Source organism: Perognathus longimembris, chromosome 7 (assembly GCF_023159225.1).
Source record: "Perognathus longimembris pacificus isolate PPM17 chromosome 7, ASM2315922v1, whole genome shotgun sequence".
Classification (NCBI taxonomy): Eukaryota; Metazoa; Chordata; class Mammalia; order Rodentia; family Heteromyidae; genus Perognathus; species Perognathus longimembris.
In genome coordinates, this window is record NC_063167.1 from 19800968 (window position 1) to 19861915 (window position 60948).

The 60948-nt window shown below is 43.4% G+C and overlaps 1 protein-coding gene and 1 long non-coding RNA gene across 3 annotated transcripts; one reads left to right on the forward strand and one right to left on the reverse strand.

Annotated features, from left to right (window-relative positions):
- Positions 1-12380: 12380 nt before the first annotated feature.
- Khdrbs1 (KH RNA binding domain containing, signal transduction associated 1) lies at positions 12381-57152 on the forward strand. Of its 2 annotated transcripts, XR_007211555.1 has the most exons (11): positions 12381-12957; positions 26901-27025; positions 28274-28390; positions 29815-29961; positions 34219-34352; positions 35312-35513; positions 36298-36365; positions 38288-38346; positions 41564-41756; positions 44304-44363; positions 56836-57152. XR_007211555.1 is itself a non-coding variant. In XM_048350760.1 (9 exons), exons 1-9 carry the CDS (start codon positions 12579-12581, stop codon positions 41659-41661), a joined length of 1329 nt encoding a protein of 442 aa, XP_048206717.1. In that variant the 5' UTR covers positions 12382-12578; the 3' UTR covers positions 41662-43931. The 2 variants fall into 2 exon arrangements, 1 of the variants encoding a protein (XP_048206717.1); XM_048350760.1 differs by lacking the exons at positions 44304-44363; positions 56836-57152 and having other exon boundaries at positions 12382-12957; positions 41564-43931.
- LOC125354857 lies at positions 15294-24985 on the reverse strand. Its single transcript, XR_007211556.1, has 3 exons — positions 24833-24985; positions 22467-22470; positions 15294-15306 (listed from the first exon to the last, which is right to left on the reverse strand). It is a non-coding gene; the product is annotated as an uncharacterized LOC125354857 (long non-coding RNA).
- Positions 57153-60948: the final 3796 nt, after the last annotated feature.

Here is a 60948-nt window from a genome sequence, read left to right on the forward strand (position 1 = left end):
CAGACATGAAACACCAGAGCCCAGCTTCTCAGAAGGATTTTTGGAATCTTACCTTTTAGAACTGGCTGTCATGTTAGTTATCTGGGGCTGGGGATATGGCCTAGTGGTAGAGTGCTTGCTTCACATACATGAAGCTCTGGGTTCAATTCCTCAGCACCACATATATGGAAAAAGCCAGGAGTGGTGCTGTGGCTCAAGTGGTACAGTGTTAACCTTGAGCAAAAAGAAGGCAGGGACAGTGCTCAGGCTGTGAGTTCAAGCCCCAGAACTGGGGGAAAAAACGGTTACCTGAAAAATCAGTTTCACTACTCTCTAATTACACTTAATTTTTCACTTAAAACCATTCTCCTAGCTAGACTCTCTCTCAATTGATAGCTTGGTACAGTAGTGTACATTTGTCATCCTAGCTGTGTGGGAAGCTGAGATTGGGAGGATCTTGGTTCTAGGCCAGCTTGAGCAAAAAAGTTTGCAAGATCCCATCTCAACAGAATAAGCCAAGTGTGGAGTCTTATCTCAGCTATTATGGGAGGCATAAAATAGGCAAACTGTAGTCTGGATACAGGCCTAGGAAAAAAGGCAAGAGTTTGTTTCGAAATTGAAGAACCTAAGCAGCCATTGTACCTCCATATTGTAGCTTGGGCCTAACTGGGCCCTGAAGCTTCCTGGAATAACTGCAGAACATGTCAACGTGAAAATGCAGTCTAAAATAATGAAGGTAGCCAGAGAGACTTCATTTGACCAGAGGTCAGTTAAAGTTAGAATGCTTTAGCCCTTGTGACACAAAGGAAATGTTTTGAAGTGTGGCCAGTGTGTTTTGTGTTCCTGAAACATGGTTATTGTGTCCCCTTAAAGCTAAGGATGACTTGGGTGACACCTTGCAACCCAACCCAGATCATTTGTCACCTTCACCAGGCCCGTTCCCGCCATTGATTAGGCCAATCATTCTTAAGAATTATTTTATAACTTTGCCGTGATACGAAATGATTTGCTGCGAGTTGCTATGCTGTTTTGATTTTCCCGCGATGTGACATGTGATGATGTGTCACATGGAATGTTCCCCCAAACCCTATAATAACCCTGCTGAATGGAGGGTCGGGGCTCTTGACAGCTGCGTCAGTGATAATCTTGAGCCCAGGCTTGAGCTTGCAATAAGACTCTCGTGTGATTACATCAGCTTTCGGCTCCTTGGGACCCCAAAATCTGGGCATAACAAAATAACTAGTAGGCCCATAAGGTAGAATGTACCTTATTAAATTCCCCATGTTTACTCAGATCAGCCAGAATCAGTGGATTTTCTGATTTCCCTTTTTTTTTTTTTGGCCAGTCCTGGGGCTTGAACTCAGGACCTGAGCACTGTCCCTGACTTCTTCTTGCTCAAGGCTAGCACTCTGCCACTTGAGCCACAGCGCCACTTCTGGCCATTTTCTGTATATGTGGTGCTGGGGAATCAAACCCAGGGCCTCATGTATCCGAGGCAAGCACTCTTGCCACTAGGCCATATCCCTAGCCCCTCTGATTTTCCTTTTTCCTGTAGGAGCCAACAAAACTGATGGCAGACAATAGGCCTTAGCGTTTGTGGCTGATGCCTGTAATCCAAGCTACTCATGACACTGAGATCTGAGGATGGGACAGGAAAGTCTGTGAGGCTCTTTGCTTTTTCAATTTTTTATTGTTATAAAGGTGATGTACAGAGGGGTTACAGTTACATAAGTCAGGTAATGAGTACATTTCTTTTTAGACAATGCCACCCCTTCCTTCACTCCCTCCCATCTCTATCCACAAGTTGTATAGTTCATTTTCAACACAGTGTCTAGTGGTCTAGACACTATGCCTAGATCACTTATCTCCAATGTCTAGACTCTTTATCTCCAATCAACCAACAACAAGCCAGCTATGGCTCAAGGAGTAGAGCACCAGCCTTGAGTAGAAACAGCTAAGGGATAGTTCCCAGGCCCTGAGATCAAGCCTCAGAACTGACCAAAAAAAAAAAAAAAAAAAAAAAACACAAACAAGAAAATGGGCTATACGTTCTGAAGATTCTACCCTTTACTGACCCCACACTTGACAAACTGGACTCACACTGAGTCCCGATATAGGGTCCCTTGGGTCTAAGTGTCTCTAATTTGAGTATGAACTCTTTTTCTCCCTGGGTGCTTCTGGCTGCTACTACCCTCTACTACTCTTCATCTGTTCTCTGATTCCACATCCAGAATGATCCTTCAAGAATCCAAAGCTTTAAAAGCCAGGCTGACAGCACGATACCTGGGGAGTGGGATGGAGGCAGTGCCATCTAAAGGCAGAAGCAAATCATTGCTTGGAGAATTCTAATGTGGGGGAGGGGTGTAGGTGTGTTTCCTACATCTACTTCAAGAAAAACTAAAGGGGCCTGGGACATACATACCTTCAGTGGTAAGAACATTTACCTAGCACAAACAAGGCCATGGATTTGAGTCTCCAGTACTGTAAAAGAAATATGATGACTTAGAAAAGAGTTATGAAAGTTTGTAACACTGTCCTGGGGTTCTGGGAGGCTTTCCTGAAGAAGTGACATGTGAATGCTACAGGAGAGACACTTCAGGGCATGAGGAAGAGAGCAGCAATTGAACCTGAAGTGGGACTAGACCATGTGTGGTCTGTGGCAAGCAAGAATTTGGCTTATTTGGGGAACTGGAAAAACCCAGGACTGCTAAATACAGGCACAGTTGGAAAAGGTCAGCCTGGCCAGCCATGCACACAGCTGGGTCAGACAAGTTAAAGACTCTGGTCTTTATCTGCAGGGCAATGAGAGGTCACTGAAAAAGTTAAGCAAGGAGTGCATTTGTGTATACGTGTGTGTGTGTGTTATTATGTATGCCTTTATTAACAATAACAAAAGAGCCAGGTGGCTTATGCCTGTCACCCTAGCTACTCAGGAGGCTGAGATCTGAGGATCATGACCCAAAGGGCAGAAAAGTCCATGAGACTTTTTTAAAAATTAAGTTAGTTTTTGTTTTTTTGTTTTTTTGCCAGTGCTGGGCCTTGAACTCAGAGTCTGAGCACTGTCCCTAGCTTGTTTTTCTTTTCTTTTTTTTTTTTGGCCAGTCCTGGGCCATGAACTCAGGGCCTGAGCACTGTCCCTGGCTTCTTTTTGCTCAAGGCTAGCACTGTACCACTTGAGCCACAGCACCACTTCTGGCCATTTTCCGTATATGTGGTGCTGGGGAATTGAACCCAGGGCCTCATGTATACGAGGCAAGCACTCTTGCCACTAGGCCATATCCCTAGCCCCTAGCACTAGCCTTAAGAAAAAGCAGCTCAGGGATAGCACCCAGGCTCTGAGTTCAGGCCCCAGGACTGACACAAAGGAAAATAAAAAGAAGAAGACAAAAGAGACAAGCACAATCAGATTTGTATTTTGGAATGGTATGAGAATTGTAAAGGAGTGCAGAAGGAGCAGTAAAAGACCAGATCAGAAATTCAGGTGAGTAGCGGGCACTGGTGGCTCACACCTATTACCCTAGCTACTCAAGAGGCTGAGATCTGAGGATCAGTTCAAGCCAGCCCTCACTGATAAATCCAAGAGACCTTACCAGCAAAAAGCTAGAAATGGAGATGTGATTCAAGTGAAAGAAATTCAGCCTAGAGCAAGAAAGTCAAGCAAGAGTACAATGTCCTGAGCTCAAGACCCAATATCAGTACAAAAAAGAAAAGAAAAAATAGAGATACAGAAGGAGAAAGGAAGGAAGGAAGGAAAGAGGGAGCGAGGGAGGAAAGGTAGAAAGGAGGAATTCATCCTTGAGCAAGAAAGCCAAGCAAAAGTACAAGGTCCTTAACTTAAGACTGAATATTAGTACAAAAAAGAAAAGAGAAAAAAGAGAGAGGAAGGGAGGGAGGGAAGAAGGAAGGAAAGAAAGAAGGAAGGAGGAAGGAGGGAAGGGATCAAGAAAGTAGGAAGGACAGAAGGGAGGGAGGGAAGTAGAAAGGAAGGAGGGAGGGCTGGGAATGTAGCCTTGTGGCAAAGTGCTTGCCTAGCATTTATGAAGCCCTGGGTTCAATTCCTCAGTACCACATATACAGGAAAAGCTAGAAGTGGAACTGTGGTTCAAGTGGTAGCCTTGAGCAAAAAGAAGCCAAGGACAGTGCTCAGGCCCAGAGTTCAGTGCCCAGAACTGGCAAAAAAAGAAAGAAAGATAAAAGGAAGGAAGGAGGGAGGGAGGCAGGGAGGAAACTCAGGTGAGCCATTATAGTACTTCAGATGGAGGGAGAGGCAGTGGAGTTAAGAGAAATATGGTTTTTTGATATAGGATAAACAAAAATAGGATTTAAAGTGGTAAGGCAATGGAGAGAAGTTAGGACCACTCAGATTTTCAGCTTGTGCTAGAGGTGCTGTTCCCTGAGACAGGGGATACTGAAGGAAATAGGTCAATGATGAAGGTGAAGGCAGAGTGGCAATTTATTTTGCAACTGGTTAGCAGGAGAGATACAAAAAAATTGTAATTCAAATACGATGCAGTCTTTAGTGGCCTATAGGTTCAAACAAAGCCACAGGAATATGAATCATCAAGTTCCTGTTCTTGCCCCTGCAGAGCTCCCCTTCAGGAATTTCTGGGATGCTTCTAGGGGAGTTGGGGTGTGTGTGTGTGTGTGTGTGTGTGTGTGTGTGTGTGTGTGTGTGTGTGTGTGTGTACTCATGCACACATACGCAGTACTTTCATGCTCTTGCTCAAGTTTTTGTTTTGTTGTGTTTTTGCCAGCCTTGTGGTTTGAATTCAGGGCCTGGGGCCTGTCCCTGAGCTTTTGTTCTCAAACCTAGCATGTTACCATTTGACTGGATACAGGGTTTTGTTGTTGGTTGGTGGTGGTGGTAGTGGGGTTTGACATGCTACCATTTGAGCCACAGCTCCACTTCTGGCTTTTTGTGGTTAACTGAAGACTCTCACAGACTTCCCTACCTGGGACAAGTTTGAAAGATGATCTGACTCAGATCTCAGCCTCCTGAGTAGCTAGGACTACAGGTGTGAGCCACCAAGGCCCAGCTTATCCCTTGACTTTTTCGAGCTCAACCACTTGAGTGATCCTACCTTCTCTATCCTGCATCACTGCTCTACTACTTCTGGCTTTCTTGGTAGTTAACTCAAGATGAGTCTCACAGATTTTGCTTCCTGGACTGACTTTGAACTGTGATCCTCAGATCTCAGCCTCCTGATTGTAGGCGTGAGCCATTAACAACTGGCAGCTTCTAGGGACTTTCCACATGTGGCTGTCAGACTCAGTGACAACTATAGTCCCTGGGCATAACCCTCTGCCTCTGCACTTGTCCTCCGCCACTATCTAAGGTGCCTGTTGTGGGGAAACTAAGGGAATTATAAGGACCAAAGGGAGGCAAGCAAGGAGTGGGGCCTGACATTGAGCTTGGTCTGATGGCCTGTAGGTGAGGCACTGGAGCAGAGCAGGCTTGGAAGCAGGAAAAGTATAAAAGAGCCCATGCACCCTGTAGCAGCACTGCTAGTGTCTGTGATTTGAGTTCTACTGGGGACACAGAGTGGGAGGGGCTTCTGAGACATCCAGCTAAGAACAATGGAGCTGCAAATTGGCTCTCTATATTTGGAACCCAGAAATCTGAATTAGAGATTGAAGTTTCAGAGCTGTGAATTCTATGAGAGAATATTGATTTGGGATCAAGCTCTGTTAAGAGTCTCAAATATAGAAAAGCCCCACCTCACTCCACTGGCAACTTCTCCGATACCTAACTCATGGTGGTGTTGGTGATGGTAGGGTTTGGTCTATCACTTTTTCTTGGGCATTCCATGGCTTTTTATATATTTCTATTACACTTTCCAAGCCACATAACTTGGTTTACTCTTCACTGTTAACTCCCTGAGAGGAGAGAATCTCTTAGTTAATGCTGAACTTCCAGCTTCCTGTCTCTGGCCCCCTTACTCCACACAACTGATGGCAAGAAGTCATTCAGGACTGAACAGAGTAAATACATAGTTGGAAAAGAAACTTTCCTGACCAGGGCTGGAGCCCTTTCTGTCCAGGAACTGGCCGAGGTATGGGGGATGTAGACAGGGCCTGCTGCTGCCCTATTCAGGACAAGTCAGGCAGGGAGCCACCAGTAGAAGGGTAGGCCTTCCAGCCACTGGGGGACTTAAGTGAAAGTGACAGTCTGCCTGAAGATACTCCATAAATGCTCTCAGTAATAACAATGGCTGCTTTCCTTTGTTAAGCACCTCCAAATTGAATTGTTAGGCTGTTGCTAAGTGGCTTTACAGAATATCTTTGGACCCAAATAGCCCTGAGGAAGGTATTGTTATTACCTCTGCTTTATCAAAAAGTTGAGCAAAGTTAAGGTGCCTCAGGGACCCTGAATCACCAAGCTCGGAATCATGGCCTATCACACACTTCGAACTAGATTAAGGAAGAAATTTAGGAAATAGGGTAGGAAAAAAAAAAAAAAGGAATACAAACTCCCCCACCTCCAAAACAAAATCTAGCTAAAAGTCATCAAAATGAATGCAGATTAAAACCAGGATTTGGGGCTGGGAATGTGGCTTAGTGGTAGAGTGCTTGCCAAGCACACATGAAGCCCTGGCTTCGATTCCTCAGCACTACAGACACAGAAAAAGCCAGAAGTGGCGCTGTGGCTCAAGTGGTAGAGTGCTAGCCTTGAGCAAAAAAGCTCAGGGACAGTGACCAGTTCCTGAATTCAAGCCCCAGGAGTGGCCAAATAAAAACAAAAACGTTAAAAACTCAGGATTTCCAGGTCCACAGTCTACATAAAGTACCTACAAATCATTATAAAATCAAACCAAATTATTTCTGTTCATAAACTCTATTGTCAGGAAGTTTATACTGCAATTTGTTAATGTTTACAGCAAGCCTGCAATGTAGAAACTACCTCCCACTTCATAGAAGAGGAAAGGAAGGTTCCAGGAGGTTGTGATTTTCCTGACACACTGCTGGGGCAAAGCATTGCTGGGTTTGAATTTGTCTGCCTTGCTCCAAAGTAAGTCTTTTTGGTCTTTTATAGTTTTGTGGGGTTTTTTTCCAGAGCTGAGGACCGAACTCGGGGCCTTGCGCTCCCCAGACAGGTGCTCTTCCGCTAAGCCAGATCCCCAGCCCCAGTAAGTCTTTTCACAAGGCTGTTAACCCTCAGGTAAACTTGGGACAGATGGCACACTTCAGTTAATACAAAATGAAAGCCTAGACCTCTAGGCTTTCAGGGCGTTTCCTTGTCCCATCCTCTCCCACCCCCCCGCCCCCGCCCTTGGGCAACCCTTCACAGTCATCCCAAACCTTGAAATGGAAAGTCGTTTTTACTTGAGCAATATGAATAAACCCAGAGTTTTTGACCACAGACCCAAATTCAAGGAGTTGTACATATCAGGTCTGGTCATTTGTCTGTGTGTACCAAATAAGAGACGTGGTGAAGGGCAGACAAAGAGTACATGACACAAATGTGATGAAGACTGTACATGAGTGTATTTTTAGCCATCTTTGAGGTACAGACATGAGTTATAGGTTTAAACAGACAAAGAACAGGGGTCAGGTGGAGAGAGGTATGCATAAAACAGTCTAGTGGCAGCACATGACTGAGAGAGCCAGTCAGGCTTGGTGCCTTGTTACAGTAAGTCATTGATGTCTGGAAAGTGTTGGGATCGTTCTTGGATTTTAAAATGGCAATAAAGTGACTGTAAGAGAAATTGGCTCAGGATGAAGGACAGAGATATACAATGGAGGAGGTCTTGGATACTTAGTTTTTATCCCGCTTTTAGTTAATTTGTGGTTCTAGTATGAAGTCAGTGATCTTCAGCAAAAGCAGATTTTCTTTTGCCAGTCCTGGGGCTTGAACTCAGGGTCTAGGCTCTGTCCCTAAGCTTCTTTTGCTCAAGGCTAGTGCTCTACCACTAGAGCCACAGAGCCACTTCCAGTTTTTTTCTGTGTATGTAGTACTGAGGAATTGAACCCAGGGCTTCATGCATGCTAGGCAAGGACTCTACCACTAGGCCACATTCCCAGCCCCCAGATTCTGTGTTGATTTTTATTTTTGCAGATAGTGGGTTTGACCTCAGCCTTATGCTTGCTTGGCTGGCATTTTAACATTTGAACCATGCCACCTTCATCCTCAGCATGTTTTTTTTTTTTTTTGGCCAGTCCTGGGGCCTTGGACTCTGGGCCTGAGCACTGTCCCTGGCTTCTTTTTGCTCAAGGCTAGCACTCTGCCACTTGAGCCACAGCGCCATTTCTGGCCATTTTCTGTATATGTGGTGCTGGGGAATCGAACCCAGGGCCTCATGTATATGAGGCAAGCACTCTTGCCACTAGGCCATATCCCCAGCCCCCTCAGCATGTTTTTTGTTTTTGTTTTTTTTTGCCAGTCCTGGGGCTTCAACTCAGGTCCTGGGCACTGTCCCTAAGCTTCTTTTTGCTGAAGGCTCGCGCTCATTACTTGAGCCACAGTGCCACTTATAGCTTTTTTCTGTGTATGTGGTGCTGAGGAACAGAACCCAGGACTTCATGCATGCAAGGCAAGCCTTCTACCACCAAGCCACATTCCCAGTCCCCCAAAGCAGCTTTTAAACATCTATTTTTATTTTTTACACTGCAGCCTCAGCAACTCAGGGACTTGGGAGGTTCTTAGGTTCTCCCTAGGGAGAAAAGCCCCTAGCACCCCTCTTTAACCACATGCAAAGTAAGTAAAGGTTTGGTGGGAATCTAAAAATTACTTTCTTGGTTTACTTCTGTGTCTATTTAAGGTGTACAGCAGGTGTTTTAATCATATGCAGTAACTGTTGATGCTGGTCCAGAAAACCCAGACACCACTACTCAGCTCCTTCCTAGACACATCATTATCAAAGTTTTATTAGCCTCAGCTCAAGGCACCTCCATCAGGGCATCTCATTACTGAGCAAGGACACATCAGCCATTTGTAACACCACTGCCCAAGCAAGAGTTTCAAGGACAGAGGCAGAAATGAATTGCAGGGGAGTTATAAATCCTTAGTGTCCTTTTCCTCTCCTCACAAAGCTGCTTTCTCAACCTGCCTGTTCCTTCAGCCTGAAAGCATCTCTCACATTACCACCTCTTCCCATTTATTCACACTTCCTCTTGCTCGGAACTCATTCTCTTCTGGCTTAAATCTACTGTTTTGAATCCCAGTCACACTTAATGTTCACTTATCTTTTGGCACCTGTCACATTACATTTCTCCTTAGAGTTGTCAAAAAAAAAAAAGAAATCCACATTTGTTTAAGGGGAAATGCTCATTATATTTCATGGAACGAGGTATTGTCCAATTCTAGAATCACAAATAAAAACTAGTCTCTTTAGGGAAAGGGGGAGGGGGAAAATGAGGGAGGAGGTAACAAATTGTACAAAACATGAACCCATTGCCTTATTTTTTATTTTTATTTTTGCCAGTCCTGGGGCTTGGACTCAGGGCCTGAGCACTGTCCCTGGCTTCTTTTTGCTCAAGGCTAGCACTCTGCCACTTGAGCCACAGCGCCCCTTCTGGCCGTTTTCTATATATGTGGTGCTGGAGAATTGAACCCAGGGCTTCATGTATATGAGGCGAGCTTTCTTGCTACTAGGCCATATTCCCAGCCCAACCCATTGCCTTATGTATGAAACTGTAACCCCTCTGTACATCACTTTGAGGATAAATAATTAAAAAAAAAACCCTAGGGGCTGGGGATATGGCCTAGTGGCAAGAGAGCTTGCCTCGTATACATGAGGCCCTGGGTTCGATTCCCCGGCACCACATATACAGAAAACGGCCAGAAGTGGCGCTGTGGCTCAAGTGGCAGAGTGCTAGCCTTGAGCAAAAGGAAGCCAGGGACAGTGCTCAGGCCCTGAGTCCAAGGCCCAGGACTGGCCAAAAAAAAAAAAAAAAAAAAAAAACCCTAGTCTCTTTAAATTTGTTGCATTTGTCTTTAGATAGTTTCGGCAACCAATAAAGTGGCCTGAAGCATCCTGACTCCTGAGAGGGCTTGAAACGCTTGAAACACAGAAGAGGCATCACTCACTGACCCTTTGTGAGATTCTCTTGTCTTCCTCATGGTACACACATATGAGTTACATTCCTTTTGAATACATTCCTTTTGAATACAATTCTGCTCTTCTTGCATTGAGCCCCCCCAACCCTTTTTTTATTTTTTGCCAGTCCTGGGCCTTGGACTCAGGGCCTGACCACTGGCCCTGGCTTCCTTTTTGCTCAAGGACAGCACACTACCACTTGAGCCACAGAGCCACTTCTGGCCTTTTCTGGTTTGTTTTGTTTGTTTTTGGCCTTTTATGTTTATGTGGTGATGAGGAATCAAACCCAGGGCTTCAAGCATTCAAGGCAAGCACTCTACCACTAAGCCATTCCCAGCCCCCCTTTAAAATTTTAAGCATTGGGGCTGGGAATATGGTCTACTGGCAAGAGTGCTTGCCTCATATACATGAAGCCCTGGGTTCAATTCCTCAGCACCACATATATAGAAAACAGCCAGAAGTGGCACTGTGGCTCAAGTGGTAAAGAGCTAACCTTGAGCAAAAAGAAGCCCAGGACAGTTCTCAGGACCTGAGGTCAAGCTCCATGACTGGCAAAAAAAACAAAACCAAAACAGAAAAATATATTTCCCTGATTTCTAAGCATAGAAAGCATTGTAAGTACATGTGTGGAGTATCCATCCTCTTTTTTTTTTTTTTTTTGGACAGGGCCTGAGCACTGTCCAAGGCTTCTTTTTGCTCAAGGCTTGCACTCTGCCACTTGAACCACAGTGTCACTTCTGGCCATTTTCTATATATGTGGTGCTGGGGAATCAAACCCAGGGCTTCATGTATGGGAGGCAAGCACTCTTGCCACTAGGCCATATTCCCAGCCCTACTCTTTGATTTTTAAAAGCAAAATGTGGCAATAGTTTGTCAGGTACTGGAGGGTATAATCCTAGCTCCTCAGGAGGCTGAGGTCTGAGGATCATGGTTCCAAGCCTAAGCAGAAAAGTCCAAGAGAATCTATCTCCCAAATAACCAGCAAAAAAGCTGGACTGGGGTTGTTGTCCGAGTGGTAGAGAACACTGTAGCTAACAAGCCCAGCTATTCAGGTCCTGAGTTCAAACTGCATAAGTAGCCAAGGGGATGGGAGTGGGGAGAATTCTTTGCTCCAGGTGCAGTGGGTCACACCTACTACCCAGCTACTTTGGTGGTTGTGATGAGGCTCTCAGTTGGGAGGCCAGACTAGGCTAAAACGATTCCTATCTCAACCAAGAGGTGGGCCTTGTGGTGGGCACCTGTTAACCCACCTGTGGGAGGTTTAAATACTGTAAAAAAAAAATCTTACCTACTCACAAAATTACTAAAAGCATAAAGGGCTAGAGAAATGGCTCAAGTGGTAGAGCATCTGTTTGTTAATGGTAAGGCCTTGAGTTCAAAACCAGTTCTAGATGGGCACCAGTGGTTCATGCCTATAATCCTAGCTACTTGAGATTTGAGGCTGGGGGTTCGAAGCCAGCTGGGGCAGGAAAGTGTGGGAGTCTTATCTCCAATTAAGCACCAAAAACCTGGAAATGGAACTGTGGTTCAAAGTGCTAGAGCACTAGCCTTGAACACAAGGACTGCGGTAACAGTGGCCCAGGCCACTGGTACAAATAGAAATACACTCACAAACCCGGTACTATTCGGAGTTATGTCCGCACCAATGGCTAACGTTTGGGAACCTACTATTCTGAAAACCTTGGGATGCAACTTCTTGGACAACTTGCTTGGGTCTGGAGCCCGTTCTTCGTATATTTGAGGTTCTGCTCTCTCCTTCCCTCTTAAGTCCTGCAGTAAGCAGCCTTCAACCTTCCCACCGAGCCATCCTTCTACCGTTCCCCCCCCCCCCGCCCCCGCGCCCACAGGCTTTCTTCTCCTTTCACCACTCAGCCAGGCCTCTGACTCTCGTGGTCTTCCTTTCCCTCTTCCTCCCACCTCCTGCCCCTCTGCTCGGGCAGCATCTTCCTCCTCTCCTCCAACCTCAAGGCTCTCCCCTCCTCTCCCGGCTCCGGCTGGCAGTTTCCTTACTCGCGCCTCCCGGGGCGCATCTCTCCCGGGCATGGGTCCGGGCCGGTGCCCACCGCCCGCACGTTGGAGGGGGCGTGGCCTCCGAGTAACAAGTCTCCCGACTCACACTCGGCAGGCCGGCGCGCAGACAAAGACATTCCACCGCCCCTCCAGCATCCCCAAAAGGGGGCGGAGCCACGTGTTCCGCTAGCGCGGAGTCACGAGGAAAAGAAAAACGAAGGAGGGCCGCGGCGGCGGCCCGCGCATGCGTGCTGAGCTCTAGTCCAGAAGGCTCCGACGGAAAGCGAAGCGGGAGGCGACGTCTTCGGGCGCCCCGGTGATGCGCACGCGCAGTGGTCCGACTGGGGACTTTGTTCTCCGCGGAGAAACCCAAGGGCGGTGCCGGTGGCAGGCTGCGCACGCGCGCCGCCCCACTTCCGGTGCTCTCCCTCTTTGGGTCGCTCGGGTCGGCTTCGGTCGCAGTCGCTCCGGCTCTCCCATCCCCGCCAACCGCCGTCGGGCCTCTGCCGCCGCTGCGTCGCTTCCTCGCTTGCTCGCCTCACATCCTTCGCGATGCAGCGCCGGGACGACTCTGCCGCGCGCATGACCCGGTCCTCGGGCCGCAGCTGCTCCAAGGACCACTCATGTGCCCACTCCTCGGTGCGTCCGCCGCCGTCACGGCAGCCACCGCCGCCTCACCGGTGCCGGGGAGGAGGAGTCCGGGGGGGCGCCCGGGCCTCGCCCGCCACGCAGCCACCGCCGCTGCTGCCGCCCTCGGCCACGGGCCCAGACGCGACGGTGGGCGGTCCAGCGCCGACCCCGCTGCTGCCCCCCTCGGCCACAGCCTCGGCCAAGATGGAAACGGAGAACAACAAGTACCTGCCGGAACTCATGGCCGAGAAGGATTCACTCGATCCGTCCTTCACTCACGCCATGCAGTTGCTGACGGCAGGTAAGCAGGCCTCGGGGTCCCTTCGGGTCGCCTGGCCATCAGGCCAGGGATGGCCGCGGCTTTGTTCCTTTGCTCCCGCCCCTTCGGAACCTGAGCATCACGTCCCGGTCTTGTTCTTGGTCTCCGCGTGGAGACCATGTTTCCACCCCGGTCCGGGAATGGAGGTTTCTGGGCCGCCGTGGAGGCCCGAAGACGACTTTTAATTAAATAGCGATCTCCTAGCGCGAAGTGTTTGATGGATAGTGCCCGGGTTCCCGCCCACTTCCCCAACCCTGCCGCCGCCTCCTCTAGCTGCTGGCCCGTGCTCCGAAGGTCCAGATCTTTCCAAAAACCACCCCCCTAACTCGCTGCTTCTCCCCAAAGGAAATCCTTTTTTTCTTACGAGTGGCGGCCAGCGCCCGAACCGAGGTGAAAACAGCTCGAGCGGCGAAGGACCGTGTGGGAAGGGCCGAGGCGAGGTCATGAGACGGCCCTGCCCAGCGCGCCGCTGTCGATGGGGCCCGGCCCGTACTCAGTGGTAACTGGAGCTTGTTAGGTTTTTAAAGTAGGTAGCCAATAAAGGAGAACGCCACCGGTATTCAGGCGGGAGAGAAAAGTTTATTATGGAACTGCTGGCCTGTGGCCGAGGTGATGCATGGCTGGAGAGAAGGGGCGGCGACACCCCCCCCCCCCATCCCGTCCGGCCCTTCCTTATGTAGGGCTGGGGCAGGGGTGGTGTGGCCAGGTGGATTAGGATTAGGGAAGGGGGAGGTAACTGCCTACAGGTCTGCTGGCTACCCAGGTGGAGACTTAACTGGGTGGGGGCATCTGTATGGGGCGCTCCCAGGGCGGACCTTACAGAGCTTAAGTTACTCCGAGGCTGAAATGACTTGTGGAAATCCAAGCTTCAGGTTTTCCGAATCCTATTTCCGATTTTGGCCAACGAGATGAGAATTGTTACTGGAGCAGAAAAGTTGGTTGCCCTTTATTTCCCAACATGTGTTCCCCATCATTCAAGAAGGGGGGAAATAACCCCACAGTGAAATGAGACGGTAGAGGGAAGGTTAGGAACTCCCAAGTTTGTGTGACGTTCCTCAGTGAGATGAGCAAAAATTATTGGTTGCTCAGGCTGGTCTATTTCTAGTTTCTTGCTTGAGTGAAGTAAATTAGGAACGGTAGCCTTTGTTCTCTATCTGTAGACTAGCTCTCTTTCCTGATTAACACTGCCAAACACTTAGATAAAAATTTCTCTCCCCCAGGCCTTATGACCCTTTCTTCTAGTTGTGGTAGTGTGTTTTTCGATGTCTAAATTTTTCTTAGGCAAGTAAAACTCAATTTTGAATGAGTATATGGACTCTGGAACGATTAATAAAGGGCACACAGTTCATTATGAAATTATTATTTCTTTCCTTTTTTTCCCCCCAACATTGGTGAGGGGTCTTAATAAGCACAGCAAGCAAGACATGGGATCAAGAAGCAGACATTAAAATAAACTTACATTTTCATTTAAGTACTTTGCTTTTCTAAAACTATCAAGCTGTAATGTTCTTTGCTCTAACAATAAACTCTTTGAGGGAAAGGATTGCTTTATATATTTCAAATTGGCTTGTAAATAGTAAACCCCAGATATTTTGGACAATTCTGACAGCCAGCCTGTACCTGTGGACAGTGTCACAGTGTGTTAAAGACTGACTTGGTGGTCTCAGTTTTTTAAGTCTCCAGTCAAATTAGATGAAGGAGAATAAAATAACTTAAGGTTTTAGCTTAGTTTGTAAACCTAGCCTAAACTAGTTTTCTTATCTTGGGAAAATTTCTGAACCTCAGTAACCTGATCTGTAAAGTAGGATGGTGAGTTGAGAGGATTAAGCCTGTTAAAAAAACACTAGTATTTTTTTTCACATCCATGCTCATAGATTAAAAACTTATCAGCACAATTTTCTTCTAATTATAAATCCATGATAAGTTATATTTTTGCCTTTCTAAATAATACCTGTGATGCTCATCCTTTAAAGATGGCTTCTTAGAATAACTGTTAAAAGCTAATGAGGGGCTGGGAGTGTAGATCAGCAGTAGAGTGCATTCCTAGCATGCACAAAGCCTTAGGTTCGATTCCTCAGCACCACATAAACAGGAAAAGCCAGAAGTGGTGCTGTGGCTCAAGAGCTAGAGTGCTAGTGTTGAGCAAAAGAAGCCAGGGACAGTATCAGGCCCTGAGTCCCAAGTCCCAGGACTGGCAAGGGAAAAAAAGCTAATGTGTTAGAGTGGTTCAACTTTTGTTACTAGTTTAATTTGCTACTTTATTTATTTTTGCTAGTCCTGGGGCTTCAACTCAAGGCCTGACCACTGTCCCTGAGCTCCTTTTGCTCAAAGCTAGCGCTCTACCACTTGAGCCACAGCGCCACTTCCAGCTTTTTCTGTGTGTGTATGTGATGCTGAGGAATGGAATGCAGGGCTTTCATGTATGTGAGGCAAGCACTTTACCACTAAGCCATATTCCCAGCCCAACTTTAATTTTTTTTAACTTGGACTTTTCAGCAACTTTTTAAACTCAGCTGAAATTTCATTGGAGAAATGAAATTATAGTGATGTTGGCTCACTTGAGACAATCAAATTGATATGTGTGGAACTTTGGAGACTTTCTTGGTATGAATTAATCTTATGTTTGGCCTGGATTTAAAAAAAAATTGTTCCTGGTGCTAGGATCAAATCCAGAATCTTGTGCTCTCTACCACTGAACTACATGCCCCATCTCCAGCTTTTTTTTTCTTATTTATTGTCAGTGATGTACAGAGAGGTTACAGTTTCGTACGTTAGGCCTTTGGTACATTTCTTGTACTGTTTGTTACCTCCTCCCTCATTCCGTCCTCCCCCCCCCCCCCTTTTTTTGTAGCACTGGGGTTGGAATTCTTTTCCAGACATGGTCTCTCTGTATATTCCAGACTGTCCTTGACCTCACTATCCTGTCTTCATCCACTGGATGCTAGAATTATAGGCATGTGCCACCATGTCCCATTTAAGGTATTTTTGAATAATGTGGAAAAAGGAAAGGGGTTGCAATGAAGTCACAACAAAAAATGCGAAGAAATTAGATTCTGAGAACATAGTATTCAAGCACTGATAAAAATACACGTAATATGGCTAAGAATTTTTTTTTTATGTCAGGCACAAAGACTATCAGCATATAGCTTAATGATGGCTAAGGTAACAAAATTAGTAAGCAACTATCCAGGATTTAAATCAGTTTGTACCTATATTCATGCACCTGCTAACTCTCTCCCATCAACAGTTCTTTCCCCCTTCCTTCATTATAGTGCTACCACAATTATACTTTAGAAAGTAAGCTGTGAAGTCTGCCATGGTAGCAAATATCTGTGTTTTCAGGGCTTGTGGGAGGTTGAGGCTGGAAGATCAGCTCAAGGCCACCCAGGGCTGCGTATTAAGACCCTATCTCAAAAATAGAAGTAATCTCTGGTTGAAAAAAAAACAACCAAAATCTGTGGGAAAATATCAGATTGCTAACAGGACAGTAAAGATGAGAGAAGATACAAGAGGAGGGGCTGGGAATGTGGCTTAGCAGTAGTGCTTGCCTACCATGCATGAAGCTCTGGGTTCTCAGCACTACATAAACAGAAAAAGACAGAGTGGCGCTGTGGCTCAAGTGGTAGAGTGCTAGCCTTGAGCAGAAAGAAGCCAGGGACAGAGCTCAGGCCCTGAGTCCAAGCCCCAGGACTGGCAAAAAATAAGTAAGTAAATAATTATAAAGAAACAGAAGGAGGAGGAGGAAATGGAGTGGAGCCTAGCACTTTAAGGGCTGTTATGAGGAAGGGGCCACGGAGAGCTATGTATGTGGCATAAGGAGGGTGGTCTGGCACCTTAGGGAGAATGGGAGGAGTTTACCTTACCACCTTTCCCAGTACTACCTACACAGCTCTCCTTGACCCTTTACCCATACCATCCTGTCTTCATGGCTAGACTTGTCAGCTCCACCAGAGTAGGGATCATTTATCAGCTTTGTTAAGTAGTGTTTCTCCTATTCCTTAAAGAGTGTTGCCCAGAGCGGCCTACTACTAAATATTTTATGAGTGAATTTCCATCTTCATTATATGATGGGAAAGTATTGATAATTCCAAGCAATGTAGATTTGGAATACAGACTTTTAATTAGCCAAGTTGATATTTAGCTGTGATGACAATAAGAAGCATCTGCAGACATGCTAGGACTTAGTCATTTACCCATGCAAAATAAGTAAACATTTTGAATACATTAACAGTCACCAGTATTATGGGGTTCCAGGGAGAGGATTCCCCATCCCTCTGAGAGTCCACCACTCAGAGACAGTCTCAAGCAAAAAGATGAATTTATTGGGGAAGTTCCACATGGACCCATCCCAGGTTTCAGAAAAACATATAACACAAAACAGGACAGAGACACAGAGATTTACTTCTGGAAGGTTTCTAAGTAACTCCTGCAGCCCACACATACTATCAGGAAACAGAGCAGAGAGGGAGGAAAGAACAAAAAACGATACCAACAAACCAATTCAGCTCCTGGGACACCGTGGGGATAAGAGATGAGCCAGGAGACAGAACACAGGACGCGAACATGGAGAACGTGGCATGGCATAATAGCGCCTGAGCTGGCCTGACCTGGCCTGACCTGGCCTGACCCTAAATAGGGTCAAGTCAGAGTGCTGGGTCACAGGAAGCTCCCAGTTCTAAGCACTTGACAGGTTCAGTAACCTATAGGCCATGTGCCTATAGGCCCTATCTCTTGGGATTCAGGAACATCCATTACCTGGGGATGGGACTTCCTTTCCTGTAGGAATCCAGGCATACACCATCAAGACAAGATAAGTACAACTTGCCTTGTGGCCAGTGTTGGCGCTGGCCAGATCTGACCTCCATATTACAACCAGGAGATCTTGATTTGAATCAAGAGGTCTGTGCCATGTCCTTTGAAGGGAGGGGTGACTAAAACTATAAAGGGGACAGTACTTTTTAATTAATTTTTTTTTCATTTTCCAAACTGATTCCAACTGTGTTTTTTTCAATTTAACAAGTTGAATATAAGACAGCTGAAAGAACAAATTTTTTAGACTATGAAAATAGTACATTGACATGAATTGTCAGACAAGAAGTAGGGCTTGAAGGAATTAAAAAGAAAGAATTCTTAATGAGTTGTGGAAAATATGTGAATTGGTAAAACCACTTGGGATAACATTTGGACATTTCATCTGAAAACTGGATTTTCCTTTACTAATACCACTTGTAAGAATATACCAGAAGAAACTTGTACACAAATATTTCTCTTTTTTTGTTGTTGTTGTTGGTTGTGGGGCTTAAGCTCTGGACTGTCTCTTATCTCTTCAGTTCAAGGTTAGCACTTGAGCACCACGTCTGATTTTCTGGTGGTTAATTGGAGATAAGAGTCTCACAGACTTTCTTGCCCTGGCTGGCTTTGAACTGCGATCCTCAGATCTCAGCTCCTGAGTAGCTAGGATAATAGGTGTGAGCCACTGGCACCCAGCTGAATATTTCTCTCTTTTTTGTTGTTGTTGTTTTTGTTTTTGGCCAGTCCTGGGGCTTGGACTCAGAGCCTGAGCACTGTCCCTGGCTTCTTTTTGCTCAAGGCTAGCACTCTGCCACTTGAGCCACAGTGCCACTTCTGGCTTTTTCTATATATGTGGTGCTGGGAAATCAAACCCAGGGCTTCATGTATATGAGACAAGCGCCCTTGCCTATATTGCCAGCTCTATTTCTCTCTTTTAACATGACTATCTCATTCATAATATAGTACACCTGTTCACAAAAGTACACTTTGTTTCATCATGTTTTTTATAATCTGAGAATTACAAAATAAAATGCACACCAATGGAAAAAAGTGAACTGTGTATAGGTATGTAAAACAACATGAATGAGTCTTGGAAATTGAATGTTAGTTGAAAAAAAATTAAGACATACCAAGCCTGGCACTGATGGCCCAAGCCTCTAATCCTAGCTACTCAGGATGCTGAAATGTGAGGGTCGCAATTTGAAGCCAGCTTGGACCAAAATGTCCCCGTGAGACTTTTTTTTTTGCCAGTCCTGAGGCTTGGACTCAGGGCCTGAGCACTGTCTCTGGCTTCTTTTTGCTCAAGGCTAGCACTCTGCCACTTGAGCCACAGCGCCACTTCTGGCTTTTTCTATATATGTGGTGCTGGGGAATTGAACCCAGGGCTTCATGTATACAAGGCAAGCATTCTTGCCACTAGGCTATATTCTCAGCCCCCTCCCCCCTCGTGAGACTCTTTTCTCCAATTAATTACTCAAAAACTGGAAGTGGCACTATGGCTCAAAGTGATAGAGCACTAGCCTTGAGCAGAAGAACTCCAGGACATAACTCAGGCCCTGAGTTCAAGCCCCATGACCAACAAAATAAATAAACTATTATAAAAAAGCTGGAAGTTGTTTTGTGGCTCAAGTGGTAGAGGGCTAGCCTTCTGCAAGAAAAGCTCAGGCACAGAGCCCAGGCTCAAGAAAGCCTCAGGACTCTCCAAAAACAAAAGGACTAATACTGATCTGGGTGCTGATGGCTCATGCCTGTAATCTAAGCTATTCAGGAGGCTGAGATCTGAAGATTGTGTTACAAATCCAGCCCAGGCAGGAAAGTCCATGATACTCTTATCTCCAGTGAACCACTGGAGCTGTGGCTCAAAGTGGTAGAGTGCTTGAGCAAAAAGTAGCTCAGGGATTGTGCCCAGGCCCTGCCCTGATTTTAAAGCCACCCCTCCACCCAAAAAAGTAATGCCAGTGTAATATTTTAATAGAACATTTACTGGCAAGATAAAGCAATATATCTGTGAGAAAAGCTGAATTTTTGTTTGTTTGGTGCCAGTCCTGGGGCTTGAACTCAGAGCTTGGGCTCTGTCCTTTAGCTTTTTCACTCAGCTTTTTCAGCTCACCACTTGAGCTGCAGTTTTTTGCCAGTTAATTGGAGATAGGAGTCTCACACACTTTCTTCCCAGGCTGGCTTCAAGCCATGATTCTTATATTATCTCAGCTTCTTGAGTAGCTCGGACTACAGGTGTGAGCCACCAGCACCCAGATGATTTGATTTTCAAAACTAAGTATGTTTACCATGTGACTTTTAAAAAGTACCTAAAGGAAATAAAACGCAAGTTCAGGACTTGCTGATATATGCCCAGCTATACAGGGGGTAGAGGTAGGATCTTAACTCTGAAGCTGGTGCTAGGTGCAAAAACTCAAGAATTTATCTGAAAAATAAACTACATTAAGCCTTCCTTATTCACAGGATAATTATACATGGTTTTGACTGAGTGCAGCCAAAAAAATAAAAATGAATTGGAAAAAAAAATTAAAAGAGGGGCTGGGAATATGGCCTAGTGGCAAGGGTGCTTGCCTTGTATACATGAAGCCCTTGGTTAGATACCCCAGCACCACATGTATAGAAAATGGCCAGAAGTGGCGCTGTGGCTCAAGTGGCAGAGTGCTAGCCTTGAGCAAAATGAAGCCAGGGACAGTGCTCAAGCCCTGAGTCCAAGGCCCAGGACTGGCAAAAAAAATAAAAATAAAAATAATAATAATAATAAAATAAAAATAAAAGGGGCTGGGGATATGGCCTAGTGGCAAGAGTGCTTGCCTTGTATACATGAGGCCCTGGGTTCGATTCCCCAGCACCACATATACAGAAAAAACGGCCAGAAGTGGTGCTGTGGCTCAAATGGCAGAGTGCTAACCTTGAGCAAAAAGAAGCCAGGGACAGTGCTCAGGCCCTGAGTTCAAGGCCCAGGACTGGCCAAAAAAAATAAATAAAAATAAAAGAAATTGAGCCAGGCGCTTGATGACTCACGCCTGTAATCCTAGCTACTCAGGAAGCTGAGATCTGAGGATTGCAATTTGAAGCCAGCCTGGTCAGAAAAGTCCCCTTGAGACTCTTATCTCTAATAAACTACTCAAAAACTGGAAGTGGAGGTGTGCCTGTCACATGGTAGAGCCTTGCACTAACCTTGAGCAAAAAGAGCTCAGGGACAGTGCCCAGACCCTGATACCATCAGTTGTCTTTAAATCATGTGGTATTATGACATTTCTCAACCCTTGGTTTTGTGAAAATATACTTTCCCAGAAGCAAGGTAAAAGTTAATGGTGACCCAGGCTAAAAAGGGTACACAGTGGTTTAAGTAATAAAGTGAAAATTTTATGTTTGGTAAAAGTTGACATACCGGGCTGAGGATATGGCCTAGTGGCAAGAGTGCTCGCCTCCTGTACAGGAGGTCCTAGGTTCAATTCCCCAGCACCACATATACAGAAAATGGCCAGAAGTGGCGCTGTGGCTCAAGTGGCAGAATGCTAGCCTTGAGCAAAAAGAAGCCAGGGACAGTGCTCAGGCCCTGAGTCCAAAGCCCAGGACTGGCCAAAAAAAAAAAGTTGACATACCTTGTGGAAGTTGGCAAGTGTTACAGGGAAAATGAATCAGACATCTACAATATTAATGATGAAGAGCATGAAATAAGATGTAGTTTTTGGTGAACAGTGCAACAGTAATTTTTGTGACAGTAGTATAGCTTGCTCCTTAAGATTTCAAGTTAATGGATGTTTAGGCTTACTGTTACTCACAGTGTAGTAGGTAAATGTTAATCATTGAAGAGTGCTTAACTATATCCTGAGTATGTGAAAATATTCCTCAATTGCAGTGCTCAGAACCATATTAGACTGATGGATACCAATGTCTAATGTGAAGCAAAAATGACTGGGTGTGGTTCAAGGCCCTGAGCTCAAACCCCAGTACCACCAAAAAACATGCATCCTCCCTCCCAGGTTCACAGAGAACCTGTCTATGAATGTTGACAGCAGTTTTATTAACCCATTTCAGGTACAAACTAAATGTCTCTCCAATAGGTAACTAAACTGGTTCCTCTATATCATGGAATACTACTTAGTAATGCAAGAAATGAATATGTTTGACACACACACATTTTTTTTTTTTTTAAGATAGAGCATGGCGCCAGGCACTGGTGGCTCATACCTGTAATCCTAGCTGCTCAGGAGACTGAGGTCTGAGGATCATAGCTCAAAGCTAGCCTGGGCAGGAAAGGACATGAAACTATTTCTAGTTAACCACCAGAAAAACTGGAGGAAGTAGTAGAGTGCTAGTCTTGAGCAAAACCAGATCAGTGATAGCATCCAGGCCCTGAGTTGAACCCCCATGATCGGCAAGAAGTAAATAAAAATAGAGGTCTTTGTTTAGTTTTTCTTTGCAAGGATTGCCATACATGTGATCCCAAAAGGTGATACCAACAGAAAGGGAGAGAATCATCAATTCAGGAGTAATTATTAACACGGAAGGGATGCTATGGTTAGAAGTATGAACCAAGTGCACTGGAAAGACAACATGATCCTTGACCTTTTGGAGGTTATTTGCCTTCCTAGAAACACTTTCTGGAAACATTTCTGGAAATGGTCAGAAAAACTTGACCATTGTCATTTTTCTTAAGCCACATGTGATAAAACCCAATTATATGTAGTTTTTCAGACTTACCTAGTGTTAGCATTTCAGTTTGCATTAAGTATCTTTTCCTTATCTTCCCCTTTAAAGGAAAGGTCATGACTCAAGTATGGAAGAGCCAGGGCTCAGACCTAGTTCTGTCCTGCTTCAAAATTAATATTCTAGCTAGATGCCAGTGGCTCATGCTTACAACCCTAGCTACCTAAGAGGCTGAGATCAGAGGACCATTGTTTGAAGCTAGCCCAGGCAGGAAAGTCCATGAGACGCTTATCTCCAGTTAAACACCACAAAAGCTGGAATGAAGCTGTGGCTCAAGTGGTAGAGCACTAGCAGTGAGCTAAAAAGCTCATGTACAGCATCCAGCCCCTGAGTTCAAGCCCCAGGGCCGATAACAGAAAAAATAAAAACAATAATAGTCTATAATCACAACTCTTGGGAGGCTGAGGCAGTAGGATTGCAAGTTCAGGGCTAGCCTGGGATACCTGTATCAAAACAGCAAAACTCATGTTCTGTCCTCTGAGATATATTAAATGGTCTTAGTCCTAATAAGCCTGGCAGGGGAAAATTCAAATTATAATAAAAGGCTAAAAGAAATATGCTATAACATCATTTGAATATACTTTGGTATAATGTCTTGGATTTGAGTATCTGTTCTTGTCATTACTGGTTTTTGTGGTCTTACACAGGCTATATAAATGTTTTGAGCCCAAGCTTCTTTGCCTATTACATGGAAATACTAGTTATAAAAGCAGAATGAGAATTTAGAAGGAAGGCACTGGGTAAGAGGATTGACTCTAAGTGCCTGACCCAGAAACAAAAAGGGAGAGGGGGCTTCTTTATGTTGTTTATACCTCAGCTTTTCTTTGGCTCCTGGGACATCCAAGGTCTCTAGAGAACAGGCAAAAGACACTTTACAAGTCAGTTCCAGAAATGTTGTCTAGAAAGTACTTTGCCTAAGGGCAAGCCATTTTTAGGAAGCTACTTGATAATATTTTATTTTTTTGGCTGTCCCCACTTTCCCAGGAAAGTAAAGCCAAAAAGAGAAATAGGGTTGAAAACAGTCAGGCAGATGAATATCTGAGGCCCCCACCCCTTTTTCCATCCTTATTCAATGTTCATTGCCTTTATGTTTCATGACAGTGTCCGAGAGTAGAAATATTAAAACTTTTTATTAAAAAAAACTTTGGGCTGGGAACATGGCCTAGTGGCAAGAGTGCTTGCCTCGTATACGTGAAGCCCTGGGTTTGATTCCTCAGTACCATATATGCAGAAAAGGCCAGAACAGCGCTGTGGCTCAAGTGGTAGAGTGCTAGCCTTGAGCAAAAAGAAGCCAGGGACAGTGCTCAGGCCGTGAGTCCAAGCCCCAGGACTGCCCCCCCCCCCAAAAAAAAATAATAAAAAGTAAGCTTCTTAAGGAGGGAATTGGAAGGTGGGAGAAAAATGAGGAAGTACTCACTGCCTTATGTATGAAACTGTAACCACTCTGTATATCACTTTGATAATAAATAATCAACTCTTCTTTGCTTAAAGTGTCTTCCTCCACATTAAGAAGCAATAGGAGGGGGCTGGGGATATAGCCTAGTGGCAAGAGTGCCTGCCTCGGATACACGAGGCCCTAGGTTCGATTCCCCAGCACCACATATACAGAAAACAGCCAGAAGCGGCGCTGTGGCTCAAGTGGCGGAGTGCTAGCCTTGAGCGGGAAGAAGCCAGGGACAGTGCTCAGGCCCTGAGTCCAAGGCCCAGGACTGGCCAAAAAAAAAAAAAAAAGAAGCAATAGGAGGGTTGGTGATATGACCCAAGTGGTAGAGTGGTGCCTGCCTAGCAAGTGCAAGGCCCTGAGTCTAAACTTCAGTACCATAGGAGTGAGGGTTAGAAGCAGCAACAGGAAAAGTAAGAGGGTTGAAGTTAGAGGAAGTCTGGATCTTAATCCTTGTTCTGGTACTTTAGTAGCTTTGAGGGGGGGGCAGTTCTGGGACTTGAATGAGTGCCTGAGCACTGTCCCTGAGCTTCTTCTTGCTTAAGGCTAGCACTCTACCACTAAGAGCCACAGCTCTACTTCCAGTTTTTGAGTGGTTAATTGGAGATAAGAGTCTCACAGACTTTTCTGCTTGGGCTGGCTTTGAACCTCTGTCCTCAGATCTCAGTCTCCTAAGTAGCTAGGATCAAAGGCATGAGGCAGGGGCACCTGACTACTAAACTTTTTTGAGGATAAATGAAGTGACATTTCTACACTATTTTGAAAATAGGCATTGAATAAATGACCATTTCCTCCACTTCCAAATATAGAAGATATCTGGTTTTTGGTTTTGGGGTGTTTTTTTTCTTTTCTTTGATACGGAGATCAAACCCAGGACATTGCACTTGCTAGGCAAGCACTTTGCCATTGAGCTACAGTTGTTTCTTAGTCTTGCTGCCTAGGCTAAACTATATTGACTGGTGGTGTTGGTGGTGTTGGTGGTAGAATGTGTATGTGCTGCATGTGTGTGCAAGCAAGCACCATGCATACTGGGGTTTAAATTCAAGGCCTGGGCAGTATCCCTTGAGCCCCAGCTCCATTTCTGCCTTTTGTGTGTGTGTGTTGTTCCTGGTGTTTGGGTTCTGGGGGGTCTATCCCTGAGCTTCTTTTGCTCTAGTCCTCTATCACTTGAGCCACAGCTCCATTTCTGTCTTTTTTTTTTTTTTTTTGCTAGTTTAGTGGAGCTAAGAGTGTCATGGACTTTCCTCTTCAAGCTGGCTTTGAACTGCAGTCCTTAGATATCTGCTTCCTGAGAGCAGCTAGCCATGCATGAGCCACTAGCATCCAGCTTCTACTAAGTTTTTGAAAGTGGTGTAAGAAAGATATAGCTGAACTGCCTACATAGTAGAAGTTAGGAAAACAGAAACATAGATCAAACAATATGTAATTTGTTCCACGTTTGTAAAAAATTATTTTTTTGATAATCAGGCATTTATGATATAAGAAAGTTCTATTATGACAATTACACAGAAAGATACAGGGTACATTGAATGCTAACCAACTCTGATATTCTTATACAATTCCTTCTCCCTTACTCAAGCTGTATTTAAGAGGGTTTTATTATGCTGTCTTATATTGGTATATTTGTAATATACTTCAACCCTCCTGCTCCTATAGTATACTTTTTTTTTTGTGGTGCACTTTTACTGGGGCTTGAACTCATCATGATACAGCTGTCTACATTTTTTTATTTTATTTTTTTGCTGCCAGTTCTGAAACTTGAACTCAAGGCCTAGGCGCTGACCCTAAGCTTCTTATGCTCAAGGATAGTCTGCTGTCACTTGAGCCACAGCTCTGCTTCCTGCCTGGGTTGACTTTGAACCACAATTCTCAGATCTCAGCCCCTGAGTATTACAGGCCTGAGCCACTGGGGCCGACCCATATAGATTTTTTAAATTAGTATACACTAGTTGTATGGGGGCTGGTTCATTGTAGCATTTCTATGCATTTATGCAGTTGTACCCCGTCAACCTCATGCCTTCTATTACTCCCTTATTTCTCTTTCCCCTTCTTAAAACAATTTCAAGTTTTATTGTTCTGTTTTCATATACGCCTACAAAGTGCTTTGGCCATATTAACCCTCATTTGTCCTTTACGTTCCCTCCCACTCCTACTGATACCTGTACCCTAACAGAGCCTGTTTTATTCTCCTGTTACCATTGTTTTTTTTAGTGTATATTGTACAAAAAGTTCAAGCTCCGGCTGGGGATATGGCCTAGTGGCAAGAGTGCTTGCCTCGTATACATGAGGCCCTGGGTTCAATTCCCCAGCACCACATATACAGAAAATGGCCAGAAGTGGCGCTGTGGCTCAAGTGGCAGAGTGCTAGCCTTGAGCAAAAAGAAGCCAGGGACAGTGCTCAGGCCCTGAGTCCAAGCCCCAGGACTGGCCAAAAAAACAAACAAAAAGTTCAAGCTCGGTACTGGGATTTAAAGACAGGACATCAAGCTCTTGCTTTATTATTTCTTTCACAGCTGGCACTCTTACCATTTAAGCCATGTCTTCCAGCTTTTGACTGGTTAATTGGAGATGAGTCTCCTGGATTTGTCTGCCTGGCTGGGCTGGCTTTGAACAAGATTCTCTTATCTCAGCCTCCTGAGTAGCTAGAATTGTGTTAGCCTCCAGCACTTGTTTTTTATTTCCTTGATAGAGATTTTGACTTGTTTAAATTCCTTTATTGGTCTTTCCCCATCTCACACTATTTTGTTAAGTTCATTTACTCTGAAGTCAAGTATAATATCTAGTGAGTGTAGAGGCTTCAGGTGATGGTGGAAAAGCAGATAGCTCTTTAATAGAGGCAGGCTTTGATGACTTCAGCCATTGTGTCTAAAATTAGCACATTCATCTGTACACAGTAATCCATTCTATTGCTTTAAGTAGTCTTGGCAGTTGGCTTTTTTTTACCCTAAGTGGAAATAAGTTTTGTGTTTTTTTTCCTATTTAGAAATTGACAAGATTCAGAAAGGGGACTCAAAAAAGGATGATGAAGAGAATTACTTGGACTTGTTTTCTCATAAGAATATGAAGCTAAAAGAACGGGTGCTGATACCTGTCAAGCAGTATCCAAAGGTAAGACTGACTAAAGTGCTTCACTTCTGAGTTAATTTTGTCAGTAGGGCAGTCATTGGAAAATGATAAAGACTTGCAGGGATTGCAGTACATAAGAACTGAAGCCTGGGTCTGGGAATATGGCCTAGTGGTAGAGTGCTTGCCTTGCATACATGAAGCCCTGAGCTTGATTCCTTAGCACCACATATATAGAAAAAGCCAGAAATGGTGCTGTGGCACAAGTGGTAGAGTGTTGGCTTTGAGAAAAAAAAAAAAAGCCAGGAACAGTGCTCAGGCTCTGAGTTCAAGCCCCAGGACTGGCAAAAAAAAAAAAAAAAAAAACATAAAACTGAAGCCTGTGAAGCTTCTCTTCCATACTATATTACCTGTTTCTGACAGTTGAAACATCATACTAATAGCAATTCTTTGTTCAGGAAGGAATATATTATTTATTTATTTGTTTATTGTCAGTTGTTGGGCCTGAATTTGGGGGCCTGGACACTATCCCTGAGCTCTTTTGCTCAAGGCTAGAACTCTATCACTTTGAGCCACAGCTCCACTTCCTGTTTTCTGGTGTTTAATTGGAGATAAGAGTATTAAAGACTTTCCTGTCTGGGCTGGCTTCAAACCTGGGTCCTCATATGTCATGTCCTTGAGTAGCTAGGGTTAGAGGTGTGACCCACCAGTGCTTGGCTCTTTTTTCATTTTGAGTAGTAGTACTTAGTACTGGGGCCTGAATCTGCTAAGTAGGTGCTTTATTAGTACAAAAAGGACCTCAGGCCCTTTTACATTGGTTATTTTCAAGGTAGTGTCTCATTTTAGGCATAAGACTACAGTCTGAGCTATGATCCTTCTACTATTGCTTCCTTGTGTCATTGAGGGCGTGCCACTGCATCCAGTGATAATGCTTCCCCCAAACTGGGATAACAGTTGCAAGCTACCATGTCCAGTCATTGGTTGAGATACATCTTTTTCTCCAGGCTGGCCTGAGTTACCACCTCCAAGAAAGCTAGGATTAGTGGTAGTGTAGTGGCTTATGTCTGTAATCCTAGTTACAGAAGGCTGAGATCTGAGCTCAAGCCTATCACTCTACTACTTGAGCCACAGCACCACTTCCAGCCTTTTCTGTTTATGTGGTACTGAGGAATCAAATCCCAGGGCTTCATGCACGCTAGGCGAGCACTCTACCACTAAGCTACATTCCTAGCCTAATGTGGGAATTTATAGGATAATGTATCCTTAGAGATCATTTTAAATTTTTTCTGTCAGTTCAATTTTGTGGGGAAGATTCTTGGACCACAAGGAAATACAATCAAAAGACTTCAAGAAGAGACGGGTGCAAAGATCTCTGTTCTGGGAAAAGGCTCAATGAGAGACAAAGCCAAGGTAAGTTCATAGCAATGAAACAGACCACCCTTATTCTTACAGATGTGGAAAATAGAGCCTCTTTAGTCTTGAGTTCCACATAAAAGATTATATAAACCAGGTTAGTGATTATTTCCTTTCTGAATTTTGGTTGTGTAGCTATAAAAATAGTAGCATATTTGATGGCAAACTTTCCTGTGAAACCTTAAAATAGGAGCTGAAACTTACAGATTAATCACACTAAGATGTAAACAGCACAGGAAGAAGTGAGAGCAGCAGGTGAGTTTGAAGATTAGTTTGTTTTCATGCCAGCTGGCATATGAGATCTGCTCAAAGAATATGTTCCAAAAAGAACTATGGATAATCTTATCAATAGACCCTACTAATGCTGATTTCTTTTCCATGCCATATCCCCATATACTGTGGCTTGTAATGCATTTCCTACTACCACATAATAGTAAAGCCTTGAAGGGTTAACTTTTTAGAGGAAACATACCTGGTAACATTTTTAAAGTTTAGGCTTCCTTTTATGTAGCTTAATTGACACATCTTCTCATACTCTTGTCCAGTAACATTTTTCACTATAATTAAATTGAAGCTTGTTATTTCAGCTAAGACCTAAGTCAGCTTTGCTTGTTTCTGTCTTTCTTCCCTAGGAACTTCCCAGACTACATAGGCAGATAAGCAGAGCTAGTGGTGTTTAACAAGAGCTCTACCTGGGATTTTAAAACAAACACTTGGCCTTGACACATACATATTTGAATGCAAGTAAATGCTTGTCAATCAGCTAATATCTGAATAGAAACTAGAATTTAAAAGTTTTTTTTCTTTCTATTTTATGTCTTCTAATAAGAGCTCCAGTGAAATACTTCAATGATTTAAGAGATTAGCTAACCAAGTACCAGCTTGTTTAAATTATTTTCTATAGAATTGTGTGTGTGTGTCTGTGTATGTCCCCATCCATCCATTCCTGTATCTGTGTGTGTCCATGTGTCTGTCCTAGACTTCAACTATGGGCCTGAGTGCTGTCCTTGAGCTTTTGTGCTCACAGCTATCTCTCTACCACTTTAGCTACAGCTCCACTTCAAGCTTTTTTGGTAGTTAATTCAAGATTAGAGTCTCACAGAGTTTCCTACCCAGGCTGGCTTGGAACTGCAATCCTGAATGGCTAGGATTATAGACATGAGCCACAAGCACCCAGCAACCCTATAGAGTTTTTTGTATTTTATCTTCACAGAATATTTATTTTTCTGTTGACTTGAAACATGATAATAAACACAAAAAATACACTTTTTCTTTTATGTGAATTAAAACCAAAAAATAATGACAGAGTTTTACTGTTTTTCTTAGGCAATGGGGTATTGCTTACTGTCTCTTTGGCCTAGAGGTAAATTTGTTTTCTCCTTACCTCTTGTGATTAGCTGTTTCTCTGCCTTTTTCTACAGGAAGAAGAGCTTCGTAAAGGTGGAGACCCCAAATATGCCCACTTGAACATGGAGCTGCATGTCTTCATTGAAGTCTTTGGTCCCCCATGTGAAGCGTATGCTCTTATGGCCCATGCTATGGAGGAGGTCAAGAAGTTTCTAGTACCAGTAAGGGAATCCATGCTCCTTATCTCTGACAACTGTGATTTATATAACTTTTTTTTTTTTTTTTGCCAGTCCTGGGGCGTGAAATCAGGGCCTGAGCACTGTCCCCGATTTCTTTTTGCTCAAGGCTAGCACTCTACCACTTGAGCCACAGCGCCACTTCCAGCTTTTTCTATATATGTGGTACTGAGGAATTGAACCCAGGGCTTCATGTATATGAGGCAAGCACTTTACCACTAGTCCACATTCCCAGCCCTCTATTTTGTTTTGTTTGCAGTACTGGGAAATGAACCCAGCACCACCTCACAAGTGCTCTACCAACTATGCTATACTTATAACCTGTTCAGTCCTGAGGCTTGAACTCAGGGCCTGAGCACTGTCCCTGGCTTTTTTTGTTTTTTTTTTTTTTTCTTTTCCTCAAGGCTAGTACTCTACCATTTGAGCCACAGCGCCACTTCTGGCTTTTCTATATATGTGGTGCTGAGAAATTGAAGCCAGGGCTTCATGTATATGAGGCAAGCAGTTTACCACTAGGGTATATTCCCAGCCCCCCCCCCCCTTTTTTTTTTTTTTACTGCCTGGACTGTCTCTGCCTCCAGAATAGCTGGGATTTAGGCGTGTACCACTCAGTCCTACATTGTTTTGAGGCAAGGGTTCTTAACCAGTCTCTGCCTAATCTGGATTTGTATTACATGTTCTGCTTTAGAAACATTTATGAGATTTTTTTTTCATTGTTTATATCTAGTTTTCAATGCACTGTGCCCCAAGGTTTCTCTACCCTTCTACTTTTTTTCTTTTTTTTTGGCCAGTTCTGGGCCTTGAACTCAGGGCCTGAGCACTGTCCCTGGCTTCCTTTTGCTCTGCCACTTGAGCCACAGCGCCACTTCTGGCCTTTTCTACATATGTGGTGCTGAGGAATCGAACCCAGGGCTTCATGTATACGAGACAAGCTCTCTTGCCACTAGGCCATATTCCCAGCCCCTTCTCTACCCTTCTAAATTTTTTTTGTGTAGTAGTATCTTGTTAACATATTGGGTCCATAATGTGGCTCCATTCTATATCTAGTTAACAGATTTAATGATTCTTCATCAAGCTAAATATTTTGGTGCTGGTGTGGAAGTTATATTAGAAAAATGATGGGGCTGGGAATATGGCCTAGTGGCAAGAGCGCTTGCCTCCTACACATGAAGCTCTCGGTTCGATTCCCCAGCACCACATATATGGAAAACGGCCAGCAGGGGCGCTGTGGCTCAGGTGGCAGAGTGCTAGCCTTGAGCGGGAAGAAGCCAGGGACAGTGCTCAGGCCCTGAGTCCAAGGCCCAGGACTGGCCAAAAAAAAAAAAAAAAGGAAAATGAGTAGGGCTGAGAATGTGGCTTAGCGATAGAGTGTTTGCATACAAGAAGCCCTGGGTTCAATTCCTCAGCACCACATAAACAGAAAAGGCCAGAAGTTATGTTGTGGCTCAAGTGGCAGAGTGCTAGCCTTGAGCAAAAGGAAGGCAGGGACAGTGCTCAGGCCCTGAGTTCAAGGCCCAGGACTGGCAAAAAAAGAAAATATGTAAGGTTGAGTTTGTGATTGAGACTTTGAGTCTAGGGCTGACAGCAAGAAACTTAACAGCATCTAATTAGTGTTAATAGATCAAGTTCTGACCTGATGGACTCAAGGGTTTCTGGTCTGATAGTTTACTCAAGTGCAGCCATCTGAAAAGTTGTCATTACTTGATCATTCACGATACTAAAGAGGCGAGATGTATTTCCTTTTAGATGTAATTGAGTTTTATGAAAACTTGGGGAACCTCCCAGGGTATCTTTTGTAGTTGTTTCTTTTTTTTGGGGGGGGTAGTATTGGGGTTTGAACTTAGTCCTTATACTTGATACAAAGGAACACTACCACTGAGCCATACCTATAGCCCCCACCCAGGGAACCAATTTTACTTAACCTAGTCAGATTACATATTGAGAATCCCTCTAGACAGGATTTTTTTCAGATTTTAGAATATATTCTTATAGATAATCTGAATTAAAAGGAAAATCAAGTGCATCCCTGGCTCATTCCTGTAATCCTAGCTACTTTGAGTCTGAAAGTTTGAAGTCAGCCTGGGTTGTAAAGTGCATGAGACTCTTTTTCTATTTTTTTGGCCAGTTCTGGGGCTTGAACTTAGGGCCTGGGCATTGTCCCTGAGCTTCTTTTTGGTCAAGGCTAGCACTCTACTACTTGAGCCATAGCGTCACTTCTCCTTTTTCTGTATGTCGTACTGAAGAATTGAGGCCTGAGCTTCATGCATGCTAAGTAAGCGCTCTACCACTAGGCCACATTCCCAGCTGAGCTCTCTAAATTTCTGAAGGTCTGTAAAGGCAATGCTCATCTCCTTTTTGTTGGTGGTTTCTAGCATGTTTTCCAACAAGATAGGTTCACAGGGCAGCCATTTAAATAAATCCTGGCAGAGGTATTTGTTTTTCCTCCATGTTGATGCAGCATTTTGTGGAAATCTGAGCACTGTGCTGGTGTTGGTACTTGATTGTCCAATATGAGTCTCTAGCAGCAGTGATTTGAAACCTAAGGGGAACAAGATAGTTGAAGTTAAGTGGAGTCTTTATAGTAACTGAAATCTTTTTTATAGTAACTACAATTTTTAAAGCTGTATCCACATAATTATATAGAAATTGTATGAAACAGTGTTTAAGGTATGGCTCAAGACATAGAGCACCAGCCAGTGAGCAAAAACGAACATCAGATAGAGTTCAAGTCCAGGTATCAGACCAAACAAATGCATTAAGATAAGATTGACCCTCGAGGGCTGGGGATATGGCTTAGTGGCAAGAGTGCTTGCCTCTTATACATGAAGCCCTGGGTTCAATTCCCCAGCACCACATATACAGAAAACAGACAGAAGTGGCACTGTGGCTCAAGTGGCAGACTGCTAGCCTTGAGCAAAAGGAAGCCAGGGACAGGGCTCAGGCCCTGAGTCCAAGGCCCAGGACTGGCCCCCACCCCCCAAAAAAAAAAGATTGACCCCCAACACAAAATATGTAAAAAAATTTGTAGATGACATTTGATTCAGTTCTGTAAGAAAAAAAAAGCAACACCTTTATTCTGAATCATCAGAACCATCTTCAGTGTTGCTTCATGATTGGAGTTGGAAGAACACTACATGAATCTTTTTGGATAAGTTGTCACTTAATCTTCAGAGCCTCAGGTTCCTTGTTCACCCCAAACATTACTTAAGTGTTTGGTACATTGCTAATACTATGCTTGGGTCTGAAGTTGCAGAACTGTTTCAGAAGAGCCCATGATCTGGGCTGGGGATATGGCCTAGTGGCAAGAGTGCTTGTCTCGTATACATGAGGCCCTGGGTTCGATTCCCCAGCACCACATATACAGAAAACGGCCAGAAGTGGCGCTGTGGCTCAATTGGCAGAGTGCTAGCCTTGAGCAAAAAGGAAGCCAGGGACAGTGCTCAGGCCCTGAGTCCAAGGCCCAGGACTGGCCAAAAAAAAAAAAAGAAGAGCCCATGATCTATGGGAAACAGTTCTAAAATAATATATGTTCAGTACCTAGGTAGTGAGAACTACATGGTACCTTGGGAAAAGAGAAGGTATGAGATTAACAGAGAAATCTTCAAAAGAAGAACTTTTAGTTGAATACGTCTTGTAACAGGTGGTCAAAAAGTACAGTATAGTGTGATAAGGCAAAGCTTAGATTTTGGAGGCAGGCATTTGAAGTTTATATCTGGAGTTTGCTACTTTATCAGCTCTATGTCCTGGTTGATTCATACTCCCTGAGTATGAATTTTTGTGTTTTTTCCTAACTATGAAATGGGGAGATATACCCAGGATCATTTTTAATGTTAAACTAGTACCTAATTCATAGAGCTTCATTAATGTAGTGGCACTCATGACTCTAGGAAAAGCAAATTATTTGCAGAGAATGGATATATGAGAGTTTGCTAGGCTGTGAACTATAAGTTGTCTAGCATGGCTTGATAGGAAGCTGTGTATGGAGACAAGATGGGAGTGATTTAGAGAACTAGTCAAGAACCACATCCTGAAGAACTCCATCTGAAAAGTGAGGGATTCTGCCATGGACTTTGCTCAAAGAAATGACCAGTAGGGTATAATTTGACTTCAGGGATTGAGTGCCCTGGAGCTTTTGTGGGCTTTCAAAGTTATTCTTATGCTAGCTTTAACATCCAAGGCTCAGGTAGACCAGATGACTTTTCAGTAGATGGAGATGTTCCACAGAATATCTTCTTTTCCTAGGATATGATGGATGATATTTGCCAGGAACAGTTTCTAGAGCTGTCCTACTTGAATGGAGTGCCTGAACCTTCTCGTGGACGTGGGGTGCCAGTAAGAGGTCGAGGAGCTGCACCTCCCCCTCCACCTGTGCCCAGGTAAGAACAGACAGCCAAAAATACGATGAAATCTGTTTGATGCCATCTCTCTGTTAGTGGTGTTTTTGGTTTTGAGGGGGGTTTTTTGGTCAGGGCCTAGGCATTGCCCCTTATTAGCTTTTTTTAGTCAAGACTAGTGCTTTACCACTTTGAGCCATAGCTCCACATATGGTTTTCTGGTGGTTAATTGTAGTTAAGAGTCTCACAGACTTTCCTGCCTGGGCTGGCTCTGAACTGTGATCCTCAGATCTCAGCCTCTTGAGTAGCTAGAATTATAGGCATGAGCCAGAAATGCCCAGCTATGGTGCTGTTATCTCTAGCTTAGTGGAATTATCAATTGTGAATTTTCTTTTTCTTTTCTTTTTTTTTTAATTTGCCATCCCTGGAGTTTGCCTCAGGGCCTGAGCACTATCCCTGGCTTCTTTTTGCTCAAGGCTAGCACTGTACCACTTGAGCCATAGCGCCACTTCTGGCCGTTTTCTATATATGTGGTGCTGGGGAATCAAACCCCGGCTTCATGTATACAAGGCAAGCACTGTTGCCACTAGGCCAGATTCCCAGCCCACAGTAGAGTTATGAAGATGCAGCATCAGGTATTGAATTCTAAATCTTAGCATTTTGACTATGGTCAGATGCTGCAGTCCTACAGAAACTTTAAAATTTTTAATTTTTAGACAATCCTAGGATTTTTTTTTTTTTACTGGTCCAGCCTCAGAATTTTAATGCTTGTGACTAAAACTATTTTAAAATGTCCAGAACTGTCAAGGACACTGACCCACTGTGAAGACTTGGAGAACTATTTTCTGAGTCTTTTACCATGTGCACATTCTTATTTGCTTTGATAGTACTCTAAGACAACATAAGATGTATTTAGCTTCAGAATTTGCAAACAAATCTGAGCATAAAGATGACCTATTGGTTAAGAGTTCCATCTAAAATAACATTTCCTTTTTTAATAGAGGCCGCGGTGTTGTACCACCCCGGGGAGCTTTGGTGCGTGGTACTCCAGTAAGAGGTGCCATCACCAGAGGTGCCACTGTGTCTCGAGGAGTGCCACCTCTACCTAGTGCAAGGGGTGCTCCAGCACCAAGAGCTCGGACAGCAGGCATCCAGAGAATACCTTTGCCTCCACCTCCTGCACCAGAAACATATGAAGAATATGTAAGAATATATTTTTTGTTTTCTTTTTTGATACTGGGGATCGAACCCAGGACGTCGCGCTTGCTAGGCAAGCGCTTTGCCACTGAGCTACATTCCAGCCCAATAAAAATATTTTTTAACAATGTACCATTTCCCAATACCTAGAAAGTTGCCAAAGAATGTTGAATGACAGAATGTTGGCCATTTATGGTTATGGATGGCAGGGACTGAACTATAAGAAGATTTTTCCACTTTAGTCAGTTTGTTATCTATGTGTAGATTAATTTGGAAATAAGCAGTGCTTTATTTAATGTACAGTGTTTTTGTTTGTCTTGCTAGTCCTAGGTCTTGAACTCAAGGCCTGGGGCCTGTCCCTGAGCCTCTCTGTGCTCAAGGCTAGTGTTCTACCATTTGAGCTACAGCTCCACTTCTGGCTTTTTTCTGAGTAGTTTATTGGAGATAAGAGTTTCACAGACTTTCCTGCCAAAGATCCTCAGCGCTTGGCCGCCTGAGTAGCTAGGATTACAAGTGTGAGTCACTGGTGCCCGGCCTTGTATAATGCTTTATTAAAGTAGCTTCTCCTGGTAACAGCTCAAGTCAGTATTTTCCGACCTACACATATCCTCTGGCATGTCATATTTGTTTATTTTTAGTAATCCTTTCTTGATCGATCAGGGATATTACTATTTTAGAGGGAAATTTCAAGTCCTATTAATCTAGGAGTTCATCATATCCCCCTGAATTTTAATTACCTTTCCTACTTTAGGATTGGGACTTTAATGTTTCATTGTTTTATTTGTTCCAGGGATATGATGATACATATGCAGAACAGAGTTATGAAGGATATGAAAGCTATTACAGCCAGAGCCAAGGGTGAGTCAAGCAATGGAAGTACTTCTTTGTCTCCTAGAGATAAATGTATGGAGCTAGAGGAACAGAGATTTAGGAGCACTATGGCTCAAATTTTGAAGATATCACCTTTAATTTGGATAACTGAATTTTGTACTAAATTTAGAATTCAGAAATAATAATTCCTGAGCTGTGACTATATTTATAAAAGCAGAAAATATCTTTTAATTTTATTTATCTATTTTTATCAATTGTGGGGCTTGAACTTACCGCCTAGATGTTGTCCCTGAGCTTTTTTGCTCATGGCTAGTACTTTACCACTTTTAGCCACAGCACCACTTCTGGTTTTCTAGCGGTTAATTGGAGATAAGAGTTTCACAGACTTTCCTGTCCACGCTGGCTCTGAACTACAATTTCAGATCTCAGCCTCCGGAGTGGCTAGGATTACAGGCATGAGCCACCAGTGCCCAGCTAAATAATTTTGGTTTATTAAGAAATACCACAGGGGCTGGGCTGGGAATGTGGCTTAGCCGTAGAGTGCTGACCTTGCATGCATGAAGCCTTGGGTTCAATTCCTCAGTACCACATAAACAGAAAAGGCTGGAAATAGTGCTATGGCTCAAGTGGTAGAGCGCTAGCCTTGAGCAAAGAGAGCTCAGGGACAGTGCCCAGGCCCTGAGTTCAAGCCCTAGGACTGGCCAAAAGAAAATACCACAACTACATAACAGTACTCTCTAATTTTGTATGTATATGCCTGTGCGTGCATGTGCACGTGAATGCCAGTCCTGTACTCCACTGCTTTTGAGCCACAGCAGTATTTCCAGCTTTTTGTAGTTAATTGGAGTCTTACAGACTTTGCTGCTGGAACTGGCTCAGTCCTCAGATGGTTAGCCTCCTGAGTAGCTAGGATTATAGACATGAGCCACTAACTCGCGGCTGAGTTCTCTAAAATTTTTAAAGGCTAGAATTCTGTCAGCATTAACTGAGATATTTTTGTTTGGGTTTTTCTTTTCTTTTTTTTTTTTTTTTTGCATTTTTCTTAAACATATATGTATTTTAACCAACTTGTATGATTTTTAAAGCTTCAGGGCTCTGTACTAGAGATGGAAGAACTCGTTCCCTATTTATTCTCTTCCATTACATTGCAATTAAAAAGACCAATGTAGGATTGTGCTTTTTTACACTTTAAATTGCGTGATACCAATTTTTTCTTACTACTGTTGTCAGATGTTTTTTCATGAGTTACAAAGTATCTTCATGTTTTGGAAATATTGGAGGTCTAGAGATAAAGCATGATGAGCATTTCTATATATTTTATTTATTTATTTTATTTTTTGGCTGGTCCTGGGGCTTAAATTCAGGGCCTGAGCACTGTCCCTGGCTTCTTTTTGCTCAAGGCTAGCATTCTACCCCTTGAGCCACAGCTCAACTTCTGGCCTTTTCTACATATGTGGTGCTGAGGAATTGAAGCTAGGCTTCATGTATACGAGGCAAGCACTCTTGCCACTAGGCCATATTCCCACCCCATTTCCATATATATATATATTTTTTGTTGTTGTTGTTGTTGTTAGTTGAGATAGAGTCTCACAAACTTTTTTTTTTTTTCCAGAGTTATTCTTGAAATGTGACTTTTTTTTTTTTTTGGCCAGTCCTGGGACTTGGACTCAGGGCCTGAGCACTGTCCCTGGCTTCTTTTTGCTCAAGGCTAGCACTCTGCCACTTGAGCCACAGCGCCACTTCTGGCCATTTTCTGTATATGTGGTGCTAGGGAATTGAACCCAGGGCCTCATGTATACGAGGCAAGCACTCTTGCCACTAGGCCATATCCCCAGCCCTCCCTGTATTTTAAACATGGTTAAAATGGCTGAGCTCTTGAAGTGTTTGAAAGGAAGGTGACATTTCTCAGAAGTTGTTGTTTCTTTAACACTTTTGTCTTTGACTTTCAGGGACTCAGAGTATTATGACTATGGACATGGGGAGGTTCAAGATTCTTATGAAGCTTATGGTATGTCTTTAGTTCTGTGGCGGGGAAAATGTACAAAGAGGTTCCTGGGAGGATGCTGGTTGACTGCATCCTTGGGAGTCAGACACACACCTAAGGAGAAACCTTTAGAACATCGCTGTGTTTGGTAACTGTGGAATTAGGAGACCTGCTTTTATTTAAAATTTGTGATGTGCATGTCTTAAACTGGTGCTTAAGTCCAGGTGAACAGACTGGAGAAAAAAGTCTTTTTAGCTGACATCCATGGTTTCTACTTTAGGCAAGAGATGCCTTGACCTGGATTATGTTACTGGGTCTTTAGTGCTGATACCTAGGGCTATGCTAAGGAACTTAATGTTATGGGGGGTTTATTTTTTAATTTTTTATTTTATTTATTTATTCATTTATTTTTTGTCAGTTCTGGGGCTTGGACTTAGGGCCTGAGCACTGTCCCTGGCTTCTTTTTGCTCAAGGCCTAGCACTCTGCCACTTGAGCCACTGCGCCACTTCTGGCCTTTTCTATATATGTGGTTCAGAGGAATCGAACCTAGGGCTTCATGTATATGAGGCAAGCACTCTTGCCACTAGGCCATCTTCCTAACCCCCTCTACTCATTTTTTAAAACAACTTTCATTCTCACTAAAAAAAGAAAAATTCAAGCCAAAGTTCTGGTGGCTCACACTGTAATCCTGAGCATAGTTGTTCAAAGCCACATGGGGTTGGGCAGGAAAGTCCAAGAGACTCTTAAGTGGAGCTGTAGCTCAAATGGTAGAGTGCTAGCCTTGAGCAAAAATGCTCAGAGGCATCATCCAGGCCCTGAGTTCAACCCCCAGAACTGGCAGAAAAAAACAGTTTTCAATGCAAACCAGATGCTAGATGACAGGGGCTTATCAGAACATTTAAAGGGCAAAAGTAATTCCTGTTAGGTAAAATCAGAGGCTGTAAGGCTAGCGCTAAGTCAAGACGTTACTGGCACCTTCATATATCATTGGAGAAATCTCAACCCTGTCCTGATCCCATGAGAGCAATAGAAGCTGCAACAGCAGCAAGACCCAACTGACTTCCCTGAGGTTTGGTTCAAAACACTTATCTCAGGTGTGTTCTCAAGCATCAATTATGGCCTCCCATTAATGGGTTGCTGAGGGACTGAATGACATGTGGCAACAGATGCAGAAACTAGCCTTTTAAATATATTGTATTTTCAGCATACCTGAGGGACTTCCAGAAAGTCCTTGGCAAAGGCCTTAAGACTGGCTTTTACTGTCTCTTTCTAACCATAGCTAAAAACGGGTTTTTTTTGTTGGTTTGTTTTTGCCAGCCCTGGAGCTTGAATTCATGGCCTGAGCACTGTCCCTGGCTTCTTTTGGCTCAAGGCTAGAACTCTGCCACTTGAGCCACAGTGCCACTTCTGGTCTTTTCTATATATATAGTGCTTAGGAATTGAACCCAGGGCTTCATTTATACAAGGCAAGCACTCTTGCCTCTAGGCCATATCCCAGCGCCTAAAATCAAGTTTTGCAGGTTCTATCACTGTACATGAGTTCAGCCTTTAGTAATGATATGGAATAGCAAATTTGGTGCTTGCCCTAGGGAAATTTTTTTTTTTGAAGTTTTAGCTTAAAAGCAGTAGGCAGTTGTCATCATTAACAGTGCACGGCTCTGTTCATGTGCCACCAATGAAAAGGGCAAATAACTGTACTTGCCCTTTATCAGGATCCCTGTGCATTTGATTGACTAAAATTGACTAATTATTTTTTTTTTTTAAAGGAAAGCCTGAACTAGAAATAGTTGGCTCTTGTGCTTCTAGTATGATGTTGCCATGGTTAGTTGTTTCTAGGCTTTGCCTTTATAAAATAGAATTTGAAAAATAAATTGTCTTCTGGTACCAGAAGCCTCTTGGGAAATGATGGACAGGAGTGTGATTCTGTGGGTCTAAGTAGAGTTCTATGTGACTTTGTATCCACATAGGAATCAAAGATTGGTCAAAACAAAAGGTATCTGAATTCAGGCATCTGGAGAAATATTTCAGGAATTAATTAGCATAGGAATAAGTGGGAAAAAAGCTTCCTTAAGAGGTCAGCTGTAGAAGTTAAGTGATCATCACAGGTGTTTTACTTTCACAAAGCACTGTTTTGCTTGTGTTTGTTTTTCTTTGTACTGGTTCTATGCCTTGAATTCTGGGCCTAGGCTCTTCTGTCCTTGAGCTTTTTTGCTCAAGACTAGAGCACAAGCTCCACCTTTTAGTGGTTAATTGAAGATTAGAGTCTCACAGACTTTCCTTCCTGGGCTGGCTTGGAACCTTGATTCTCAAGTAGCTAGGAATATAAGCATGAGATACTTGGACTGTTGACATAAAAAAGCAGTCTTTCTAAACAGTTCCACAAGGCAACATTTGAGTGTATTATTGGTATTGTATCTGGTCCTCCCCCAGAGCAGAGACTACCAGTTCCATTGATGGGGGGACCTTTTAATGTAGCTTTTCCATGCTTCCAAAGAACCAGAGGAAACATCTGCTGAGAAACCTGACTTGCTATTGCATGGAAAGGAGGACTACCCACTTCTAATCTGAAAGATTTCCAGAAGTTTGGTTATCTTGCCTGAGGCTGGCTGTTAAATGGCTCTGGTACCAGTAAAGGCCACTATAAACTCAATAGGTTTATAACTCCCTCAAGCAAAGTGTTCAATTTATCCAGATTTGGGGACCTGGGGTATTAATCATGTTTGCTGTAGAGAACTTTGTTGCTGGAGAATACTGCAAAGAAAATGCCAGACTTCGCTGAATTGTTCCTGTCTTTCTACTCAAAAGGGAATTGCACAGGCTGCTGAGTACGGTCATAATATAGAGTAAGGACCACCTGGGTAGTATTAAGAAATTGAAAGGGGGCTGGGGATATAGCCTAGTGGCAAGAGTGCCTGCCTCGGATACACGAGGCCCTAGGTTCGATTCCCCAGCACCACATATACAGAAAACGGCCAGAAGCGGCGCTGTGGCTCAAGTGGCAGAGTGCTAGCCTTGAGCGGGAAGAAGCCAGGGACAGTGCTCAGGCCCTGAGTCCAAGGCCCACGACTGGCCAAAAAAAAAAAAAGAAATTGAAAGGGGCAAAACAGCAGCAGCCTTTGATAGTGATATTTCTCTTCTAAATAAAGTTCTTTGAAGAAAAAAACTGAAAGAAGACAGTGTTGATCAGTTTGAAAGTGGCTTTGGTACGTGGTTTATAAACTGTCTTTGCTTTCCCCACAGGCCAAGATGATTGGAATGGGACCAAGCCGGCTCTGAAGGCCCCCCCAGCTAGGCCAGTGAAGGGAGCATACAGAGAACATCCGTATGGACGCTACTAAAAACAAACAGGAGGGGAAAATATCAGTTATGAGCAAAGTTGTTACTGGTTTCTTGTATCTCCCAGGATTCCTGTTGCTTTACCCACAACAGACAAGTAATTGTCTAAGTGTTTTTCTTCGTGGTACCCTTCTTCCCACCTTCCTCCATTCTTAACTCTGCATTCTGGCTTCTGTATGTAGTATTTTAAAATGAGTTAAAATAGATTTAGGAATATCGAATTAATTTTTTAAGTGTGTAGATGCTTTTTCTTTGTTGTTTAAATAAAAACAGAAGTGTACCTTTTATAATAAAAAAAATAAGTTGAGTAAAAAAAAAACCTGTTAGTTTCAAAAGTGACATTGCTTGCTTAAAGGTTTTGAAGTAAAGGCTTGTTAACTTTCTTAGTTTTGATTTGAGGCATCCCGTAAAGTTGTAGTTGCAGAATCCCAAACTAGGCTACATTTCAAAATTCAGGGCTGTTTAAGATTTAAAATCACAGACTATAATGGCAGTAGGTGCCACTATGTAAAAGTGAGCTCAGATGTCTCTAAAAACATTTCCTTTAAAAGCACATGGCGTTTGAATCTTAAGGTTAAATTTTAATATGAAAGATCCTCATGAATTAAATAGTTGATGCAATTTTTTAATGTTAATTGACTTAAAAAACAACAAAATTAGGTTTGTAAAACTGACTTTTTTCATTATGTGGGTTTTGAAATCTAGCCCCAGACATACAGTGTTGAGAGATACTTAGGAGGGGAGGAATGTAGGATTTTTAGGAGGTTGTTTTGGGGAAGAGGAGCGGGCTACCCAAATTGAATGATCTTTCAGTAATAGTTCTATGAATAAAATTTCAGTATTTTAAAATACAAAGTATTCTGTCCATCTGAGATTCTGCACTCCATGAAAAGCTCACTTGGACACTAAAGCCAAAAGCTGATAGTTTCCAAGAACTTGACATTGTCAATACTGAATTGTTCCCAGGGTAGTTAGTCGAGTATGTCTCAACACTAGCATGATTTAAAAAGGGACACTGCAGCTGATGAAAAAGGAATCAAAATCCACTTTGTACATAAGTTAAAGTCCTAATTGGATTTGTACCGTCCTCCCATTTTGTTCTCGGAAAATTAAATGCTACATGTGTAAGTCTGCCTAAATAGGTAGCTTAAACTTATGTCAAAATGTCTGCAGCAGTTTGTCAATAAAGTTTAGTCCTTTTTTAATCAAAGTAAATGTGATGAATTGTCATTTTATTTTTTGGGTGGACAATAAAATAGCTTTCTTTTTCAAATAAACTTAAATTAACTAAAGTTAATGGGCTTGTTAAAAGTTGGAGACATTCTTTAAAATGGTTGGGAGGGGGATTTATTTTAAGTTTTACCAAAAAAAAGTTTATTGAAGTTGTTAAGTTTTAGTTTAAAAAACAACCAAAGCTTTTTTACCCCCTGGCAGTTATTGAGAGTCCTATCAAATGTTCTAATCTCTGGAAAGAACCCTAGCTGACCAAAAATTGGTTTTCATACATAACTATTGTATTTAATGTGCCAGCCACCCTAACTAATGCCTTCTGTATGCTCCTAGGTGATCCTAAAGAGGGACACCAATTCATTGAGCCCCCAAAGGGTTACACTTGCCTTTAGATAGGACAATTCAGCAACTCTGGGTTCCTTAAGGGCTTCCCTCTCAATCTACAAATGCTGTTAATTCAGCTGCCCTAGGATGCAATCTGGCTCAATAGGCTGGCCCTGACCTCCCTCCTGTGCCACCACCGAGAGGACTTGATGGAACTGGTTGGCCCCATTTCCACTCCTCTGCTAATTCTCAAGAGTTCTCATTCTCATGCCTTCCCTGAGAGCCACCTAAACTGCTCGGGGGTGAAAAATCCTCTTGTATGAAGTGCAAAGCTGCCTGCAGCAGTGCATGATGGACTTTTTTTTTCTTTTTAAAAAACACCAACAAAAAAAATGTATTTATAGATTGTGATAAAGTGTAAATAACTGAATTCTCAACCATGGTTTGAAGTCAGCTTTCAGGGCATTATGTCTTGTTTTGATGAAAAGAGATCACTCTATACCCCCCTTTTTAAAGGAAAATTATCGCAAGAGAATCAGGATGTGTAAAGCTAACATGCATCGCAAAAAACCAAAGGTAACCTAAATGTCTGATTTTAATAGCACATATTTCTCTTTTATAATAAACTGTGACAGCAACTTGCATAAACAAATCTTTAGCTGTTAATTTTAACGTTAAAACTTTGCAAAACTTGTTTAATAAAAAATAGCTGTAAAAAGAAAAAACATGCTGCCACATAAATTAGCCATAACTTCTAATAATCCTGCCCATCACACGTGAACTGTAATGTAACCTGGGCACAAAAGTCTGACATCTTAAATGACACATTGTAAAAATTTCAATGACTGTAGATTAGACCTCCTGCTGCACCCCAAAGAAAAGCTTTCTTTTCAGCTATTTTAAAATGTACAAGGATGAGCCCTATAGGACCCCATATTGATATTCATAGTGAAATGCTACTTAAAATTTCTTAAAAGTTGCATGTTTCTTTCCTGTAATGTGTAAACTGCATGCAGGATCTCTATCTTTTATTTTGTATGTCTTAAAACTTCCTCTTCAAAAGTCTGATCTGTCATTTCTCAATTTTCAGGTGATTGAAAACCCCTGAGGCATTTCCTGGACTAGAATGGGTAGTGAAGACCCAAGTCAGGTATGTTTTAAGGTGGCTTTCTGGGAAGCATGATAGATCTTATATCATAATTGCGAAACAGTGTGCTAGGAGGCTGCCTGGAAGGTGATATATGTTCCAGTCTTTCCTGGTCGTTTGTACTGTATTAACAGTGTGTTCATACATGTTAGTTTACTGAAAGGATATGTCCCAGCCATCCGAGGGGACCATGCAGAGATAGTCACAGAGAGGAGAAACAGGTTAATAAGGAGGTTTATTAGTGTGGCCATATCTACCACAGGCGAGGGAGCAACATGGTGGCTGTACCTTATCCAGGTGGCAGCTTCTCTGGGGCTAAAGGGGAAGTTGGTGGGTCTTAATAGTGAGTAGGAGTGGTCCATTATAGTTGTAGGGCAGGGAGTTTAGGTGTGGGTGGATCTGGAGGCTAATGGGAGGAGCTGAGGACCTAAAGCAGGGCAAATACTAACATTCCCCCGTTTGTTGTTTATTAACAACTGGGGAGGGGTACCAGGCCTGGAGTATGGGTGGAGGTTGTTTCTTTTGGAGCTACTTCCTGAGGTAAAGGGGAGAAGTAGTCAGGGGACCCTGATTTGTCATTTGGCCAGGTACCATCCAAGAAGTATTTGCTTGACAATTTGGTTGGTAAGGTCCTCAATTCCGTGAGAATAGTTATCAGAGCCACTGGGTGTCATGGTCTCTTCTGGCTACCTCCTGCAGCTTGGGCACGTCAAGGAGTCACTGGGGCTGGGGTCTTCCTGATCTTCAGTAATCCTGTTAAAAGAGACACAAATGAATAATAATCGAGAGGGCAAAGGGTTAAGACTGTAAAAATCAAAGTCAGCAGCCACATTAGCACACTCATTCATTCCAAAATGACTCTGGTCCCTTGATCTTTTTTTTTTTTTTTTTTTTTTTTTTTTTTTTTTTTTTGGCCAGTCCTGGGGCTTGGACTCAGGGCCTGAGCACTGTCCCTGGCTTCTTCCCGCTCAAGGCTAGCACTCTGCCACCTGAGCCACAGCGCCCCTTCTGGCCGTTTTCCATATATGTGGTGCTGGGGAACCGAGAGCTTCATGTGTAGGAGGCAAGCACTCTTGCCACTAGGCCATATTCCCAGCCCCTGGTCCCTTGATCTTAAAAAAGTTTATGAGAGCACAGGAAAGAAAATGGAGAAGCAAAATCTTAGTCTATACCAAAGAATTGTCAGGATCAGATATACACTTGACTTTTAGCATAGACGGACATGTGCTGCATATTTGAACCTTTTGGAGTTTTTCTTAGACACATTTGCTTGCACACAAACATGATCAATTTGGGTTTAAAACCAGGTGGTTGTTTTTCCTTTTGGCTTGGAGTCACAATTGCCTCCCAGCTGTTTACTGTGACTCCACCCACAAGCTGTGAGGATCAGTTTAACACAAGACTTAAGTTAAAATAGTAGTCAAAAGCAAGTAATTTTGAAACCATGATATCAACGTTTATACATATTTTACACACAGACATACACTTGTGCACAATCTTTGGGGCACACTTAGATTTTTTTTAATTGGCCATGTAAATTTTCTGGAATTTCAGTGGCAAAATGACATTATTTTGCCCATATTTTAGAACCACATGGTCAGTTAGGAAACAAACTTTTCCAGTCAACAAAGATTTTTCACAGATTATAAGGCGAGGAAACAGAAACCACATTTTGAGAAACCAATTCAGCTCCAATGGGGAGCTGAAGTGGGATGCTATGACCAGAGAGGGTCCAGGAGAGGGAGATGTGGCATGGTGTAATGGCGGCAGCAGTGCTGGTCAGAGCTGTAACAGGGTCACAGCAAGACACCTTCACCTTTGAATGTTTGGATTGCAAGCCCACAGTTACAGAGTTCAGGCCACACACCCCCACACACACACCCTTACAGGGAGCTTGAGTTTCCTCTAGGAATTTGGGTAGAATTTACCTGGGAGGGGTGTGGGACTCCACCTCCAAGAGTTTTTAGAACCTTGATGCCAACCAAGATGGCACCTGTGAAATCCAATTCTATTGTCCACCACGTGGTCAATGCTAGAGAAAACATAGGATTTAGCCAACAACAAGCAGAATTTCACAGAATCTTCAAGCTTAACAAACACCAATAGCAAGGCAGATGTTAAACATTAGTACCTTTGGAGGCTGGTACCAGCCCATCCTATATCACAGGCAGGAAGGCAGGCAGAGTTTAGAGAGAGGCAGAAAGAGAAAGAGAGAATCTGCCCGAGCATGTAAGTCCTGTAAAAATCAGGGGTCCAGTGTCCCATGGAGTTCCAAATTTGGGGCCAAATTTGATTGCATGAGGCTTAAGATTGGGCTCAAACTTGAGCAGCTTTCCTGAAGCATTTTAGACTGTCCCCCACCCTTGATGAGTGATCAGCAGAGCTGAGCTAGAGCTATCCACCAGCGTCCCAGTGGGGCTCCATTCAGCTGACTCTGAAATGGAGTTGACTGTGAGGGAATAAACAGCAAAGGAGCCATCTCCCACAATTGCTGATTCCCTTGACCTAACCCGGTGGCTTGTGGTCTCCAGGAGCTGGCCTCTGAACTTGGCGCCAAGATTTCAGTCATTGCGGCCAGGTGGAAAATCGGATCCAAGCCCCCACTAATGGTCACTTACCCTGGTTGGAGGTTCAAATCTGTCCTCGTTGAGGATGGAAGTACAGTGCTCCATCAGGAGAAAGTTACCTCCGTGGTCCTCCAGTGGGCTTAGGACAGCAGAATAGGTCCCGGGGGCAGCTTGGATCCCCCAGAAATGGGGGGAGCAAATCCACCGGGGAACCTACCCTGGGTTTGGCACCAATGAAAGGATATATCCCAGCCATCCCAGGGGACCATGCAGAGATAGTCATGAACAGGAGAAGCAGGTTTATAAGGAGGTTTATTGGTGTGGCGATATCTCTCACAGGAGAGGGAGCAATATGGTGGCTGGGTCTTATCCAAGTGGCAGCTTCTCTGGGGCTAAAGGGGAAGTAGGTAGGTCTTAATGGTGAGTAGGAGTGGCCTATTATAGTTCTAGGGCAGGGAGTTTAGGTGTGGGTGGATCTGGGAGCTAATGGGAGGAGCTAAGGACCTAAGGCTAGGGGAAATGCTACCACCCTACTGCTTGAGTCACACAACTTCAGTCCTTTTCTCTGGTTAATTTTGAGTTAGGTGCTCTTAAGGCATACCTCCAGCCCTATTTTGCTCTGGTTATTTTAGAGATAGGCTCTTAAATTTTTCCCAGGCTGACCTGAATGGCCTGCAATGTAGCTGGGATGACAGGTGTGCTCAACATGCCAGTGTTTTCTGTGGAAATAAAGTCTCATAAACTTATGCTTAGAGTAGCTCAGATTATAGGTTTGAGCCACCATCGTCCAGTTTTCTTGTAATAGTTAAAAGACAACATAGTGTTGCTTTACATACATCTAGAATTATCTCCATTCTGCCAATGACTCACTTGAGAGTAATCTTTCATTTGGAGTTTATTGGTTGCAAGCAGCAAAGTGATTAAATAATTAGAGCCATATTAGAAAGATGTTGAGAACTCAACACATTTAGTGCAAAGACAAGAAAATCTAGTTTGGGAACCACAGTGGCTGCAGAGAACTGAGAAAACAGTGATAAAACCACAAAAGTGGTCTTGAAAAGAGACTGGCTGCTTGGGCACTATTACTAGAGTAAATAAATTTTTTTCTTTTCTACTCAAGATTCGGGTTCTAGGGAGGGAATGTAGACCAGGTTAACTTGAGTCATGCTGTTCTTGCTTTACCAGTCTTCAGTATGAGGAACAAATTCCTCAAAAGCAAGTTGGGGTGTTATTGGGAAGGCTAAAAGAATATTCTGTGTAATAATACCTATATTTTAAAGAAGTAACAGAGACTATGTTACTTCCCTTGGTCACATAATTCATATAGCACAAGCTGATACATTCCCAGAATGAAACATCTTAATTATGTATGTATAGGGAAGGAATGTCTGGCAAACTCAGGAAACCATATGTAGAGAACCTGTGGTGTAGTGGATAAGGACATGGAGACATAAAACTACTTGGATCTCTGAGCTCTCTTTGTTCAGTGACTCCAAAATAAGTACTTCTACATTTAGGGAAGGAATGGGATAAGTACATAGTGATTGGTGAACTGAAGAGGGCATTCTAAAAATCCCTAGGGCTGGGGCTTTGGGTGTTGTTCAGTGGTAGAGCCCCAGTTGAGCATATGTATGGCCTTGAGCTTAGTCATCAACAGTGCAAAAATAAAAAGAAAATACATAAAGACAACCAATAGAGTACTGTACTATAAACATTGCTGTGGTTCCCCCCCCCCCCCCCGAAAAGCCTTTAATTTCAATATAGCTCTGTGGTCTGCATCGTTGGGAACTCTTACAGCAGTGAGCTCTCCTGTTGCCAGAAGTCTTGAGGTACTAGTTGGTTTTCTCCTCTGCCTGAGTAAATGTTAGGGTTAGATTGGCAGGGAGGAGAAAGGCCACAGGCACATCCAGCCTTTAAAAGTGAAATTTGGCTTTCAGAAGCTCATTTCTTCCAAACCTTTCTCAGCTGGTAACTTCTGGCATCTGGAGACTTTAAGGAAGTCCCATATGTATTAGAAACACAGTTCTGGACATGGAGGAAGTCCAAAGAATTTAGTTTCAACTCTTACCTAGAGTAAACTTTAAAAATAGTGTTACTGCCGGTTCTGGAAGCTCATGCTTGTAATCTTAGCTGCTCAGGAGACTTGAGATCTGAGGGTCACAGTTCCAAGATAGCCTGGGTAGAAAAAGTCTGTGAGACTTACCTCCCCATAACCACCAAGAAGCCTGAAGTGGAGGTGTGGCTCAAGCGGTAGAGCACCAGCTTTGAGTGAAAAGCTAAGGTTGAGCATGAGGCCCTGAGTTGAACTTTCAGTGCTGGCATGCGCGCACACAGACAGACACACAAATCCCATTACTGTGTATATTTATCTCCTTAATAGGAATATTATGGGACATATACAGATTATGAAAATGTTTATATACTAAGGTGAATTAATATAACCATTATCTCACATAATTACCCACATTGTTTTTTCTTGTTTTGTTTTTGTTGCCAGTCCTGGGGCATTGACTCAGGACCTGAGCACTGTCCCTGGCTTCATTTTTGCTCCAAGATAGCACTCTACCTCTTGAGCCACAGCACCACTTCCAGCTTTTTTCTATATTTGTGGTGCTGAGGAATCGAACCCAGGGCTTCATGTATACGAGGCGAGCACTTTACCACTAGGTCATATTCCCAGCACCCCCCCCCCATTGTTTTTGTGACTAGTAGCTAACCTGTCATTCTTCATCTCCCCATTTCCTCCCTTTTTATTCCTAGGGTAGTTAAATAGAAGTGAGGGGCTAGAATATAGTTAGTTGATGGAGCACATGCCCTGCATGCAAGATGGCCCGCGTTTGATAGTCAATGCTATAAATAAACCAGTATATTTTATTGAAAGCAACTCTGTGTGTTACCAGTTTTCTTTTTTTTTTTTTTTTTTTTTTTGTCTAACTTATATACAGAGCGTTAGGACCAGTTTTCTTAATTTGAATGAGATATTTCACCAATTTAGACCCTTGAGAAACATCCTCTCACATATTTTAAAACCGTTTTCTTTTGTACCTCATCTCTAAAAATGTTTTGTTAGACATGTGACATGATTTTCAAGAAGGAACTAGAAGTTTGAATCTTAAATGCAATGATTTTAATGTTTAAAATATTAGTCCTGGGCTGGGAATATGGCCTAGTGGCAAGAGTGCTTGAAGCCCTGGGTTCGATTGATTCTCCAGCACCACATATATAGAAAACGGCCAGAAGTGGCGCTGTGGCTCAAGTGGTAGAGTGCTAGCCTTGAGCAAAAAGAAGTCAGGGACAGTGCTCAGGCCCTGAGTCCAAGGCCCAGAACTGGCAAAAAAAAAAAAAAAAAAAAAAAGTTAGACAAAATATTAGTCCTAATAAAACACATCTAGATGTGAACTGTTGCTGCAGTGTTTAGCATCTATTAAATAAAGGACAGGTTAGGAATTTTAAGTGATCTTGTCATTTATTCATTCCTAAGTGCAGTTTGTGAATTGGGACCCAGAATGCTTCTAAACCTCAAACAGGGCAAAGGAAGTGGAGGTGGTGGTGACTGCTTGGCACCTGATTCTGAAGTTCTGTGTCCCCCAAGGCTTTGTCCACAGAAAATTCCTAATGCAAATAGCAGTAATGGGCTCCATCTCTTGATAGGATTTTATGCATTTTGTAAGCTAACAGAGGCTGCGGTTTGATGTCAGTGCTAGTAGTTCATAGTCATTTTAATTTTTTCCCTTCATTCTCAGATTTCTGTTTATTGATCTTTACCACGTTCAAAAGAAGGGCAATGTGAATCACATGTAGTGGCCTAAGTATGTAATCACAGCAGCTGAGAAGTCTGAGACAGGAGGATTCCAAAATCCAGGCCAGTCTGAGCTACATAGCAAGACTGTCTCAAACTTTAAAAAAGGAAAGTGAGGGCTGGGGATATGGCCTAGTGGCAAGAGTGCCTGCCTCGGATACACGAGGCCCTAGGTTCGATTCCCCAGCACCACATATACAGAAAACGGCCAGAAGCGGCGCTGTGGCTCAAGTGGCAGAGAGTGCTAGCCTTGAGCAGGAAGAAGCCAGGGACAGTGTTCAGGCCCTGAGTCCAAGGCCCGGGACTGGCCAAAAAAAAAAAAAAAAAAAAAAAAGGAAAGTGAGAGAAGGAAAATTGGAATGCTGCCGAGCAGGAGGTACCTGTGGATCCAGGAAATTCAACCGACTGGGAAAGTTGTCAACCCTATTTTTATAAAAGGCAGCTGATAATAGGAAAGTAAAAGTAATTTACATTGGTTGCATAGTAAGTTGAGGGGAAAAACATATCAAAACATTGTTATATATTATTGAAGTCCATTCCCTATACTGGAATGATACTGCTTCATAAGATAATGCCATGTTTTATTGACCCCAAGGAAGGCATTTATGGTAATATATAGATCACTAAGAATCTGGGCACTGGTGGCTCCCACTTGTAATCCTAGGTATTCAGGAAGCTGTGATCTAAGATCAAGGTTTGAAGCCAGGTCAGCCAGGAAAGTCCAGAAGACTCTAATCTCCAACTAACCATCAAAAAGCAAGAAGTAGAGACTGGGAATGTGGCTTAGTGATAGATTGCTTGCCTAGCACACATGAAGAAGCCCTGGATTCAATTCCTCAGGAACACATAAACAGAAAAGGCTGGAAGTGGTGCTGTGGCTCAAGTGGTAGGACACTAGCAAAAAGCTCAGGGACAGTGCCCAGGTCCTGAGTTCAAGCCCCAGGACTGGCAAAAAAAGAAGTAGAGTTGTGGTCAAGGCCAGCCTCAAGTGATAAAGTTGATGGATAGCACCCAGGCCCTGACTTCAGGCATGGGTACCAGCACCACCCCCCTCCAAAAAAAAGTTCAAACTGACTGGTTTCTTTCCACATCAGATGCAGGAAGCAGGCCAAAAGTGTGAAAGTGTGTTTTCATTACTACTGTTTTGTCAGGCCTAATTAATATTTACTGAATGTTTTGTGCAATGATGTGTTGGGTTTTTTCCTAGTGAAATATATATCATCTCATTTCTTTTTTTCTTTTTTGGCCAGTTCTGGGGCTTGAACTCTGGGCCTGGGCATTGTCCCTGAGCTACTTTTGCTCAAGACTAGACTGTGGCATGCATGAAGCCCTGTGTTTGATTCCTCAGTACCACATAAATAGAAAAAGCTGGAAGTCGCTCAAGTGATAGAGTGCTAGCCTTGAGCCCAGAGAGGCTTAGGGACAGTGCCCAGGCCCTGAGTTCAAACCCCATGACAACCAAAAAAACAAAACAAAACAAGGATTCTCCTAGTATCCTATGCTTTTCATTCATACTGTGTTTCATTGTCTTAACTGCCCAGGCTGGCTTTGAACCATGATCCTCAGATTACCTCCTGAGTAGGATTACAGGGATGAGCCACAAGTACCGGCTTTCTTTCTTTCTTTTTTTTGCTCTACCACTTGAGCCATAGCACCACTTCTGGTCTTTTCTATATATTGAACTCAGGGCTTCATGTATACAAAGCAAGCACTCTACCACTAGGCTGTATTCCTAGCCCTTGACTTGGTTGTTTTTTTTTGTTTTGTTTTGTTTTTGCCAGTCCTGGGCCTTGGACTCAGGGCCTGAGCACTATCCCTGGCTTCTCTTTGCTCAAGGCTAGCACTCTGCCACTTGAGCCACAGCGCCACTTCTGGCCGTTTTCTGTATATGTGGTGCTAGGGAATCGAACCCAGGGCCTCATGTATACGAGGTAAGCTCTCTTGCCACTAGGCTATATTCCCAGCCCTTGACTTGGTTTTTTTAAGTTCTCAATTCTATGGTCTATTACAGGAGTATCAAACAGCATCTCATTGACTTTTCATATCCCTGTGAAGTGAGGTTAGCTCTAGTATATAGAGTAGGAAACTAATGTGTAGCGCCTAAGAAGATCATAGGGCCAGAAAGTGAGACTCTTTATATCCAATTAATCACCAAAAAGCTGGAAGAGGAGCTGTGGCTCACATAGTAGAGTGCTAGTCTCAAGCAAAAAAGCTCAGGGACAGCACCCAAGCCCTAGAACCACACAAATTGGATCCTTCAGAGGCCTCCCTTTCTGGACCCACATGTACCTCCTGTTTTCCAGATTAATAATCATTGCATGTTTAAAGCCAGTGCACACCTGATGAATATTTCATAGAATTGAACAGACATGCTGGAAACAGCAGTCTGAGATAGCAGCTATTGGGGGTGGGGGGTAGAAAATATACTGTGCTGCTGCTGTTGCTGCCTTTCATATGTTTCCTGCCTAGAAAATAGAGCTTCCTTCTAGGCTCCTTAGGAACAAACAAAAAATGGTTGTAGGCATTGCAGCATATACCCATTATGGCCTGATTCATGTTCCAGGGTAAAAAGAAGAGTAGACTCAGCAGATTAAACCTTTTTTGTTGGTGAATAATAAAAAGAAACATTTACTGACATTCTGAATCAGTGTTAGAGTGCTTACATGGCATGCATAAAGCCCTTGGTTTGATTCCCCAGTATCACATACATAGGAAAAGGCTGGAAGTGGTGCTGTGGCTCAAGTGGTAGAGTGAGCTAGCCTTGAGCAGAAGAATCTCAGGGACAGTGCCCAGGTCCTGAGTTAAAGCCCCAGGACTGGCAAAAAAAAAAAAAAAAAAAAAAACAGCAACTCCTGGATTAGGATTTTCTATGCTGAGTATGTTCTAAATGTACCTTTTCTGAAAGGAATGAGAGGCATGGCATGATGATGTGTGTAATCCCAGAATTATGGAGGCCGATCACAAGTCAAGGCTGGCCAGGACTACATAGTGAAGTCCTGTAAATATATATGTACACACACACACACATATATATAATATATAATATACATATACACATACACACACATATATATACTTTTTTTTTTTTTGCCAGTTCTGGGGACTGAACTCAGGGCCTGAGCACTGTCCCTGGCTACTTTTTGCTCAAGGCTAGTACCCTGCCACTTGAGCCACAGTGCCACTTCTGGCCTTTTTGTGGTCCTAAGGAATCGAACCCAGGTCTTCATGTATAAGAGGCGAGCACTCTTGCCACTAGGCCATATTCCCAGCCCATACATCCATATTTGACTGGACTTAAATTTTACAGCTCTGTAGCTGAGGTTTGGTCTCAGCATTTCTGGACCAGAGATGCAAGAGCTGCTCAACAGTGAGTGTCCTCATTCCCACCTGTGTTTGGGTGATTGTTGTTGGCTGAAATTCGTATAATAAGTGGGGCAGATACAGTTTTCAAGTTGTAAACAAGCTTGCTGTCCCCTTACCTTATATATTTAATTTTATTATAAAGGTGTTATACAGAAGAGTTAGTTACATAAGTAAGGCAGTGAATGAATTACTTGTCAAACATTACCCCCTTGTCTCCTTATCCTTAGATATCTACACAGAATTTCTTGCTTCAGGGCAGCCTGGATTGTTTGTGGAAACCTTGAAAAAGTTCGGGGAAGCTTTGAGTTGTTTCTAGACTGTAAAGCATAGGCAGACCATCGCTCCAATCAACCAATTGAATAGGGCATAAGGTCAGAAATTTGGGTATGATGTTTCAGAATTGGCTGCTTTTTTGTCACCTTGTGGAGCCTGGCTTATTCCTCAGTAGACGGTCTTTCACTAAATACTATGGCATGTATGAGACATGTTTGACATGGATAGTAGATTTTAGGATCAACCTAGACAGTGTGGCTCATCCCTGTAATTCTAGCTACTTGGGAAGCAGGGATCTCACAAGACCCTAACCCAGCCAATAAAAGCTGGATGTGATAGCACAAACCTGTCATCCCAGCTGTTCAGGAAGCATAAATAGGAAGGTCATAGTACACATTGGCAAGGAAGGAAGACTCCTCAAATAAAGGAAAGCAAAAATGAAGAAAGTCCTGACTGGCAAGTGCAAGACCAGAAAGAGAAGATCTTGTGCTTCATATTCTTCTTACACTTCACTTCTCACCTTTTTTTTTTTTTTTTTTTTTTGGCCAGTCCTGGGCCTTGGACTCAGGGCCTGAGCACTGTCCCTGGCTTCCTTTTGCTCAAGGCTAGCACTCTGCCACTTGAGCCACAGCTCCACTTCTGGCCGTTTTCTGAATATGTAGTGCTAGGGAATCGAGCCTCATGTATACGAGGCAAGCTCTCTTGCCACTAGGCCATATCCCCAGCCCTCTCACCTTTTTTTTTAACTTTCCTTTTTTCCTTTTTTTTTTTTTTTTTTTTCTGGTACTACTTGAGTTTCATGGTCTTCCTGCTCAGGCAGGCTTCAAACTCTGATCCTCACATCTCCCTCCTAAGTAGCTAGAATTTCAAGTGTGAGCCACTGGTGCTCAACCTCTCCAGAAATCTATACAAATTTTCCCTTTCATTTAAAAAAATATATATATACTTACTATTACAGATTGGCTGCTCAACTTTGGACATTCAGTAATGAGAGCAACAAAACAAGTTTCTGCCAGTGGCTCACACCTGTAATCCTAGCTACTCAGGAGTCTTGAGATCTGAGGATCGCAGTTCAAAGCCAGTGCAGACAGGAAAGTATGAGATTCTTAGCTCCAATTAACCACCAGAAAACCAGAAGTGGTGCTGTGGCTCAAATGGCAGAGCACTAGCCTTGAATTGAAGAGCTCAGGGACAGTGCCCAGGCCCAGAGTTCAAAACCCCACAACCAACAACAACAAGAAAAAAAAAAAAGTTTCTGGCTTCATGGAGCAGTTTCAATTGTGACAAGTTTCATAAAGTGCTTTAGCCAGGCACTGATGGCTCATAACTGTAATCCTAACTACACGGGAGGTTGAGATCTGAGGATTGCTATTTGAAGCTAGCCTGGGCTGAAAAGTCTGTAAGACTCTTATTTCCAACTAACCAGCAAAATGCTAGAAATGGAGCTGTGGCTCAGGTGATAGAAAAAGCCAAGCAAGAGCACAAGGCCCTGAATTCAGGCCCCATTACTGGCATAAGAATAAAAATACCCCAAACCCCACAAAAACCTGAAACTATCTTTGAGGATAGGATGTTTAAGCTGATACCTAAGGCATGACTTAGCTGGGTTAAAGGTTTGGTGTAGATGGTTTGGGAAAAGGACATAAAGTACATTCTAGAAAGAAGATACTATAGGCAAGTCAAAGGTCATATAGCAAGCTGGACCCTATTCTGTGGGCATAACTGAACCCATTCAGAAGGAGGTAGCAGGAAATATTGTTAGATTTCTGATATTCATGTATTTGCAGGCAAGCCCTCTTATCTCCAATTAGCAAACAAAAGCCCAAAATGGAGCTGTGGCTCAAGTGGTAGAGCATTGCCTTGAGCAGATATGCTCAAGTACAGCATCTGGACCCTGAGTTGAAGCCCCAGAACCAACACACACACAAAAAAAAAAAATTGGGCAGCTTAAGTCAGTAGCGGTTTAGTTCATTTCTTCCTAGGTCACTCAGCTCCAGTATGACCAAGGATGAAACTCATTTTCATTACTTGGCTGACAGCAAAGACAAAAGTGTGGGCTTCTGTTTTCTAACCTAGAAATGTTCCTAAAAACCTTGGTATTGGATGAAACAAGAGTTGTGCAGTGTGGGCTGGGGATATAGCCTAGTGGCAAGAGTACTTGCCTCGTATACATGAGGCCCTGGGTTCAATTCCCCAGCACCACATATACAGAAAAAAACGGCCAGAAGTGGCGCTGTGGCTCAAGTGGCAGAGTGCTAGCCTTGAGCAAAAAGAAGCCAGGGACAGTGCTCAGGCCCTGAGTCCAAGCCCCAGGACTGGCCAAAAAAAAAAAGTTGTGCAGTGGAATGGGGCAATTGTAAGGGGGGAACCTGACCAGATAGAAGGCTAGGAATCTCCCTCCTCTTCCACCACCACCACCATCTACCCTACAGGCAGCTTCATCTTCTTAATTTTCCACTTTGTGTCTTTGCAGCTATCAGAGGATGCCGAGAACCAGGAGAACTACCTGCTGTACAAAGGCTGGCCTGAGGGCATTTGCTTTGCACTGAGAAAGCCAGGAGAGGAAATCAACAGTTGTGTTTGACCCCACCACTTAATCTGTCTGGTTTACCCACTGAAAGCTCACCAGGATTATCCTTTAATACGTTTTAGGCCCAGCATGGAGTCCTCAGGGATTCAGTCCTACTCCAGAGTAATAAAGAGTTAAAGGAATCGGGTACTGGTGGCTCAGGCCTGTAATCCTAGCTGTTCAGGAGGCTGAGATTTGAGGATTGAGGTTCGTAGCCAACCCAGGCAGAAAAATCCATGAGATTCTTAACCTCCAAAAAGCGGTTACCCAGGGGAAAAAAACAACTGAAGTAGTAATGTGGCTCAAGGGTAGAGCACTAGCCTTGAGCACAGACAGGCTAAGGGACAGCACCTAGGCCCTGAGTTCAAGCCCTAGGACTGGCAAAAATAAAGTTAAAAGCATCTAACAGTATCCCAAACATGGCTCTAATTCAGAATATACCAGAACGCCTTATTTGTCATTCCCAGTCAGCCTGCTTCCCCTGGCTCAAACACCTGCCGCCGCCACCTATTGCACCCTGTTAAGCCTGTGGCATGAGCATTAGCCTGGAAATGAACACTTCCAGAGTGCTCTCAGATTATTCACAGGCTAATACGGAAAGCCGGGTGAGATGGGTTCATTTTAGGGGATGAGTTATTTAACCATTGAGCCTGTTTTTCTTATTGTTGATTACATGTCCAGAAAAATACTTGGAGTAGAGTTTATCCCACATCATTTCTGTACTATATTCCTTGACAAGTATCTGTCCTTGCCCAAGGAGCTAAATAAAGATTTGGTTGTGAATGGTCCCAATCTGGTAGCTTCTGTCAACTTTCAGAGAGAGCCAAAGCCCCTCACCTAGTTCCTACTTTCCCTTTTCCTGTAGCTGTACTTGGCCAGCATTTGCCCTGACATGATTCTCTTGAAAGATAGGAAAGTCAGTTCTTGACAGGCTTCTGGTTTCTATGGAATGAGGTTATTAGTCTTAACTAAGGATTGGAGGATTCAACTTAGGGAGGGAGTCTGTTTTAAACTTTTTTTTTTTTTTTTTTTTTTTTTTGGTCCCAGGGCTTCAATTCAGGGCCTAAGCTCTGACCCTGGCTTCTTTTTTGCTCAAGGCTGGCACTCTACCACTTGAGCCACAGTACCACTTCCAGCCTTTTCTGTTTATGTGGTGCTGAGGAATCGAACCCAGGGTTTCATGCGTGCTAGGCAAGCACTCTACCACTAAGCCACATTCCCAGCCCTGTTTTAACGTTTTTATTTTGTTTTGGATTTTTTTTTTGCCAATCCTGGGGCTTGAACTCAGGGCCTGAGCACTGTCCCTGGCTTGTTTTTGCTCAAGGCTAGCACTCTACTACTTAAGTCACAGCACCACTCGGCTTTTTCTACATATGTGGTGCTGAGGAATTGAACCCAGGGCTTCATTCAATTCCAGTAGTTTCATAGATAAAACAGGTTTAAGGATAATTTGCCTTGGGTTAGAGAAAAGTATTGTCGAGCCAAGCCTGATGTGTACTTGTAATCCCAGCCCTAGAGAGGCGGCGTCAGGAAGGTCTCCAGTTGGGAGCCAGCTTGGATTGCATAGTTTCTTTTGAGGTGATGAAGCAGAAAAGTTCCTAGGGTGTCGAACTAAAACTGGGAATGTTTCAGGAAAAGACATTTGTCTGAATAAGAGGCCTCATCCAGGGCTTGCTACAGAGGCTACATTTCTTAACTTCTCTTTGTAGCCAGAGCTCCGTAATTCAGTAGCCAAGGGAAGATAACCAGATAGCATTCCAGCTACAGAGACATACAACGTGGGTTCTTTTCTAAGGGTCTAGTCAGGGTCCTGTGCAGATAGGTAGTAACCCCCAAGTGAAGAACCTAAAAAATGTATATAGGAAAGCTTAGGCCTGAAGCCAAACAAATCTGGATTCAAATCACAGCTTGTCACGTGGAGTTTTTTTGTTTGTTTTTTTTTTTTTTTTTAAATTGCCAGTCTTGGGGACTCAGGGCCTGAGCACTATTCCTGGCTTCTTTTACTAGTACTCTACCACTTGAGCCACAGCACTACTTCCGGCTTTTTCAATTTATGTGGTGCTGAGGAATCAAACCCAGGGCTTCGAGCATGCTAGACAAGCACTCCACCACTAAGCCACATTCCCAGCCCTCACTTGTGTAATTTTTAGTGCTATTTACTGTATAAAAAGGATAAGGATCCCTCTACACTAAATGGGATCTTAGGAGCAAAGGAAACATGTTTGAGAAGCCTGGTCTAGACATAGTACTGCTCAACACGTTTCCCTCCTTTACTCCAGTCTTCATCTTACCAGCGGTGCCACTCATCACACAGCCTCTACCCTCCTCCCTTTATCACATAAAGCTATAGGGATCTTCCTATAACAGCTCTGACTCGGTGGGCGTGGCCCATCCATTCAACTGCTCTGCATGTCATTCTGCAAGTTGAGACATGACATCAGCCTTCCCTGAGCCTCTGGAGTGTTTTGTGCCATAAATATTTCAGTAAGGCTTTTCTCTGGCTGTTGCCAGGGTGATGGGTTCTCAGAGGACTCAGGTGGGAGTCTGTAGGCGGGACTAGCCCTGGAACCAATGCCTATAGCTCTGAAGGCTGTTTTCCTGCCTGCCTGCTTTCCCTTTCTTGGGCCTCTCAACTACACATCCTATGGCTTCCAAGTTATGTTCAGGTTAAATTATTAAATGTCTCTAGGTCTACATATTATTAACATAAGCAGCACCTCTATATCAGCACAGGTAAGGAGAAAAGACATGGAGGTATGGTTAAAAATCCTGTGAAATCCTAGCTAGTAAACTATGACTAGAGAAGCTAGTAGGCTGCATTGTTCTTTGTGATATACCTAGAGGCTGAGGCCCAGGGCCATGTGAATACCACCTTCAAAGACAACTATGACATGCCCTCTTCCCTGACACCAAAGTTCCAGCTTCTAAGGGTTTCAGTTCTTGACTACCTAGCCTGACACAAAGTAATTGAAGCAATTGGGCCTAGTGTGTATTAGCAGAATTTAATCTGGCTCACGATACAGAAACCCAGACTACCTGCCTCCTACTGTTGTAAAGATCATGCGCGTGCGTGCATATGTGTGTGTGTGTATCTGTCTAGCTCTCAAGCTTTAGGTTGTGCAACATGCCCCTACCTCCTTCTTGGTATGGGTTTAAGAAGGAAAAAGGGTCAGAAGGCACAAAAGATCTATCCTGTTCCCCACCATTGAGCAGTCGGTCAAGTCCAGGATTCTACATCTGACCGGTAATAGCTCAATTTCCCTTTCTTTAGGACCTCCAGTGTCTTTGTATGGGGCTCTCTCTGGTGGTTGAGGCGTGCACTGCAAGAGGATAACCAAATGTAAGAAATTGAGGATATTCTGAAGTAGGAGGGCTTACCTTATACCAAGGAAAAGAATTGTCTTCTAGTCTGGCAGACACTTCTCATACAGTGTGTCTCTGCTGTATACTCTTCCATTAGCAATCTTAGAACAAGTAGGAATTGTCCTACTACAGATGGAATAGATGAAGAATCCAATCCAAATTCCTTTATAGCATTCAGGATCCCCTGGGTAATCTCACCTGGACCTATTTCATTTATTCTCTAATGAAATGGGCTCACTCTACTGGAACATAACCTACTTCTGGACCTTCAATTATGCTGTTCCATCTAGCTTCCTTACCTCCAAGTACATCACCAATAGAAATTGATTTTCTTAAAAAAAATTGAAAAGTGCACTATTCATAGGTTTTATTCTATAGTTTACATATTTTCTTTGTAGTGTTAGTATGGGAAAATAAATGCTAATGAGGTGGATTGCTATGAGGTAGAAGGTTGTTGGGGGGAGGGGACTACTATATACAAGCAGTGAGAAAGGCCCTGGAATTTTTTTTTTCTTTTTGGCCAGTCCTGGGGCTTGGACTCAGGGCCTGAGCACTGTCCCTGGCTTCTTTTTGCTCAAGGCTAGCACTCTGCCACTTGAGCCACAGCGCCACTTCTGGCCATTTTCTGTATATGTGGTGCTGGGGACTTGAACC

Excerpts from the sequence above, each read along its gene's own strand:
- Khdrbs1 (XM_048350760.1), top strand. The coding sequence starts at position 12,579 with ATGCAGCGCCGGGACGACTCTGCCGCGCGCATGACCCGGTCCTCGGGC. Across the intron at positions 12,958-26,900 it reads CATGCAGTTGCTGACGGCAG|AAATTGACAAGATTCAGAAA; the intron begins GTAAGCAGGCCT and ends TTTCCTATTTAG. Across the intron at positions 34,353-35,311 it reads CCCCCTCCACCTGTGCCCAG|AGGCCGCGGTGTTGTACCAC; the intron begins GTAAGAACAGAC and ends CTTTTTTAATAG.